We start from the raw sequence: 72,089 nt of genomic DNA on the forward strand, positions 1-72,089 counted from the left end.
GTATGTCATAAATGACGATATGAATTGAAAATGGGGGACCCTGATGTAAACAAGACAAACGTCTTTCTCTGGTCTGCATCCCCTTAACAATTGTGTGTATTGAGCCGTACTGTATTGTACCCATTCTGCAATCTGTTATGAATGAATGAATGAAAACTTTATTTAACAGATTGCAGAATGGGTACAATACAGTACGGCTCAATACACACAATTGTTAAGGGGATGCAGACCAGAGAAAGACGTTTGTCTTGTTTACATCAGGGTCCCCCATTTTCAATTCATATAGACATTTATGACATACACAACATACATGACATTTATGGCATAGGGACATACAGGTATTTAGTACTGATACATTTGTGACATAAACGGTATTCAAATATACAGTACTGTTACCCATAGATCCTGACAGAGTATATACATATGATGGGGAGGGGACTGTACATTAGGAGGGGGTGGGTGGGTGGGAGAGAAATATACATACGGCGGGGAGAGAATATATACATGCGGTGGGGAGGAGACTGTCTAACAGGAGGGGGTGGGGTTGGGGGGGTTTGGACATTTACGGTGGCCAGTTTCGAATTGCAGCCTCCCGAGTCCCGTAGGTGTTTTGAATGTGCGGTTTTGAATGTGGGTAGGGATTCACATTCCTTTACAGCTTTGGGTAGGGCGTTCCACATTGATGTGGCATAATTTGCGAAACGTGTTTAGTCCCTTGTTTGAGCCTAATCTGGGTTTAACATGATTTGTTGAGCTTCCTCTGGTGTGGTTGTGGTATTCACTGACCTTTGGGAAGTATTTTGACATGTACATGGGTACCTTAGTCGTATAGTGTATCTTGTAGACCAGGCCCATTGCAAGTTGCTGTACTCTGTCATCTACTCTAAGCCATCCTAGGTTGTCAAAGTGGGCAGGGGTGAGGTGGGTTCTGGGGGTAAGGTCAAGTAGTAGTCTGACCAGTTTGTTTTGTGATGTTTGTAATCTTGTTTTAGCGCCTTTGAGGTGCTTTGGTACCAAGCATAGTCGTAGTACCCTTGAATGAGTGCTCCTGCCAGAGTCTTCAGGGTATTCTTGTTTACCAGAGAGGAGATCCGGTACAAGAATCTAGTTCGTTGGTTGACTTTTTTTATTACATTGGATGCCATTTTGTCACAGGAAAGATTTGCCTCTAGGATGGAAGTTAACCCAGGTAGGTAATTTCATCTTTCCTTGTGACAATATTGTCACCCACTGTAACTGAGAAGCCGTCGGTCTTGCTGAGTTTGTTATTTGAACCGAAGAGAATGGACTCTGTTTTGCCCGTAATGATAGTTTGTTATCAGCGAGCCATATGCAGATTTTGCCTAGTTCCGAGCTGAGGGTTTTTTCAACCTGCAACTTGTTCTTGTCAGAGACCAGCAGGGCTGAGTCGCCCGCAAACAGGAACAAGTTGCAAGTTTTCATTCATTCATCAGCTGCACTTCATGATGGTGAATGCAAAATGGACATTGTATGTCTGAGGTAAAGGATACCAGAAGATGGCGGTAATGTCCCAAATAGTTGGTGGCCGACCGCCGTAAAACCCCAAGAAGAAGAAGAAGGACCAACATTCAAAAGAAGAAGAAGAAGGTTAGGATCGGAAACGCGGCGTCTCTACAATTCGTAGCCGCATTTCTGCAGACCCCTCTCTGATTGGTTGAACTCTATTTTTGCAGACCCCTCCCATTTCTGCAGACCCCTCTCTGATTGGTTGAGCGAAGCCCCTCTCTGATTGGCCCCCCGCATGAGCCGAGACAAGCTCCTCTAGCCAGGAGTCGAAACTCCGTTAACTCCAGAGAGAGAGGCTGAACGCAATTTATACGCATGGAAGTATTGATTACGCCATAACGAATCATTAAAAAAATATACCGTTAACTGGAATATGTTGTGTGTGCCTTTACACATGTTGGATAGGATTATGTAATTGGTTTGTATAGCGTCGCGTATAACGTTATTTCGCGTGACTTCACGGTTTATTCACATTTCACAACACAGCCAGCGGTCAACTTGTTTACACTCCCCACTTACTGTACAATGTAACATTTAGATTAACCCAGTTGTCTATCTGTATGTCATATGTTACGATGAATTGAAAATGGGGGACCCTGATGTAAACAAGACGAAAGTCTTTCTCTGGGGTCTGCATTCCCTTAACAATTGTATGTATTGAGCTGTACTGTGTACTGTATACCCATTCTGCAATCTGTTAATAAAGTTTTCAATCAATTCAATCAATCAATAACTAGACAGTTACAATATAACATTTAGATTAATTAACCCAGTTAATGCCTTAAGAGAGAGAGGCTGGTGGTCAAGTCAAGAGTTATTTGTCACAAGTTGTTTATTAGCCTAGACATTTTCAATTCATCATCTTGTTTACATCAGGGTCCCCCATGTTCAATTCATGATAACATATATGACATACAGGTAGACAGATGGACAGTACTGCTACATTTAGACATTTATGACATACCAGATTTTGAACTTGTGGTAGGCCTAGACATTTTCAATTCATTGTCTTGTTTACATCAGGGTCCCCCATGTTCAATTCATGATAACATATATGACATACAGGTAGACAGATGGACAGTACTGCTACATCTAGACATTTATGACATACCAGATTTTGAACTTGTGGTAGGCCTAGACATTTTCAATTCATCGTCTTGTTTACATCAGGGTCCCCCATGTTCAATTCATGATAACATATATGACATACAGGTAGACAGATGGACAGTACTGCTACATCTAGACATTTATGACATACCAGATTTTGAACTTGTGGTAGGCCTAGACATTTTCAATTCATCGTCTTGTTTACATCAGGGTCCCCCATGTTCAATTCATGATAACATATATGACATATGTATGGGCCACTCTCCAGGTGACCTGCATCGACCTTGCCCACACCAGGATCTCCTCCTCAGACTGGTGAGTCATTCGCACAGTGGCCTCAAAAGAGGTATGGTCAACGCAGGTCCAGGATGGGTTCACCGCACGTCTGTACGTGCAGACATGATATGTGTAACCCTTCGGTAAAAGTCCTTCAACACACAAGCAACAAGATGTTATTTTTTTGAAAGCCAGTAAATACTGACAAAAAAAAGCATAGACACTTAGAAGAAGCAATGTATAGTCCCCCCCCACCCAACCTCCTCCAATGTACAGTTTCTACGTCAAATGTATAGCCTTTCTTTTCTGGACTCTTTTTGTATCACAAACAGTACTGTATTTGTAAATCTGGTATGTCATAAATGTCTAGATGTAGCAGTACTGTCTATCTGTCTACCTGTATGTCATATATGTTATCATGAATTGAACATGGGGGACCCTGATGTAAACAAGACGATGAATTGAAAATGTCTAGGCCTACCACAAGTTCAAAATCTGGTATGTCATAAATGTCTAGATGTAGCAGTACTGTCCATCTGTCTACCTGTATGTCATATATGTTATCATGAATTGAACATGGGGGACCCTGATGTAAACAAGACGATGAATTGTGAAATGTGAATAAACCGTGAAGTCACGCGAAATAACGTTATACGCGACGCTATACAAACCAATTACATAATCCTATCCAACATGTGTAAAGGCACACACAACATATTCCAGTTAACGGTATATATCTTTTAATGATTCGTTATGGCGTAATCAATACTTCCATGCGTATAAATTGCGTTCAGCCTCTCTCTCTGGAGTTAACGGAGTTTCGACTCCTGGCTAGAGGAGCTTGTCTCGGCTCATGCGGGGGGCCAATCAGAGAGGGGCTTCGCTCAACCAATCAGAGAGGGGTCTGCAGAAATGGGAGGGGTCTGCAAAAATGGAGTTCAACCAATCAGAGAGGGGTCTGCAGAAATGCGGCTACGAATTGTAGAGACGCGGAAACGCGGCGTGGTTTCCACATGGTTCACGGCCATAGCGTCTAGCTTCAACAATAACTACGTCTTTAGGCCGATTCGCTTCTACGCGACATGGAGGAACCAGCAGCAAACGACGAAGGTTTTGGATTAGAAGTCATTCTTCTAAAGGGGGAGAAACAAGCACCGTCCTGCCCGCATGGTAAGATAAGATATATAACACAACCAGCCTGCAAGCAGTGGCATCGTTTCACTTAACAGCGCTCAAAGAAAGTGTGGCGGAATAAATTCAACCATCGTCTTATGTTTGGATTCATCAAACTGTCCACGTATCATATAGCACGTAACAACAAACGTTACATGACTGTCACAGTGTAACTCTTCTCGGTTCGACAAATGAAGACGTTCAGGTTGAGCTCAAGTGCATTTACTGGGCAACAACATCTTCAAATCACAGAACAGACGGCCTTACAAAATGCCCTAAACAAACTTATTGGATGTTGTGCCAAAAATGGCCTGGAAAACACCAAGTAAAAAAAAAAATCCCTTCAGTGTTTGCACTGCTCTGGGCGATTGACTCGTTGCCAGGCTCGGCAATGATCCTATCAAAAACAATATTCAGTCATCTTTGGCCTTCATGTATATTGTATATAATATAGCATGCACCGCTCAGCGTTTGAAATTGCACCGTGTCGCACAACCACACGTGGTACCCGAATGCTGTTGTCAACATCGGTCAGCTCTATTATTTTGCATGACCGGGTAAAAAAGTTATAAAAGCTGTTAACGGCTGCAGAAAAACACATTTGCATCTTGGATAATTTATTGCTACTGTAATATTCATGCTTTGAATATATCCTTACTATATTATTCATGCTGTGAATATATCATTTACGACAGGCGCGCCAGGCGCACCTTGCTTATGTATACCTGACCAGGGGTCCTCACAGGCAGTTGGCTGCCAGCCGTGAATGGAGTTACACTCATGCTGAACGATGCTTACCTTTGAATAAACATATAAATGTTATCTCCTCGTCCTGAAGATTATTCTATTTAATCGAATACGACACCTACCCCCCTGAGCTAAATTTATGGGCATAATGATGAATAAAAAGGGAATATTGTAGTGCCGGAGGAAAGAGGAATAAACGGAGGTAACTTAATGCTTGTTTAATGTACAAAGCCACGTCAGTAAACACAGAACACAAGAGCACATGAATCGCTAGCACAGTAATGAATACAACAGCGAGTGCAACCGCAATAATTGTCCCCTCTGGCCGCGGTGCCAGATCATTCGTTCCCTCCCACTACACAACATAGTCAGAGGAGAACACTAACCAATACTGTAGTCACTACACCAGCCCCCCAGTGTTCACCTCAATATACGAAATCCTCACGGTGAGGAGGGCGTATGGCCCGGCCCCTACGACTGTAGGTAAAGTCAGGAGGTGCGGGAGGGGGTGTGACAGCGTCCGTCACATCCTCCTGCCGAGCAGGATGGGGGTCAGTGACCAGACGCTCACGAGCTGAGGGGTCGCAGGGGGGAATGGCCCCGGCGTGGCAGGGGAGGTAGGACCCGGGGCCGGCCCCTGTGCGGCGGCAGGGCCAAGTCCAGGGGCAGTTCAAGGTCCAAGTGGGCCGGCTTGAGGCGATCCACGGACACACACTCAGGCCTACCCCCCACATCGACCACAAAGTTCTTGGCCCTGGCCTCGATGACGCGGAAGGGCCCGTCGTAAGGAGGACGTAGCGGAGTCCTGTGGCCATCGTGACGGATGAACACGAACCTCGCCGAGTGCAGCTCCGGGGGCATCCTCGACGTAGGGACCCCATGCTGCGTAGTCGGGACCGGGACGAAAGCGGCTGCCCAAAAACCAGCTCGGCCGACGACGACTGGAGGTCCTCCTTCGGCGCCGTCCTGAGCCCCAGCATGACCCACGGGAGCTTGTCCAGCCAGTCGCCGTCCGTGAGGCTGGCTCGAAGGGCGGCCTTCATGGAGCGATGAAAACGCTCGCAGAGCCCATTTGGCTGCGGATGGTGGGCGGTCGTGCGGTGGAGCTTGACCCCCAGGCTCTCCGCCACCGCCGCCCACAGTTCCGGTCAGAGGAGAGATCAGCCGGGGTGCCGTAGCGGGAGACCCACACCACGATGAACCCCCGGGCCAGGTCGGGGGCTGTCGTTGAGGAGAGCGGGACCGCCACCGGCCTGCGAGTCGTCCTGTCCACCATGGTGAAAAGGTAGTTGTATCCGTGCAAGGGGGGCAGCGGTCCTACCAGGTCCACATTGACATGGTCGAACCTCCGCTCGGACACGCAGAACTGTTCCAGGGGGGCCTTGATGTGCCGATGCACCTTGGCGCGCTGGCAGGCGGTGCACATGTCGACCCAGGCTCTCGCATCCCTCTTGAGCCCTTGCCACACAAACTTCTCCGACACCAGTCGCGAGGACGGCTTCCTGCCAGGGTGAGACAAGCCGTGTATGGCCTCAAAGGCAGGGCGTCTCCAGTTGGCGGGGACTACCGGCCGCGGCTGACCCATGGAGACGTCGTACAAGAGCGTAACCCCCACGTCACCGAACACTACCTCCTCCAGGCGCAGTCCAGTGTCCGACGACTTGAGAGCTTGGACGGCAGGATCGGCGGCCTGGTCCGCAGCCATGCTGACGTAGTCCAAACCCAGCTGCACCGCCCACCGCCCTGGAGAGTCAATCTGCCACCTGGTTGGACTTCCCAGCAACGTGCTGGATGTCCGTGGGTTAACTCGGACACGTAGGCGAGCTGGCGCTGCTGGCGGTCGGACCACGGCTCTGCCGCCTTGGACATGGCGTGCGTGATCGGCTTATGGTCCACGTAGGCCGTAAACTCGCGTCCCTCCAGCAAGAAACGGAAGTGCCTGACAGCTAGGGATGGGTACCGAATTCGGTACTTTTGAGGTACCGAACCGAAACACGTCGGTACTACAGAGTATCGAATCAAGTGAGAAACCGAAAGAAAAAAAAGAAAAAAAAACTTTTTTTAATTTTTTTTTTAATTTTTTTTAACTTTTTTCTTTTCATGTCAACGTTCACACGCACAATATATGCTTACCTAGGATTTGACTTGATTCAACAACAAAGCAGTCGGAGCAATGACAAGCCGACAACTGTCGAAATTGTAGTTATTTGAAGTTTGGATTTTTTTTTTACGACTGAGGTAGGTAAATTAAATTTCTTGAGACTAAAGTACCGAAAAAAGGTACCGTTGGGTACCGGTATCGATTCACAGGTACCGGTATCGGTTCAAATGTGAAAGGTACCCATCCCTACTGACAGCAAGCCATGAGAACAGGGTTCGGAGGTGGGACAGGTGCTCCTCCTCTGTGGCGCTCGCTACTAGGATGTCGTCCAAGTAGACTAAGAGGAATGGTAGGTCCCGGAGCACCGAGTGCATGAGGCGTTGGAAGGTCTGCGCCGCGTTCTTCAGGCCGAACGGCACTCGCAGGAACTCGAAGCCCAAAGGGCGTGACGACGGCCGTCTTGGGGACGTCCTCGGGTGCACCGGCACCTGATGGTACCCCCGTACCAGGTCCACTTTTGAGAAGAAGCGATTGCCTGCCAGGTTCGCCGCAAAGTCTTGGGCATGCGGGACCGGGTAGCGGTCAGGCTTGGACGCGTCGTTGAGGCGGCGGTAGTCCCCACATGGGTGCCACCCACTGTCTGACTTAGGGACGATGTGCAGGGGAGACGCCCAGGGGCTGTTCGAGCGCCGAACGATGCCCACCTGCTCCATGTGCGCAAACTCTGCCCTGGCGACAGCCAGCTTCTCTGGGTTGAGGCGTCTGGCCCTGGCGTAGAGGGGAGGCCCACTGGTCTCAATGTGGTGCTCCACCCCGTGTTTCACCGTGGGCGCGGAAAAAGTGGGCTTGCCCAGGTCGGGGAACTCAGCGAGTAGCCGAAGGTACTGGTCACTTTCGGCGAGTATTGGACCACCCGCCGTAGACGGCCTCCCCCTGCGTACATGCAAAGGAAGCGAAAGTCTGTGAGTTGACCAGGCGCTTGTTCCCCACGTCCACTAGCAGGTTGTGGGCGCACAGAAAATCCGCGCCAAGGAGGGGGAATGTGACAGCCGCAACGACAAAATCCCACAAAAAACATTGTCCTCCGAAGCATACGTCCACCGCCCTTGTGCCGTAAGAGCGCGTGCCGTCCGCACCCGCCAACTGCGGACCGCGCTCCTCCTTTGCCACATCCGACCTCTCTGCCGGAATGATGCTCCACTGGGCACCCGAAGCAATGGCCCGCTGCGTTACCGTGCTGGCCAGAAGGCCTGGCGTCATCCCTCGCTCTCCTGCGACGGTCCGGTGGCGGGGCGGTCGCGAGAGCGAGCAGGTCGGTGGACCGCTGAGGCATGGCCAAATTGAAAAGGTCCGCCTCCCTGGCCAGGGCGCGGGGGCCCACGATGTCGGTGTTGGCCAGTGCCATCCTCACTTGTGCCGGCAGCGTGCGCATGAACAGCTCCGTAAAGATGATCATGGGGTCTTCGGTCCCCAGCAGATTCAGCATCCTCTCCATGCGCGCAGAAGGTCTCTCGTCTCCCAATTCCGACATAGCAAATAGGCGGCGCACCCTCTCTGCAGCGGACAGTTCAAATGTATCTAGCAGTAGGGTCTTGAGGCGCTCATATTTGTTCGTCGCCGGGGGATCAGACAAAAAACCTACCACTCGAGCTGCCCAACACTGCCACCGGGTGCTTGTACCGGTCGTCGTTGTCATCCACGTTGCTCTTGTTGAAGTTCGCCTCCACAATAGCAAACCATGCAGCCGAAGTCGACTCCCAGAACTCGGGTAGCTTGAGCGTGGGCGTACCACGCGCTTCCCTGACGGGGGACGGTGATGGCTGCCGATGGCCTGAACGTCTTCCTCGTCCGGACATTTTGCAAGAATGTTTGTTTGCTGATTATTGTACACAATTCGCCGTAACAAAAATCTACGTCGGGGTCACCAGTGTAGTGCCGGAGGAAAGAGGAATAAACGGAGGTAACGTAATGCTTCTTTCTTCCCCTCCTTTTTCCCGATTTTTCTCCCATCCCACCCTTCCTGGTTGTTGCGTACTTTCCCCTACTGTTGGTCCGGGAGACCGGAGACTGTCACATGCTTTCCTCCGACGCATGTGCAGCCTGGGGCAGGCCAACCTGGCCGCGCAGGTTCTCACCGGGGAGAGTGTAGCGTGTGGGAGGCCACACTATCTCTCCTCAGTTCAAAAGTGAGTTCCCTGACCGGGAATCGAACCCGGGCCGCGGCGGTGAGAGCGCCGAATCCTAACCACTAGACCAGGGGTTCCCAAACTTTTCAGGCCGGGGCCCAGAAAATAAGGCGTCAGAGAGCCGCGGCCCAATGCACATCGCCTGGCTTTTTTTTTTTTTTTTTTGCCAGGTGACCGATTTTTTAAGCCAAATATCACTTCAATCCTATTAAGTTAGTTCAAGTTAGTTATTCATTTATATGTGCTATTTATGAGAGGGCTAACTTGTTGCAAAATAATAATGATAATAATAATAGCCTCATTAAAATACTATTGTTGCTTCGGTTGTTTTCAGCGTTTTATGTGCATAATCTGTTATTTAGTTTGAAATGTTCGTTGAAATAAGTAGATTTTTCGTTTTTGTTTATTTATTAAGTTAATATAAAACCATATAGTCACATTTTAGAATACAATAGAATATAATTTTAGAATACAACTAGAAACACTGTCCTGGCCTGCTTCTAAGTTCAGTGGCCTGACAAAAAAAATTAAAATAAAAAATAAAAATTTAAAAAAATATTTTTTTTTCTTTTTCTTTTTTTCTTTTCTTTTTTTTTAAATCATCTCGCGGCCCACCCGTGGCTGCTCGCGGCCCACCTTTGGGTCGCGACCCCGACTTTGGGAACCACTGCACTAGACCACCAGGGAGTAATGCTTGTTTAATGTACAAAGCCACGTCGGTACTAAATACAGAACACAAGAGCACATGAATCGCTAGCACAGTAATGAATACAATAGCGAGTGCAACCGCAATAATTGTCCCCTCTGGCCGCGGTGCCAAATCATTCGTTCCCTCCCACTACACAACATAGTCAGAGGAGAACACAAACCAATACTGTAGTCGCTACACCATGGACAATGGGTTTTCACAAGAGCCTGGACACATGTGTCTGACAAAAAAGTTTGGCTGATGGGTTGTATTTGCCTATCATGGTTTTCATGACAACAGCAGTGATTGCCTCTGTGTTTCTCTCTGCGCTCACGGTGATAAACCCCAAGCATATCTCTCATATAACAACACCCTTATAATTTATTATGTATAAATCTATGTATTATGATTGACAGCTGGCATTTACAGGAAATGTCTGGTGTCATCCACTTGGATTCAATTCAATACCATAGTCTCCTCCAAACTCATAGCCAAGCTCAGGGACCTGGGCTTGAACTATGACCTCTGCCAGTGGGTCTTGGACTTCCTGACGGGCAGATCCCAGGTGGTGAGAGCAGGCAACTGCACCTCCTCATCCATCACTCTCAACATAGGAGCCCCCCAGGGCTGTGTTCTGAGTCCCCTCCTCTACTCCCTGTACACACATGACTGTGTGGCACAGCGGAACAACACCACAATCATCAAATTTGCTGACGACACAGTAGTGGTGGGCCTGATCTCTGCAAACAACGAGAGGGCCTACCTGGAAGAGGTAAAGGTTCTAGCGGGATGGTGACAAGAGAACAGCCTCTCCCTGAACGTCAGCAAAACAAAGGAGATGATTGTGGACTTTAGGAGGTCGGGGTCAGCATCGACGGGGCACCGGTTGAGAGAGTGAACAGTTTTAACTACCTCGGAGTCCACATATCCGAGGACTTGACATGGACCACAGACCACACACACATTGACAGTGTTATCAAGAAGGCACGACAACGCCTCTACTTCCATAGGCGCCTAAGGAAGTTCAAAGTGAGTCAGAAGATCCTCAAGAACTTCTACTCATGCACAATAGAGAGCATCCTGACTGGCAATATTGCCTCCTGGTTTGGGAATAGCACTGCACAAGACCGTAGCAGACTACAGAGAGTGGCCCGTTCAGCCGAACACACAATTGCAGGGGGGCTTCCCACTCCAAGACATTTACAACAAGCGCTGCATGGGTAAGGCTAAGAGAATAATCAAAGACCCCAGCCACCCAAACAACTGCCTCTTTGAACTGCTGCGGTCAGGCAAGCGATACCGGAGTCTCATGGCAAGCACAGAGAGACTCGGGCATAAAAGAAAATATTGTTTGGTTCCTGTTGGTTGTCAGTTAAGGCCATGGGTAGGTAGGGAATTTATTTTATTTAATTTTTTTCCGCGGCGACTATGGATAGGGAATTTCTTTATTTAATTAAAATGTTCACGGCAACATGGATGCATGTACTCTGCCAGCATGTTTAATATCCATAATACCAAAGGTTTGAGATTTTTATGAAACTTTATTGAGTTTTTTTTTTTTTTTTTTATATATATATTATTTTTATTGGGTTTTACAGTACACATTTCAGGTTTTCATTGTCGTCAGTTATTCTTAATTCCTTTTCTCCACAAGTTTATACAAGTATACCCACATACCCCCTCCCCCCTCCCCTTTTCTCTCTCTTAGCATCTTTGAGTCTGTTTTTACTGTTGTCATATAGAAATAATACGTACATTCATTGGTACCTCCAGTAAAATAGCTCGTACATAAATAAAAATAATTGAAAAGAAGAAAATAAAAATAAATAAATGACATCTTTATAACACCTTCAATGACGTGCCTCCGCTCTTCCCCGATAAATATCAGTCAATTTGTGTCTCGTCAATCTGGTCCACACGTTCAAACTTTGAAAAGTTTCAGTCAGTCTATTTACCCGACCATAGCTAGCATTGTTAGTCATTCATATCTCAGTTCCTTCCTTTGCTCAGAGAGCCCGTACTGAATTGTACCCATTCTGCAATCTGTTAATAAAGTTTTCAATCAGACAAATGTATAGAAAAGCTTTTATTATAACATTCGTTGCAGTAAAATCATCATGCCTCGTTTGGTACTCCTGCGGATCGCTGGTAGCCTACTCGTGGGCGGCGGGGAGCTAACGTGATTAGCTCCGGTACGTTTGTTGTGGTTCTCTCGTCTAGATCAATGGCGGACTTCCCGGAAGTAAAAGAAAAACGAATAAGCGCTTGCCGATTGGTGGTAAGAACAGCAGAGGCGGGTGCAAGCGGTGTGACGTAATTGGCAGAATCGACTGTCAATCAAAATTGTTCTGTTGCCGTCTACCATGCATTGCTTTGGTTGAGAGAGATAAACAAGTCTTGAGCAAGACAAGTTAGTTAAATAACAGTGACACTTTTCCCTTTGCTAAGAAATCCAGCCATATTCCTTTCATTGTATTTAAAATACTGCACTTTAATTTCAAGCGGAAAACGAATCTTTCCATTAACACTGACTGCCACTCATGGCTAATCTCGGGTTTACGATAGTTACGTTGAAAGCAAGATTACAAGATTTCTCGGATTTTTTTTTTTCTTTTTCTTTAGCGATCTGAAATCACACGCAAGCCTACCCTAGCCTACCCAAGGGCCGCCGGCGATCAGATGTGAAAAAAGCGCCCCCTATCGTTTCCCAGATGGTAAATGGTAAATGGAATGGACTCAATGAAAATGGATGGGGGAAAAAAAAATATTCCAGTCCACATTTTCCAGTCCACTGATGCAGCCGGGGTTACCAGAGTTCATTCTGGAGCCTCTGAGCCGCGGGGAATCATGTGTTCTACTGTACACACGTTAGATCTATACACTTATCGATTTTTTCGAATGGTGATCAGGAATTGGAATATACCATTTGGATACCATCTGATGTCAGGTAAGGAATCTATGTTATCAGTGTTAGGATAATCAGACTCTCTTTCATGAAGATAATTAAGCTTTTTTCTGATATGTGCTCTATCGGTTTCACTGTAAAATCCACGAGGAAATGAAAACGGCTATCAGCGCGCGCCTCGAACGTGCGTGCGGGCACGTATACTATTGATAATCTAGCGTTTATTTGAAAACGATTCATAAATAGGCAGATAAATATCAACGTTCTGGAATATTATCACAGAATGGGCTGTTTTTCACCTGAAAACGGGCGCTTTTCAAAATGCTCTCAAACGGAAATGAAGCGATAAAAAACCAATCTGCCTTGACAACACTGACTGGAAAATGATTCTTTGATAAGCGACGGGCAGATTAGACACATAGCCATAATTTAAAACATAGATTAGGCGATATTAACGTTAACATTGGCGCCGATGGTGGCATTCAAGCACTAAGTCGTGTGCCCCCTGGTGGCACTGAAAGTGTTAAGAACTGACAATCAGGGAATTTAAACATTGTTGACATTGTTTTTTTTGTGTTTATAAAACTTTATATTAAAGAAAGGAAAGTCTAGTGCTGGCTGAGCATATTGTTTGTTTGCACTAAGTTAATACTTTGACAAATGTAGCCTATATTTTTCAGTCAGTTCGGTCTTTGTGTGCCAAACATTATTTAAGGCTGTAAACACTGTAAACCTTTATTTATTTATTTATTTTATAAATGAGAAGCATGTTTAGATTTGAGTGTTGCAACATATATCGAACCGAACCGAAAACCGTGATACTACCCGAACCGTTGATTTTGTGAACCGTTCCACCCCTAGTAGTTTAAAAAAAAATATATATTAATGATATAAAAAAGAAAAATATTAAAAAAATATATATTAATAAATTGTTGCCACAAGTATTGGTATCGGCTAGTGTTGTCAAAAATATCGAAGTATCGATACATATCGATACTGAATATTTAAAACGGCTTCGATACTCATTTCCCGAAGTACCGATACTTTCTGCAGTATCGGTACCAGCTGGCTTGCTCCCGCAAGTTGTTGACAGACAGACGCGCTGCCAGAGCCTTGCCCTTCCGCCTCCTCCTCCTCCTCGCTCAGAGCAACAGACACAAGCTGCTGCAGCCTCCTCCCCCTCACAGCCGGGCAGCGCAGCCGTGTCTTCAGTTTGATCTCTCTCTGATCTAAAGATAAACAAAGGGTTTTAAAAGTTTATTTATCTTCTCTTATCTTCTCGTATAGTACCAGAGAGAAGCTGAGGAGAATCAACCAGCAACAAAAGCAAAATTTGTTAAAAAAAAATAATAATAATAATAATAAAAAAAAAAATTATTATAATTTTTTTTTTTTGTTATTGAAAGTATCGATACTTTTCAAGGTATCGTATCGAAGTCGAAATTCCAGTATCGTGACAACACTAGTATCGGCCGATTGTGTTAGTTGAACTATCGGTATCGGCTGCAAATTTTCATATCTGTGCATCCCTATTAGCTTTTAGTGTGATTTGATTGGTCTGAAGCCAAATCTCATCTGGCTTCCCTTGGTGGGCGTTTTTGATATGCAAAGACCAGACCACCCACATGGGAGTTAAGCTTGAATCTTATTGGCAAATTATTTAAAAAATGTGTCATGGGAAGCCAAAGTCGAGTTGGCTTCAATCAATCAAAATAATGCTACCAGAGAGGCGTATGTAGTGTACCTCGGTTAATTTCTCCAGGAAGGGAGATAGATTCAGCCACTCTTATTGGAAAATTATTATAGCAGAGAGAGATTATAGAGATTATTATTAAAAATAAAAATTACTAGTCACATTTTTGGGGAAGCTTGGCTTCCATGAATAATCGCCACTGTGTTTAGAAGGATCTTTTGTTGATTGTTATCGACCTCTAGACCAGTGGTTCTCAACTGGTCTAGCCTCGGGACCCAACGTTTTCCTTAGTCATTAAGTCGCGACCCAAATTTTTTAACCACTATGATTTATTTCAAATGTATTTTTTGCAGTAATACACAATCTTTCATGTACTGTTAAAAACATGAAATAAACACAAAAAAGTGCAACAAAAGTGCAACTAGGGCTAAAAACCCAATGAAATAAAATAATAATAAATAATATGCTTCTTAGCAGATTTCTTAGCTTAACACAACAGACCTACAGTAAGTTTGGGGGAACTAATGGGATAACTGGGGTTGCAACAAAAGTGCAACTAGGGTTCTTAGTTCTTAGCAGACTTCTTAGCTTAACATCCCAGGGAACTAATGGGATAACTGGGGATGTTGTTTGCTCCTGACAAGTCTCTCAAAGTCTGGGGTCTATCTATCTAGGTCGTCCTCGGACGGGCCCTCCATCGGTGCTTCCAGTCATCCCGATCCTCCATGCATCTGGCTAGCTCGCCGGTGCTTTCTGTTCCCACATCTCTCCTGAGTACGTCCACGTAGGTTAATGTGGGACGTCCTCATGATCGATGCCCGTGTGTTGGTTCCCACAGCACAAGTTCTCTGGTTGGCATCTCATGGTGTCTCTGGCAGTGACCTGCCAGCCTCATTCTCCTGACTGCCACTTTATCGCTCACCTTTAGCACCCCCCCATACAAGTTTGCATTAGTGACATGCTCATCCCTGTTGAAAGTTGAGCACCACACGCATCATTCTGGTGTAGCACCCATCCAAGGACTTCTGCAGGGTGGGCTTCAAGGTCCAGCATTCACTGCCATACAAAAGGACAGACTCAACTGTTGCATGAAAGAAGTTGAGCTTGATTTGACGGGGGAGGTTGGATTTCCACACACTGGTCATGCCGTTCAGAGCCCTCCATGCAAGTGCCTTCCTCACTTTAAGGTCTTGCTCGGACGAGTTGACCCACGAGCCCAGGTACTTGAAATCACTGACTTCCTTTAGAGCAGAGCCTCCTGTTGTCCTTAGAGGTGGATGATCCGGGAGGATGTTATACATTATGACCTCGTCTGGGGTGATGGTAGACGAAGCAACTCTGAGGTCATGCTCAATGTCCAATCTGTTCTTCTGCTTTGTCTTCAGCTGGACCAGAGCTGAGAAGCCACTTTCACAAAGATAGCTAGTGCAAAAAAATATTATATATTATATATATATATATATATAAAAATTTACACACACATCCGCGACTCACTCAAAATGGCCCCGCGGCCCACTTTTGGGTCGCGACCCACCAGTTGAGAAACGCTGCTCTAGACAGTAAATGCCTGTGTCTTTTGCAGGACCAACGTTGATGTTTGAGAAGGTTGGCAAAGGAACTGACAGCAGCAGGAGGTTCTACGCCTGCTCGGCGTGCAGAGACCGAAAAGAATGCCACTTCTTCCAGTGGGAAGAGGATAAGGTAGGTTGTGTCATTTTTCTAAAACCATGGGTCCTGGGCCCTCATTTATCAATGCTGTGCCTAGTGCGTACGCACAGATATGTGCGTAAACCGTGCGTACGATAATTTCTAAGCAAAGTGTGGGATAGGGCTGGGCGATATGGAAAAAAATCATATCGCGATAACGATATGATAATTTTATTTTATTTCTCGATATCGATAATAATATCTAATTGTTATAAGTATTAAAAAAAAAAAAAAAACATTGTTTTTGTATGTTTATTTTGCAGCAATTCTTTGTCGTTGCCGCCATCTTTAGTGTTACATCCCCTCACACTCCAGTTCTCAGGCTGCAGCTGGTTTAAAAGCTAAAGTAAACCGGCTTCTCTGCTGGCTGTGGCTCCAGGGGAGTTGAACAGTTCTGGCTCTGCTAGTTTATTTTCGATCTTTTGGCGCTTTCTTGGTGGACAAACCACCGCACATGTGCACTGTGACTCGTGACTGGAGTCTAGTTCTGCTAGCACACATAGCCTACTGTGTACAGACGGTTTCAAAATGTATTTTAAATTAGAAAGCAAACAAAATAAATTGACAACAGAAAAATGAATCTCAATTTGGTCAGTATTGTCATTTGGACAAGCAAAGCCATTACTTTAAGTTGCAGGCAAGAAAGACAAGTCTGTCCACTGCCCTGTTGCAGGTCACAAAAAAAAAAAAAAAAACGATTTTTCGATTTTTTTTAATTTCGATATTCGATATCGATTATTAAAATATATCGCGATATTTATCGTTATATCGCCCAGCCCTAGTGTGGGATTTATCAACATGAACGTGTGCTTGAGATTGTACGTATATATATATATATATATATACGCACAGCTCAGACCGTGCGTACCTGTCACCAAACGGTAGAATAGGAAGACTGCAGACGGACGGAATAAGCTTTCATGCATTCGTTTCAACACCGACGTCTTCGGTATGGCCCGTAGCTGTAAATAGAACTAGGGCTGCAACTAATGACTAATTTGGTAGTCGACTAATCTGCCGATTATTTTTTCGATTAGTCGACTAATCGAAAACCAATGTAAACAACTTTTTTTTTTTTTTTTAATTACCTATCTTTGTGAAAGTGGCTTCTCAGCTCGGGTCCAGCTGAAGACAGAGCAGAGGAACAGATTGGACATTGAGCATGACCTCAGAGTTGCTTGTCTACCATCACCCCAGACTTTGAGACTCTTGTCAGGACCAAACAACAACATCATAACATGATGATCCCATAGCAAATTAAAATAATGACTCATGAAACATTTGAATTTGGATCTTTAAGCCACTTTAAATGAAAATGTATTTGAAGAACAATACAGCAATCACTCATAACAAGATAAATAAATTAAATAATACAAATTAAAGTGGAAGTGTACTTTAAATAACTTTTGTTTGCTGTGTGTGAGAGGAGTCCGTATGTGTGTGTGTCTTACTCTGATCGCTGTGTGAGTGAGAGGAGTGTGTGTACTGTGTAATTTGTGTGTGTGTCTTACTCTGATCGCTGTGTGAGTGAGAGGTGTGTACTGTGTAATTTATGTATGTGTGTGTGTCTTAGGCCATGGTTAGACTAGTGTATTCCTGGTTTTTCTTTATACGTTTTTGACGACGTTTGATGTCCCTATTACACAGAAATGCGTTTTTTGGCGTTTTTTTGTGGATACAGCTGAAACGCAAAATTGTGTTTGCGTTTGGAGATACGCAAAAAAAACGAATCGACAACAGCGTGTAGTCAGCACGCTAGCCGTTGTTGCGAAAACGCCCATGCGCAGTAGATACCATCTGCGTGCCCTTCCGGTGACAACAGTGTGTGTGTTTGGGACATAGCTCTGTGTGTGTCCCAAATAGCTTCAGCTACCATGTGTTGTCAAGTTATTGTTATAAGGACCCCAGTCCAAGCTACAACAGTCTGCATTCCCTTAACAATTGTTTGTATTGAGCCGTATTGTATTGTACCCATATGCAATATGTTAAATAAAGTTTACATCCATTCATTCTGCTAGCATTACCGATTGCATGAGCAGCTGGCTAGAGCTGCCGCGGTATCGGTATTACCGCGGTATCGCTGTTACATCATGCCCACCGCAGCGTTGGGCTGAATACCGGCATCACCGCTGTTTTTTATTATATTATTATTATTATTACGCTCTCGTTGGGCTTGCGGCTCTGCAGATATACCCTACTTCTCTGTCGAGATTCCAAGCGACCCTATTGGGTACCAGAAAAGTCACATGAAACACTGCAGACCACTGATTGGTCAGAAGAGATACGCGTCACATGCTTGGAGCATCTTGCAGTGCTTTTACTTCCTGAATCATTCTCAGCCATCACAACACGGCTAATAGTACGTTAGCTCCCACCGGAGAACGGAGTGGATTACCGACGCCGTCGCTCCTCAGGGAACGAGGCATAATGATTTTACTGCAACGAAATGTTATAATAAAAGCCCTTCGTTCTATACACTTGTCTGATTGAAAACTTTATTAACAGACCGCAGAATGGGTACAACTCGGCACGCTCTGAGCAAAGAAAGGAACTTAGATATTAATTGAGTAACGCTTGCCTTGCTATGTGGTCCGGTAAATACGAACGTGTAACTATACTAACGTTAATGCCACAAATCGAATGCCTTTGTAATCATAAGTAGTAACGTTATAATAAGAAGAAGAAGAAAGGGTCGGGGGGGTAACCGGCGGGCGCGACACCGAGGGGAGACTTCGAATCCGTGTTTCACTTTTAATAACTAATGCGTGCATGCCGAATCCCAAACAATATTCATGCTGCAAAGTCACCCTCTAAAGATAGACATTTCGACTAGAGGCAGGCTATATGCTATATAAAGAGTAGACTACAAAAAAAATGCATTCAAACTTTTTTGTGTGTGTGTGTGTGCGGTTATTACCGCGGCGGTAGGAAATATTTTGCAAATGTGTGCGGTAAGGAAAACATCAATACCGCGGCAGCTCTACAGCTGGCTAACGTGAGCTATCAGGATTCAGACCCTGTTAGCTCAGAGCTCCTCTTTCAACTTAACAAGCATTAAACAAAATGGCCCAGTCATCTATTCACCTTTGTTTAATACACACAGCGTTGTCTCTAATGTTATCTAACTACTGATAGCTCGCGATATCATCAGTTTTGGTGCTGGCTAAGTAGCGTGAGCTAACGTTAGCTTCTAGCCACAATGCTATATTGTTATAATGGCATACTCCATTGACGTTAGCATGCAGCTAACAATGCTACCGATCGTTTTTTAGACTAAACTATCCGCTCTTGGTGGTCACTTGTGTTGATGTTAGTTTTGTTTCATCAACAAATGACAGGCAGAACACACAGTGAATGTATCCGTTTTGTTTATTGCACTTTTATTAGGCTTTGCTGAAAAAGAATTGCTGCATTGAGTAAATAGGCAAGATGGTGGCGCGGCATAGGCGCCTGCCTTATTGACATTTTCTTTGCTGGAGCTTCCAGGAAGTGTATTGGCACATTCGTTCTGATTGGTTGAAATTGCCTTCATGTTTGCCACCTACTGCCACCTACTGCTTTGGCAGTGTACTACATCAGTGTGCTCGTGTGACAAAAACGGAAAAAAAACGAAAGTGTGACTCGAGGCGCACGACGTCGCGGCGATACGCATATGAAAACAATACGAAGATGATACGAAAGGTGTAACCGCAGCCTTACTCTGATCGCTGTGTGTGAGTGAGAGGAGTGTGAATGTGTGTGTGTCTTACTCTGATTGCTGTGTGTGAGAGAGAGGAGTGTGAATGTGTGTGTGTCTTACTCTGATCGCTGTGTGTGAGTGAGAGGAGTGTGTATGTGTGTGTCTTACTCTGATCGCTGTGTGTGAGTGAGAGGAGTGTGTATGTGTGTGTCTTACTCTGATCGCTGTGTGTGAGTGAGAGGAGTGTGTATGTGTGTGTCTTACTCTGATCGCTGTGTGTGAGTGAGAGGAGTGTGTATGTGTGTCTTATCATGATCATCAGTCTGATCATCATCTCCTGCAGGGGAACAATGTTTTCAATGTCCAAAATTTGCTATGGGATCATCATGTTATGATGTTGTCTGGAACCCTGAGAAGCCACTCTCACAAAGATAGGTAGTGCACAAAAAAAATAATAATAAATAAATAATTTATTTTTATTTTTTTTTATGACTAATCGACGCAACAATTTCTCGTCGACGATTTTTTATAATCGACATCGTCGATTATGTCGACTAATCGTTGCAGCCCTACGATTGAATAACTCATTTTCCTAATTTGATAACTACGTTATGTACTATATTTACTGTGTCTAAATATCTGCCAAGTATTTAATCATTGACCATTTAGTAGGGCTGTACCGAATGCTTTGAAGCTTCGATCATAATGTTGACATTCGAATTCTAAATCAACATTAGAATTTTTAATTTTTAATAAAAAAATCTTATTTTTTTTTATGTGTCTATTCAATCTGTTTAAACCAATGGGGGTTTTCTTCACAGTTGCAGTTAAAGATTGGGCTACACTAATATTATACTATAAGACGTCACCATCACTTTCATACCAACCGTGCCCTTATTGGATTATTTATGTTGACGAAACTGATAAAGAAAGTTGATTTAATAAAAGAAAAATACTCATTTAATCAGATGAATCACTTTATTCAAATTGAGGTTTTAGTTTAAAAAAAGAAATAAAATACTTTTTTTTTAAAGAAAATTATGATTATTTTTTTCATGGACATTCGAAGCTTCATTCGTATACTTCAATAGAAGCTTCGAATGTTAAAAACATTCGGTACAGCCCTACCATTTAGCTATTCTAATGCAGGGAATGTTTTGTTCCATCAGGTGTCAGAGGCCAGGCTTTTGGCCAGAGAGGCAGAGAACCAGTCCAAGAGGCCTCCGTTCAGCCACCAGGAGTACTGTTCCAGGTACAACAAGCCTGGCAGGCTGTCTTTATATTGCTGATGTTTCCAACAGGAGGTCATCCTGTTCAGAGATGATGTCACACGACATCCTAAAGTTTAGCCCATTTTTGCCTGTGATTAGAATGCTCAGTGACGACGGCTTAAAGGAACACGCCAACATTATGGGAAATGCGCTTCCTGTCTTCTCCAGAGTCCGACAAGAAGATAGATACCAGTTTCCTCTCTGTGGGCTTAGTAGAAAGCTATCCGACTGCAAGCTAGCCTAGCAAAAATGAATGGAAGCGGATACGGACCAGCTAGCCTAGCTGTTGGCAAAGAAAAAAGCTTTTAAGCGAGGCTAGTGGACCGTATCCGCTTCTATTCATTTGTGCTAAGCTAGGCTACCTTGCAGCTGGATAGGTTTCTACTGAACGCACAGAAAGGAGATTGGTATCTATCTTCTTGTCTGACTCCGGAGAAGATGGTAAGCACATTTTGGCGTTCCTTTTTAAAAGTTCTCCCAACCGAGCTTCAGAGACTTGTTTCTGGCTTGTCCTTCAGGTTGAGGAAGTTCGCCTCCCTCCCTGAGGGCCAGAAGAGATTCTGTCAGGACTGTCAAATCCTGCTCCTACCAGACCAGCACGCCGCCCACTCGTCCCACAAGTCTAGTGTCGTCACCGCGGTCCAGCTGAGGAGGCCCAGCAGGCTGCTGCGCCCCCTGGAGAACAAGAAGAGCAACGCCCAGTACTTCTTCACCGACCGTAGCTCTCACTTCCTGCTCGACACCCTGGCTGGCCTGGGATACACCAAGCTGCTCTGTGTGGGCACACCCAGGTGAGGGCGCTGTCGTGCATCATCACACCGTTATCCATCGTTGTACCACACTTCATGTCTCCGTCATGTACCAAGTTTTGGCCCAGATCGACCAACCTGTTCCAAATCAAAGTAGTTGTAAAAAGCACCCTGTACAACCCAAGAACATGACTTCTTCTTTATTTGATCAGGTGTAGTATTATTATTATAAGAGACTAATTTAATACACACCACATGACTAATAATACAACTTTCAAGTAACTATTTAGCAAGTAATTATTTTACACATTAAAATGAGCAGAAACATGAAGACCTATTAAAGAATGAGTGTCACACACACATATATATATATATATAGTAGGGATGCACCGAATGGGAAATTCTTGGCCGAAACCGAAAATAGGAAACAGTTGGCCAAAGGCCGAAAATGATTAATATAAATATATATATATAATGTATTTTCTTTCTTATTTTTTTTTCAGCTACCTGATTATGGCAAAAGACATGATTATGGCAAAACTTTACTTAAATAATATTAATAATCACTATTATGGGCCCATAAAACATTTATTCAGCACTTTTGAATGCATACATTAATTCCAGACTGACTGCTGAAAGATTGTACAATTTAAACATTTTCTCTTTGCATACAACAAAATGTGCATTAAAGTCAAGTGCATTTTCTTTTCTCTGTAGGATAACTACAACAAAGTGCATTCAGAACAAAGCCAAGGTGCTTTAAAACTGCATAACGATCTGCATAAAGACACACACACAGGACTGTTGTATTTACTACATCTCCCATGACTCTTAGCGGGGGATGACGTAGCTTACGAGAGACGGGTCAAAGAGGAATGGAAGCGTTAGCTAGCTTAACGTTAGGTCAAAATGTTTTAACCGTGACGGGCATATAGTAATGGCGAGGATATAAAGCATGTTAAAGACGCATTTATTGGATGCGTTGCTCGCGGTCGCAGAGTTTACATAGAAACGACTCCCAAGAGGAGTTAGTTATCACAGGCTGCAGAACGCAGGAAGAGCTGCCAAGCTGCTCACGTTACACGTTGCACATTTTGATTACGTCATCACAACAACACTTTCGGTTACGAACGTTGCGTATCCCTGTTCTTTGACATTCTGTGATATATTTTCGGCGTTAAAACCCTTTCGGCCGAAAGAGCCTTTTTAACCATTTTCGACCGATAATTTTCGGTGGCCGAATTTTCGGTGCATCCCTAATATATAGAGGGAAAGATATGTATACATCGATAGATAAATGAGATTGTTATTATTATATAGATTATATTCTATAGATATTATTGTTCACAAGGGAAATTGCTCTGGTCAGTAGATGCATACATACAGACAAACAAGACAATGAATCAATTATAATAAGCCAATAACACCACTGTAAAAATAAATGCCATATTAGAACACGGTACACAGTAAAAACAGGAGGTATCGTTCTAAAAGATAATGTTTTAAAAATAAACATAATACTCTGTACTCATTCTAACTACAGGCTGCATGAACTGATTAACCAGCGGAACCTGGAGGGTAAACACAAGGCCATGAAGAGCCTCCTCCTGGACATCGACTTCAGGTCAGTCTCATTACTCACTCTGTCATATTGTATCATGTTACTCGAGTGTACAGATACTAGATCTATTTTAACACTATGCCGTCCGAGAACGAGTATATACGTGTTTCGAAAAAGAGCGTTGTGGACCAGAGCCACGAGTATATATACGTGACGAGTTGTTATTGTTTTATTCCATATTTATAACGCTTCTTAGGTACCCGATCCACTACCAGCATCTTTTCACATATTTGATTTTCGAAACATGCAGTACCGGCCAAACCCGCTTAGGGCTATACCTGCTCCTCTGACATTGCGACACTGAATGATGTTTCCTGCAGTGATCTAATATATACTAAGACTATCGTTTCGTTTTCTCGAGATCGAAAATCCTTCTACTGCCATTGCTAGTAGGGGTGGGGGGGGGGGAATCGATACGTAGTAGTATCGCAATACTTTTTTTTTTTATCCACTTTTTCTCCCATTTTCTATATTTTCTCCCATCCCAATTTTTGTATCATCCAATTCAACCCTCCCCTGTCACGGACGCTGTTTCTTGCCTCCCACAAGCCGGCTGCAATGTGGACTAAGTCATACATAGCACAAGTCCCCTCCGGTACTTGAGGTAACAGCAGTCGCATCTTTTCACCTGCGCAGCTCGATCTCTCAGTGGCGAGGAGTAACGTGTGGGAGGCTCACGCTGCCCCCGACACTTCCTGATTCTACTGCGCAGGCGCACCAACCGACCTGTAGGAGTCGCTGTCCACAACGCCCGATCCCCACCCATCAGTTTCCCACCCCCTAATACGGCCAATGTGTATTAGTATGAACGACCAGCTAAACTGAAAGCAATGTGGAGCGCTGGGATCAAACAGGCGAGCCCAGCGTCTCCTTATTCGTGGCGAGCGCCTTGCCCACTACGCCACGTAGCCGCCTCAGTATCGCAATACTTTTTAAATTTTTTTTTGTTTTGTATACGGAAGTTGCATTGTTCATTTCAATACCTGTAATAGTACACACACACGCATTCCGTTAAGTTGGAATATGACTGTAATACAAACAGTTCAGTTTGTCAGGTACATGCTACACAGATTAGTGTTGACATCCGTCTGCTTGAGAAAATACCATGTTCTGCAATAAAAATTATTGAAGTGAGATGAACAGACTGAACTTTATTTTATTAGATAAAACATGTTGACAAAGTTTTACTTTGCAGTTGAAAAAAGGTAATAAATGTAATTTGATAAAAAAAATAAAAAGATTCGCAATACTCAGCGTATTGTGATATATTTAGTATCGCGATACTATCGTATCGTGCCGCAAGTATTGCGATAGTATCGTATCGTGAGGTCTCTGGCGATTCCCACCCCTAATTGCTAGTAATGCTAATCATTTCTGCTTCCACTGACTCGGAAACCAAAACACTGGTGCTTTTTAGATGGGCTGAAATAACTCCGGTTTGACTGATTGAAAAACCTTATTAACACTTTGATTGCCTAAGGCTAAATTCATGATATACCATAGGTTGCCAGCTCTATTTGTCTATGGAGAAGTTCCCCTTCTTTGCAGGGCTATAACTTTTTAAATTCTATTTCTAAATTGCCATTATTAGGGCCCATTCAATGTCCTATATGTATTGTTCAGGGTGTATGAACGTTAAACTTTTTCATTCACATATTCATACTAAAATATGATCTAAAGTATAAGTATGTTTTCATCTCTTTCTGCAGCTTTCTCCAGAACGTGATTTATAGCCCCAAATGCATTATATTGATGATCAAATACAGTTTGATAGCAATCGGCGCGATATAAAAAAATCCAACTGGACGGACTTCTGGAAGTTACTACACGTCATCTGATGTTGACCGGATGGGCGAGGGGGCGTTTATAATTCCGTGGGCAGCGTTATACCATTCATCTAATGTGGGTAAAATGTTCATCATAGCAGTTAGTGTCGAACACGGAAATATTACACGCTAAAACTCACCCCAGTCTCCGCGGGCCGTTGGGCGATCAGCGTGGGGTAGACAGTTTTCCATTATGGGATGTAAAAATATCCGGTCCATTTCCAGCTTGTATAATAGTATATACGTCCAAATCATGTTGTTTATCGAGTTATTGGCAACGGATCGCTATGTATTGTGACGAGCTAGAGTGCCGGAACCTATACAGAGTGCCCGGAAGTAATATGGGTGAACAGCACATCGTCCAAGTAACTTCCTGTTAGGCGATTGCGCCGATCGGCCACCAGATGGCGCTCTTGAACCGCTAGAGGGTTCAGTGGGGCTTTTTGGTGGGTCTCAGGCCAGCGGATGGGAAATATGAATCCGATCACAGATTTTTGAAATATTGATATCAAAGACGAGTTACGGCGTCTTCGGCAACTTGAGCATGGCGGGGAAGGACGCCTAAACTCGTCTTCTGGCAGTTAAAGTGTTAATCCCCTAAAAGGGAAACATTCGTTACCCACTAGACGTCAACAAATAATAATGACAACGATGACATGAAAACAGACATTGCACTTGTCAAAATGCTTAACTGCAGAGGAATACTTGAGGGGAAAATACAGTCACAGCGAAGAAGAAGCAAAAATATGTTTTCTACTAGCTAGGATATTACTAGATATTTCATCTGCTAGCTGCTGTGAAATGTGACCTCTGACCCAGTGGGGCCTACGGATCTCGGCTCTGGAACCAAGTAGAACTTTCTGCTTATCATCATGGTACTTAACGAAGATAAGTGAAATATACATTTAAATGTTGAAAATCAGTGGTATTCCCCTTTTTTAAGTACTGTAGATCCGGGCCAATATTTATTAAGCTTTAAGTTTGTGACAAATAAATGTTTGGCCATCATGGGATGAGCACTGTGACTAGTGATTATTATGTGCAGCGTGCTGGTGATGTGTAAAGCTTGATTGGTATAAGAAGGTCTCTGGAACATCATGGAGCGTTGAGGTTGCATATCGCCATGTGGTTTGGCCAGATCTGGCTCTCTGGTGGTCTGAGGAACCTCATGGCGGGGTAGAGTGGTTCTGTGAACTGGTGATGTGCCCTGTCAAACACCGGCGCCAAGGCGGCAGAGAACTCCTGCAGCACCTTCATGTTGTCTGCGTCGTAAAATGCCAACTGCCCTTTCCCATAATTCACCCACACGCCAACCTTGCCCGGTGGTGCCCGCCCAGTGACCTGGCACGCAACGTTCCGGTCATTGTGCCAGGCAAACAGATGACCGTCGCAAAGTTCAACGCACCATGAGTTCCTGTTGCGCCCAAGCTTGGCGCTTTTGTCCCGCCCCCTCCTCTCTAGGCAACTATAGGCCACGCCTACAGTCCAGGCGGAGCAGCAGCGCACGTCCACCTCCCAGTAGCTCCGCCCACTTGTGACAGCGTCCAAACCCAAGGCGCAGCAGACCTTGTCAAACTGGAGGGGGTGTTCTGGAGCAGAATGGGCGGAGTTTGAGTACCACATGCCACGCCCTTCTGTTGTCACAGAGATCTGGCTATGGCAGGTCTGCCTGTCGATCATCACTGGAGATGCATCTGAAATGGAACAAAATGGCTCTATTTTCTTTGGATTTTTCATTATTGAGCATCAATACATCAACGTTGTTTATATTTTTACTAGTGCTGTCAATAGATAAATTATTTTTTACTAAATTAATCTCACAATTTTCTGTAATTAATCTAGATTAAAAATCACATTTTTCTATTAAAGACCAAAGCTTGTAACAGATATTTACTTGAGTAAAATCATGGAATTAATGTAAAATCAAGACAAAGAAAGTATCATTTAGATCAGGGGTCAGCAACCTTTTTGACATGGAGTGCCTGTTTGAAATATAGTTGTAACTAGTGTGCCTCAACAATATTCCATGCATCGTAATTTTTTTTTCTCATAGTCAGGTCTTTTTAATGATAATTTTTACATTATTACATCATTATTGTTATTATTAACAATATTATTATGATGGTTGTATCAACCCTAAATCTGAGTTGGGGGGGGGGGGGGGGGATGCAATGCAGACAAACAGCTGCATACAGTGCGACCATTTCACTCACATTTGCCCATTCATTTTTGGACACATCACACACCATCGGTGTGTGTAGTATACTGTACGTGTGCTGTCATAGCTCCACCTACAGGCCTAATGGAGAACACCAGGAGAACACCAGGATGTGAATGGAGGGTGAATGTGAGGTATATCGTGTAAATAAGTTTTGATTGATCGCAAGACTACACTGTAAAAAAATAATTATTAGTTACCAGAACTTAAAAATATTGAGTTCAGTTACTGTGCATTAAGGTTTTCAGTTTTCAATCCATAATAAGTTAACAGAAAAATAAGTACACAACCACATTATTTCAACCTAATAAAACTATGTTTATTGTCATTGTTTTAAGAACACAAGTTTACTTGGTAATACTCACATTTTGAGTAAAAAAATTGCTTTTAACATGTGCAATGTTCAATGAAATAGAAAAATAAATAATACAATTTGTTGATTAATCCCACTGGTCACAATGGTGACCGTAATAATGTTTTTGTTATAAGGCTCTGCAAATGTTACTGAATGATTTTTATTTTTTTTTTAGTGCTGCCCCCTGTGCCTATGCAAATGCCCCCGCGTGCCTATGCAGGCACGCGTGCCTAGGGTTGCCTACCCCTGATTTAGATTCAGACTATTTTAATAGCTTTCTTTGAATACAGTTTCTCTCCTGTGAAATACAAATGTTCAACAAAACCATCAACATTGACTCAGCTAGACCTCTTTCTTATATCCGCGGCGCTAACAGAAATAAAAACAACCCAGGCCTATGTTAACACAATAGCTGCCACGCAATATAAGCATCTTATAGTAGCTACCGCCAGCGCTGTAAACTGTGGGAGTCGCTCACCTTGTTTGCAGGGCTATAACTATTTAAATATTATAGCTATATCTGCAATACTATGGCCCATTCGACATCGGGTATCTATCGTTCAAGATGTGGGAAAGTAATATTTTTTCCATTCATACATTGTCGTTTTATACCGTGGTGAATATAAGTATAGTTTTAGAGTGGTCTAGGATAATTCCTATAACGCTAGTAATAGGCTGCGATGCATATTATACTTAATCCATTAGCATTTCGTCCCTATACACGCTACAATAAAAAATTCAAATGCATATGATCGGTATATATTATGTTCCATCATGCATGCAGGAAAGGGGGGGGGGGGTCGTTTATGATTAAATGATTGTCAATAACGGCATTCGTTAGTACAGCAGGATATGTTGATCAGATCGTTTGCAATGAAAGAAATGGACAATCAAGCTGGAATTAACGTTAGATTGCTCTTACCTCTGGCTGATGATACTGCAGAAAGAATATTCCAATTATTTGATTGCCATCTGCTAGATCGTATTTCCGTTTGGCCGATGCCATAAGCTCCAAAAGCATATTGATTTTTTTTTTCTTTTTTTTTTATTATTGCAAAACAAAAAATTATTAAAAGTCAGTACTCAACACACAATGCATAATGAAACTTTCAGTAAAGGTGGTTATAATATATGCAAGTACAGAAACAGGATAAAACAAAAATAGTCTATAATAACATTTTAGTCGTATACAGTGTATATCCAGCGAAATTACAATTATATAAATGTTAGTATATAATATACCCCTAATACCTATTTTCTAAAACCCTACACACATATGCTCCAGCTCAAACCCCCCCCTCCCAGACCCCCTCTTGGATAGTACCTCCATTATCCCTCACTCCTAACCAGACACCACCATTATAAGCTAGCTTTTATTCTCTCCACCACTTCTAACCACATTGACATTTTGGATTCATTGAGCCCCAGAATTCTTGCTGTAGATATTTCTTGATATATCACATCAAGATATGTAAGAAACCACACTTTTCGGCACATTTTTTCCGGTTGAAACCATCGTGATGCGATCAGTTTTTTAGCTACTGTGATACCCGATAAAACCAATCTTTTTAGTTGTGGATTCACTGCAAACTCAAAAACATCATTCAATAGTAATACCGCGGGGTGTACAGGTATATTCCAAAATACGAGTGTTGATAATTGTTGGGACACATCTTTCCAGAATGCCTTAACTGGTGGGCAGTCCCAATACATGTGCATAAATGTTCCTTCGTCCCCATTTGTACATTGGGAGCATTTGGAGTCTTGTATAAGCCCCATTTTGCACAGCCTTATAGGAGTCAAGTATGTCCTGTGAATATAGTTCAGATTGATTTGTTGATGATCCGGGTTCCTTGATGTAAGTCGGACATTTGCCCAGGCTCCTTGCCAATCAAAGTCATATTCCAGGTCTGGTATATCCCTCCTCCAGACAGTGTCTATTTGAAGGGTTTCATACGAGGACGTTAGTAATTGATAATAAAAACTTGATACAAAACCTCCCAATGTATCTCTTTCATAGAAAAATTTGTGGTATCTGTGGTGTTCAATTGGTACGAGTAATGGAACACCGTGAGATCTCATACAAAGTCGTAACTGTATGTAAAAAAGCCATGTGGACTCGGTGAGGTTAAACTTTATGCATATTTCGACATAACTACAGAGGCCCTTGTTATTAAAAATATCCCCTAATGAGTGTATGCCTTTCTCTTCCCATATAGGGAATCTTATAGGTCGTTTTCCCATTAAGAGTGCATTGTTATTGAATATGGGAGTGTGATTATGCCATTCTTGAGGGTTAGGATATTTCTTTTGTGTTTCCCGCCATGTTCTGATTGCATGGGTAATTATTGGGCCAAATTCTCGCTCACAATGCTTGATTGAAAGTTTAGTGTGTGCTATGTCTTCCAGTCTCTGTGGGGCTACCATGTTTTCTTCTAATTCTCTCCAAGATACCAAAGCCTGGGGGTCAAACCATATCTTCACTGGTCTTAAAGTGAAGGCCTTAAAATATTGTAAAAAATCTGGGACTGCCATGCCACCGTCTGCTTTATTTCTCTGTGCGGTGGATCTTTTTATGCGAGGTGGTTTGTTATTCCAAATAAATTTGTATGTGGAGGTTTGTAATCTTTTCCAGTAGCCCTCTGGAGGAGGTAACGGAAGCATTGAGCTGAAGAAATTGATTCTTGGTAATACATCCATCTTAACTATTGATACCCTTGCCTGTACTGAGTTTTTAAGTTTTGCCCACCTGTCCAGGTCGTCTTTGATTTTGTTCTGTATTTTTGTGTAATTGTGCTTCACCGTTTGTCTTATATAGCATAGCATATAAAGCATATTGATTCTTGCGTCTCGAAGGCGATTCAATGCACTCGACTGTGTATCTGGATCCACGTTACAAGATAACTGCGCCCGGACGATAATGTCTTGTATGAACTACCAGTAATATAAATCATATTAACAACAGAAATGTGTTCCATCTTCATGTCGGATGATAAAAAATGTGTTAACGCAAAAAAAAGAACAAGCTGCTGAAAGTTCAGAACGTTGAAAATGTTTCACTCAAGATTAATCTAGATAAATATTTTTTAACGCTTTAAATAATTTAAATTAATCTCAAGTTAAAGCATTAACTTTGACAGCCCTAATTTCTACACATAGTTTGTACACAACAAGTAAATTGCCTCGGGTACTAGATGCTAAAGCGTGCTTGGAACCTGAGTGCCACCTAGTGGCCCTTGACGTCTGATCAGGGTTTTTCAAATAAAATAAATTACGTCTGTCTAGGCCTGCCACGATAACACATTTTGCTGGGCGATTAATTGCCCCCGAAAATATCGCGATAAGCGATATTATTGCGACCGGTTAGAGAATTTTTTTTGAGAAATGTATTTCCCAAAACTTTTATTTTGAAGCCCACCGCTCCGTCTTTTCCGGTTTTAGACTTTTATTTTGAAGCCCACCGACCGGAGCGGAAGTATTGTTGTTATTATCCTAGCAGCATCTCGTCCGGTTCTGTGTTTTTGAGCTAATGATAAAACAAATGTTGAGATTGTTGGTGAGCAACTAACTTTAGGTTAGTTTTAACGTTAGCTACTAACGTTAGATGCAGCTACTACAGGCAATCAACGATGAGGAGGAAGCGTCAAAGCCGTATAGAATAGAATAGCCCTGTGGTGCGTAGGCACGGGAGCGCAACTCGATTACCTGTTATAATAAATGTATTCATGTTTAACTTGTCCCCGTGTCCAGTCCTTTGACTAGTCCCACCCGTTCATTGTAAACAATGATGCATGTAATTGTATTAACGTTATTCTGTGTTGTAGCTATGCTATACGTTGTATTTCGTTTGTTAGCTATTTAGCTAATGTTGTTGGCATTGAATGAGCATCAACACTAGATCTTTAATCTTTATTTAGCAGTCCAGTTTCTCCGGGCAGTAGCGAGTAACTACTTGGGTCTAAAAATAGCTAACGTTACACTACAAAGAACGCTATTTGGTTAAAAGGAGCAGCAACACTATTGAGAAATGTAGTTAAGCTATATGTGGCGTTGCTAGTGCCCCACGGAGCTCCCGTGCTGTGCTCTGTAGTAAGGCCAGCGGCCCCCCACACGGAGTGACTGACGAGGGGTACTGGACTGGTTCCCCCTCATTAAAACAAACGCGCAAATAGCAATTAATCGCGCCCGTCAAAATCATTGCATTAATTTTAATTATCGCGGCAATTAATCGATTTATTGCTTATCGCGGCAGGCCTACGTCTGTCGCTTCCTGTTTACTCCAGCCCTGCTTCATGCCGGGAGAGCTGCTTTTATTGGTCTATGTTGCCGCTTGCTGGATATTTACGCTATACTGAGTGCACCTTTTTAGTTTACTAATGCAATAGCTGCAGGTACAGGTATCACCCATTATAGTGGAACCATATTTCCTACCTAATAGTAGAGTCTTCCTCTGCAACTGTGCCTTCAGGTCTTTGGAGATGAAGCTTAGTGTTTTCAGAAGCCTCTCAAACCGGCCGTCATTTAGTCGGATTGTTCCTTCAGAGGTATCTGGCTTCTTAGGACTTGGAAGACATGGATTCAAATATTACCTTCATTTAGATTTTTAAACGAAACAAACATTTTAGACCGATTTTGAAAGGAAAACCTTGTCAAGCTGCCTCACCAACAGATCAGTTGACACTGTTGTGCTAAAAGCCTTATGTTCATAAATGACTGATTCTAGAGCAGTCAAAGACGAGAACATTACCTCAGATTTCCTGGCTGATCCTGCAGAGGAGACACAAACATAAATATAATAATAAATATCCTAGCACAGAAAATACATAAAATAAACATCTTAAATGATGATGATCTTCTCTTGGAGCTGGAGTTAAAAGATGCCATCTCAAAAGATGCCATTCAGCTCAGACACACAAGAAATGCTAAATGCCACATAAATCGGACCTTGAGGTCTCCCTCTGTCTCATGGCTCTTGCCCAGTGCTCTCTGGGTGCTAGCGATGGTCTTGGAGACCTGGATTAGGTGTTGGTCCCAGTTCTTCAGAACCTGGTCCAATTGGCTGCTGGTCTCCGTCAGGTCCAACTCCAGGGAGTACAAGACCGCCCGCTCGTCCTTCTTCAGAGCTGACCGCATTCCCTCGAAGCGCTCTTGAACTTGTGTTTTCATCGCCTCTGTAGTCCTCTTCAAAAAGGAAAATGGAGGAAATATTTTAGACATTGTCTCTCATAATGTCACACACTGACACACATCCATCCCAGAAAAAAAATCTTATCTACTTTTTCTCCCATTTTCTATGTTTCTCCCATCCCAATTTCGTATCGTCCAATTCTACCCTCCCCTGTCTCGAACGTTGTGATCCCACAAGCCGGCTGCAATGTGGACGAAGCCTTACATCACGTGTCCCCTCCGGTACTCGAGGAAGCAGCCGTCGCATCTTTTCACCTGCACAGCGCGATCTCTCAGCGTCGGGGGTCTGCGTTTGGAGGGCACGCTGCCCCCGTCGCTTCCTGATTCTGCTGCGCAGGCGCACCAACCGACCTGTAGGAGTCGCTGTCCACAACGTCCGATCCCCACCCATCAGCTTCCCACCCCCTAACACTGCCAATTGTATTAGTATGAACGACCAGCCAAGCTGATAGCAATGCGGAGAGCTGGGCTCGAACCCAGCGTCTCCTGCATTGGTGGCGAGCGCCTTGCCCACTGCACCACCTAGCCACCCCCATCCCAGAACCTTAAAGGGGGAATTCCACTCTGGGTCTCTTGTATTTGTAGAAAAGTTTCTTTACTACAGAGTAAAATGAGCTCACAGCCAGCTCTATAGATACCGCCAGGCCAGAGATAATACTGCACCTGGCTGCTCCTGCTTTACAAAGGACTACAATATAAATTAGAATATATATATAAACAGATTTTTAACTGGTTTTTAACCTGTAAGAGTCTCATCTCGTCTTCCTGCCTACAACATCTAGAATCTGAAGGTAGCATCTCTCTACTTGTACTCTTGCTCCAAACACAGAACCCTCACCAGCACCAAGGGTGCTGCAAATAAATCACAAGTTGTCTCTTAAATCACAAGTTGTTGTGATTCAAGCCCATACAAACTAAGTTGAGTCAACACAGGACGTATTGTGTACAGTATCTATTGTGTACTGTGGTACTTACAGACAGATTCACCTTGCGTTTCTTCAGAGATTGGATGTGGTTCTGGGTTCTGCACCGTTCTGCTTGTAGCTCCTCCACACGTCTAGACAGCTGCTCCTGAAGGATTTGAACAGGAGTTAAAGCTACTCTAGTGTTTAGGTACCGTTACATCAGCAGTTATTTTGATTAATCTTAAAGTTGCCATATTTTTTATCTTGTCAACAATTTTTATATGATTTCATTGAACATGTTTGTTAATTTGTTTTCCAAATAAACTAGTCTAAATCAAATTTGTATTGATCCTCCAGTATTTTGAAACAGCTGATCGGCGACATTACCTGTGAACTGGCTCCAGTGCACTGTAATACAGAATACAAAATTAGAGTAGTAATAATAATAATGGATGTATTTAGCGCCTCTCATTTGGAAGCTAATAGGTTTGCATCAACTACACTAGCAAGTATTTCATAAGGGGACAGTCGTGGCATCGTTTTGATGGCATCTTGTTTTTATATCTAGGTGCAACATTGAGGCCATTGTCATGATTTACAAAACATCTTGCAAACCTTCCAAACCGTGTGGTAAAACCTTCCAAACCGCGTGGTGAAACCTTCCAAACCGCGTGGTGAAACCTTCCAAACCGCGTGGTGAAACCTTCCAAACCGTGTGGTGAAACTTTTAGCAACTGGAGTTGGCACAGGCCGGTCGGTTTGACACCTTCCACGTGTGTGTGGCGCAAAAGCTCTGGGAGGAGTAGCGACACAACAAAAAAGCGGCAGAATAATAATATGTGACGGGCTTTGCCAGGTCATTACACATAACACTAACCTCTGAGAGATTCTCCGCTTCCGCAAGTCTCCGCAGCAGTTTGGGGGAGCGTGGGAATGGTTGAACAACGGCATCCTCACTAGAATCATGTGGGCTCAGACTTAAACCTCGGTCCGGCAGTACACCTTGGCCACCTGCAGAGGGAGCTCTGATGGCACTTTGAGCCGGTGGATCCAGTGTTGACGGTCCACTACTAATTGAAACTGGCTCTTTTTCTGCCATTTCTGAGGGGAGAGAGAAGTAACTAACACATAGTTATATACACAAAATGCTTGCAGAGTTTTAATGTGCTTGCATTCATATACCAAGCCCATCGTAGTTTAACTTAGGCTTGATCTTGAGTGAACTAGTTCTTCAGGTGTTCATAGTTCATACATAACTCATATCGGCTCAAACATCTGTTTTCAGGAACCACTGCAAAATGCAGCTATTTTACAAGGAGCTCAAACAGTTTTGCTTCTCTGTTGCATCATTTGATTTAGCTCACACCTTGTGTTAAAGGGGCACTTCACACAAAAAAACATTGCTGATTTATTTTGCACATAATCTCACACGCATCAAAAAGCTCCAGTTTTGCATACATTCATTTTAGTTTGACAAGTTTTTGAGTGTTGGATTATCTCAAGCAAATTATTTAGATGAAAAAAAAAACTGCTACCTTGTGCTACATACTTTAATTGAACTGTAATTAACAGTTTTGTTTACACTTTTGGGAGGTTTCGTGATATTATTTGCAAAATAAATCGGCATTGTACTTTGCCCATTTTTAAGTAACAACACTCAAATTGTTGTTTGACACAGCAGTGTTCAATATGCTACTTTTAGCACTTCTACCAGTTAAAAACCTCTGCTGTATGTAGCAGGTTTGACTTGTGATAAATAGTTCTCCTTACCTCTGATCCACAGTCTGCCCGAGTCTCTGATCCACAGTCTCTCTGATCCACAGTCTCTCTGAGTCTCTGATCCACAGTCTCTCTGATCCACAGTCTCTCTGATCCACAGTCTCTCTGAGTCTCTGATCCACAGTCTCTCTGAGTCTCTGATCCACAGTCTCTCTGAGTCTCTGATCCACAGTCTGCCCGAGTCTCTGATCCACAGTCTCTCTGAGTCTCTGATCCACAGTCTCTCTGATCCACAGTCTCTCTGAGTCTCTGATCCACAGTCTCTCTGATCCACAGTCTCTCCGAGTCTCTGATCCACAGTCTCTCTGATCCACAGTCTCTCTGAGTCTCTGATCCACAGTCTCTCTGATCCACAGTCTCTCTGAGTCTCTGATCCACAGTCTCTCTGATCCACAGTCTCTCTGATCCACAGTCTGCCCGAGTCTCTGATCCACAGTCTCTCTGATCCACAGTCTCTCTGAGTCTCTGATCCACAGTCTCTCTGATCCACAGTCTCTCTGAGTCTCTGATCCACAGTCTCTCTGATCCACAGTCTCTCTGATCCACGGTCTCTCTGATCCACAGTCTGCCCGAGTCTCTGATCCACAGTCTCTCTGATATACAGTCTCTCTGAGTCTCTGATCCACAGTCTCTCTGATCCACAGTCTCTCTGAGTCTCTGATCCACAGTCTCTCTGATCCACAGTCTCTCTGAGTCTCTGATCCACAGTCTCTCTGAGTCTCTGATCCACAGTCTCTCTGAGTCTCTGATCCACAGTCTCTGAGTCTCTGATCCACAGTCTCTCTGAGTCTCTGATCCACAGTCTGTCTGAGTCTCTGATCCACAGTCTCTCTGAGTCTGCAAAGAATGTGAGAGATGGAACTCCAGAGAAGGTGTGTGCAGTCAGTTTACGAGCTGCAGCCTGCATGCGTTACACACACACACCAATACTGACCTACCTTCCTGTTTCTTAGAAATCACATTAGCCAGCTATGTGCATGGAGATAAGTTTCAACCTGCAGCCTTATTGTTATTATTAGGCATCAGTGCTGCACCTTCTCAGGGATCTGTATACAGAGTGGATCAAGAATGTCACAAAACGTTGCTCTATTAAAGTTGACTGAGAGCAAGTTTCAGCACATATACATTTTTTGACCTATCATGAAAAAAAGTAATATCAATCTTCATTTGAATCATCTGATTAATAAAATCCAGAGATTGATATTTTATATATATATATGCTATATTGTGTTGACTGCTGTAGTGTGTTGGGCATGTTAAATAAAAGGTACATTAATGTAACTGCTTTGTGGTCAATGAATATGTTTAATAATTCACCAGGTTAGAGGGTTCCTTCAACTTCCTTGTACAATTTACAGCATTAGTTCTCTGAGAATCTCTTTCATATCCAAGCAAGATGGTATTGTAACTAGGGCTGCAACTAACGATTATTTTGTTAATCGACTAATCTGTCTTATTTTTTCCGATTAGTCGACTAATCCAACGATTATTTTTGTCATTCGCTTAGTCGACTAATCTAACGATTATTTTTGTCACACCCTCAATCTCTGCTTCCTGTGGGCATGGCTCTTTCTCCAATGCATGTTTTACCTCACATGCTCAATGTCACCCTGTTGTCCAGTCCCTTAACATAACATGATGATCTCATAGCAAATTAAAATGACTCGTGAAACATTTTAATTTGGATCTTAAGCAACTTTAAATCAAAATGTATTTGAACAATACAACAATCACTCATAACAAGATAAATATTGAAGTGTTTAAATAACTAAAAAAAAATATATAGCAGACTTCTTAGCTTAACATCCCAGGGAACTAATGGGATAACTGGGGATGTTGTTTGCTCCTGACAAGAGTCTCAAAGTCTGGGGTGATGGTAGACAAAGCAACTCTGAGGTCATGCTCAATGTCCAATCTGTTCCTCTGCTTTGTCTTCAGCTGGACCAGAGCTGAGAAGCCACTTTCACAAAGATAGGTAGTGCAAAAAAATAAATAAAAAAATTATATATAAAAAAAAAATTATGACTAATCGACGCAAAGATTCTGCGTCGACGAGTTTTTATGATCGACGTCGTCGATTATGTCGACTAATCGTTGCAGCCCTAATTGTAACAGAAACGTCCCTAACCAAATCCATATTTAATCAAATTGGGAAATCTGTGGCAACACCCAGCCCTATTGTTCTGTGTTTTCTGTTCTTAGATATGCCCAGTTCTACAGCAAGGATGAATTCTGTCACTACAACATGTTCAACCATCACATCTTTGGGGGAGAGGTAAGAATTGGGAACGCCTTGTTATGATCGTCAAGACATGGGTTATGGGTGTGTCTGTTGCTGTATATTGCTGTCATATACAATTGTTGTTTTTATGCCATTGTTGATGTAAAGCACGTTGTAACCTGCGTTTAAAAAGGTGATATACAAATAAAGTTTGGGGTAGTTTTTAACTCAAAACTATGATCGCGTTTGCCGAGCATGTTTTTCGTCCGGTGAAACACAGAACTGTGATCATTAGAAAAACACGTTTCAAGGGCGGTTAGGTGGCGTAGCGGAGATTGCGTTCGTCACCAACCCCGGAGCTGTGAGCTGGCTCCGGGGTTGTCACCAGCTTGGCTGGCCGACCGTTCACACTAATACAATTGGCAGTATTAGAGGGTGGGAGAAGCTGGCGGGGTGGGTCCGGGTCGTTGTAAACAGCGACTCCTACAGTTCGGTCGGGGCGCCTGCTAAGCGCGGATAGGATCTAAGGGCGGTAGTGTGATCCTTCCACACGTTACATGCTCTCAGTGAGAGTCCGCGCTGCCAGGTGAAAAGAAGCGGTTGATTGGCTAGACGTGTGTCGGAGGAAGCACGTGGTAGCCTCCACTCTCCCAGACCGACTGTGGGGGGGGGTAAGTGCGCAGCGACCAGGAAGGGGATTGGGAATTGGCATAACGACTAACATTGGGATGGGAGAAAATCAAAGGAAAAAGGAGGGGGAAAAAGATTAAAAAAAATAAAATAAAAACACGTTTCAGATTCGGTAAAATAGACATAGAATGTACCTTACCTTAGCCAGAAGGTATTCCAAGAAGAAGAATTCCAAGTGATCGCATCGCCATCGCGATTACCAAGTGTATATGTCTATACACGTTTCGATGGTCAAATACGCTTAGGCGACAGAATTTCTAGGCGATCAATGTGAATCTATGTCCCAGCAGGAGGAGTGGCCACTGGCCAAGCAGAAATGCAAGTTAGAGTGTGATTCAACCCAAGCCATCGCAGTTCAGACACGGACGATACCGCCACCTGGTGATAGTCGATTGGCATTGCAGTTCTAATGTGTGGGGATGGTCGAAAATGATGCAGATCGCTCTGGGCAAGTCTGTAGAGCGGGGATCAAAGTAAAAAGATCAAACGATCCAAAAACGACTTTTTACGTTTTTGGCACTCAACCGTTGGCGCCCAATAACCACTTTTTTACGTTTTTGGCACAGAAAGTGGTAAGATGTATTTCATGCGGTTTGCGACGTTCTGGTGAGCAGCCACATGAAAGAGCTCCCGGTCAATGAATATCAAAAAAAGGAAGTAAAACAATTCAAAACTAAATAAAAAGTGAAGATTCAAGGACAAAAGAAAGAAGGAAGAATGAACACGAGGACAAATGAAAGAAAAGCAACCCCAGATGAAGTAAATACACCGATGGAAAAGACTCAACACGAGGCAATGACGCAGCAGGTAGAGCAAGCTAGCGGGACGCTGAATGTCAGTGCAGAGAAGCTACAGGCTAACATACAAACTAGCTAACAGGCTAACAGAGGCTAACCAGGCCACCACGCAGATTGCATTAGGTGCAATGCGGAGCATACAATGTAACACTGAAAAATCCAACAGAGGTGGCAATGAAGCGTCGGAGCTATGTAGAAATAAAGAAAATTCGTATCGTTTCCGCGGTTTGGCCCGGGAGAGTGGGGTCTTGTGTGTTGTGGGGTCGTTGTGAGCACTCTGCCCTTTATTAATTTGCTTAGACTTTTTGTACACTTGATCTCAAGAAGGTGCTGAATGAGCTTGGTGGCAATTTCTCACGTCTCGTCAATGTTAGCATGGAGTTATTCACCGTCAAAGATGGGGGGGGGGGTAACAATAATAATTGATATTCTCCTTTGGTTCGTTACAATTTACTTGAGAATAGTAACAGACACAATATTTCTGAAACTGGGAATACATTCCCTGAGGTCCATAGATACCAAGAACATGCAAATTGACCTTGTAGAAGTGGAGCAATCTTCCATACTTGGGTATGTACTTTTAGGCGAATTTTCTGAAAATATGGCTAGGGCTTAAGAGGTAAAGAAAGCAAGCATTTGAATAATATAAAGAAATTGTATTTTTGATCATACTATTAGAGAAATTGTTCCTTGGGGTCATATTAGCCTATAACTGAGTTATTCTCTCCTAAATGGTGTGCGTGCATGTCTAAGCCAGGTCATATATCACCATAATGTCCACATTTGGTACATATGGTTGATAGTTGTAGTCTATTGCGCAATTAAAAACCATGTGCCCCGTCTGTGTAGAGTCTAGAGTCCATACCAAATCCCACATTTCCTATATTTTCCATTGAACAGAGAGCAGTATGTCAGTCTGGTCATGACGGGGTCTATATTCTCCAGGCATTGATCTCTGTATGTTTTATATTCCCAGGCATCCAGCGGTGTCCTGCAGGCGTTCCTGTGTGAATCCAAAGGGGAGAGGATGGTGATGGTGGCTGACCCTCCATTCGGGGGCCTAGTGAAGCCCCTGGCCAACAGTTTCAACCTCCTCTCACTGACGTGGCAGAAACAGCAGAGCCCTGGTCAGTGTCTTTGTTTAGAACGTCATTGTTGTCTTTGGTCTCAGCTGGGATACAAAACGTATGCAGAGGACAACACATAGAACACATTAAAAGCATAGAAGACACCATTAGTATGTTAAGTGCACTTGAAATAAAGGACTTGGTTTGTAGTGGACAGGATCTCAAAACTATGGTAACAATCATTGGGACTGTGATTAATCATCTAGCTTGGAGGAGTTCCATCAGATGCTGACATTATCCTTTACATTTTTCATTTGAGTTTTTTTTTTTTTTTTTTTTTTACTTTGACCAGTCAGCTGGTTCTTTTAGCGTTTATCGCTTTTTCATCGCATTCATACTTGGTCAAGTTCGACCGACAGAAGCAGGCTGAAAGGGTTCAGATGGGGGGGAAGACACTCTGGGAAAGGCACGGCTGCCGTCCGGGATTCGAACGCGCTCAGCCCCAGATCCGTGACGAGCACGGTTGTCCACGGCGCTGAAATAGCACTCGCGGTACGTGGTGAGCTACTGGAGCTCCCCCATTTGAGTTTTTAATTTCCGATGCACACTTAGTTGAGACTGTTACTGGATTTCAGCTAAATGAGCAATATTCAAATGTCAAATTATATTTCATTCACCAAGGTAGCTGGTTGCAAAATGTTAATTCAGAGAAGATCTATTTGTATCCTTGGTTTCACTCTCCACTGTTACATGTGCACCTGCAGTATGATCTGCAATTTTTTTTGGCGTTTTATCGCTTTATTTCTACTGGGCAGTCCAGTAGGGAGAGACAGATGAGGAATGGGAGACAGAGTGGGGGGAAGACATTCGGCAAATAACGACGGGTTCGGGAGTCGAACCCGGGTCAACCGTGTCGCGGCTGAGCGCGCTATGTGGTTCGCCACTGGGGCGCCCCATGATCTGCAATTCTGTACTAAATCAAAATACCTACCAACAGACTTCTCAGACAGGGGTCAAATCATATTTATCTGTTGACATAAACTAGCGTGAATCATGCATCCACACGCACTTGACCCAAACAGGCCACATTTCAGCCTCATAGGGTTAAAACTGGGGCCTCTATATGAGCTATAGAGCTGCTGGTTGCAGTTAAAAGTTAGGGAACCCTTGACATAGCAAAATAAGTCTAAATAAAGCATTTCAGTCTAAATAAGTGTGCGTCTCTCTCTCTAGAGCCCACGGCTGTGGACATGCCTATGATCTGGATCTTCCCCTACTTCTTTGAGCCTCGCATCCTGGAGAGTCTGCCCTCTCTCACCATGCTGGACTACCAGGTATGGAAGCCCCACTGGGACATTTCACCAAGATTGCAATGAGTTTTATTCTGTCCCAGTAATCGGTGTAGTTTATTTTCCAAGTTAAGACTATTGCGTTGATCTTTAGTTCAACTAGATTTTAACTATTCACTATACTAATTATATAAAACAACTAGGTTAAAACCTTGTATACCAACATTATCCCTCCATAAATCTTTAAGATATGCTATTGTGTTGTGTTAATTACAGCTCATTGAAGTCTCTCTCACTCTAGGTGGACTATGACAATCATCCTCTGTACAAGCATGGGAAGACGGGCAGGAGACAGTCTCCTGTCAGACTGTTCACCAACATCCCTGCACCTCGCGTTGTCCTGCCTAAAGAGGAAGGCTACAGGTAGAGGCTACACACAGAGAAGAGGAAGGCTACAGGTAGAGGCTACACACACAGAGAAGAGGAAGGCTACAGGTAGAGGCTACACAGACAGAGAAGAGGAAGGCTACAGGTAGAGGCTACACACAGAAGAGGAAGGCTACAGGTAGAGGCTACACACAGAAGAGGAAGGCTACAGGTAGAGGCTACACACACACAGAGAAGAGGAAGGCTACAGGTAGAGGCTACACACAGAGAAGAGGAAGGCTACAGGTAGAGGCTACACAGAGAGAAGAGGAAGGCTACAGGTAGAGGCTACACACAGAGAAGAGGAAGACTACAGGTAGAGGCTACACACAGAAGAGGAAGGCTACAGGTAGAGGCTACACACAGAGAAGAGGAAGACTACAGGTAGAGGCTACACACAGAAGAGGAAGGCTACAGGTAGAGGCTACACACACAGAGAAGATGAAGGCTACAGGTAGAGGCTACACACAGAGAAGAGGAAGGCTACAGGTAGAGGCTACACACGGAGAAGAGGAAGGCTACAGGTAGAGGCTACACACAGAGAAGAGGAAGGCTACAGGTAGAGGCTACACACAGAGAAGAGGAAGGCTACAGGTAGAGGCTACACACAGAGAAGAGGAAGGCTACAGGTAGAGGCTACACACAGAGAAGAGGAAGGCTACAGGTAGAGGCTACACAGAGAAGAGGAAGGCTACAGGTAGAGGCTACACAGAGAAGAGGAAGGCTACAGGTAGAGGCTACACACAGAGAAGAGGAAGGCTACAGGTAGAGGCTACACACAGAGAAGATGAAGGCTACAGGTAGAGGCTACACACAGAGAAGAGGAAGGCTACAGGTAGAGGCTACACAGAGAAGAGGAAGGCTACAGGTAGAGGCTACACAGAGAAGAGGAAGGCTACAGGTAGAGGCTACACAGAGAAGAGGAAGGCTACAGGTAGAGGCTACACAGAGAAGAGGAAGGCTACAGGTAGAGGCTACACACAGAAGAGGAAGGCTACAGGTAGAGGCTACACACAGAGAAGAGGAAGACTACAGGTAGAGGCTACACACAGAAGAGGAAGGCTACAGGTAGAGGCTACACACACAGAGAAGATGAAGGCTACAGGTAGAGGCTACACACAGAGAAGAGGAAGGCTACAGGTAGAGGCTACACACGGAGAAGAGGAAGGCTACAGGTAGAGGCTACACACAGAGAAGAGGAAGGCTACAGGTAGAGGCTACACAGAGAAGATGAAGGCTACAGGTAGAGGCTACACACAGAGAAGAGGAAGGCTACAGGTAGAGGCTACACAGAGAAGAGGAAGGCTACAGGTAGAGGCTACACAGAGAAGATGAAGGCTACAGGTAGAGGCTACACACAGAGAAGAGGAAGGCTACAGGTAGAGGCTACACAGAGAAGAGGAAGGCTACAGGTAGAGGCTACACAGAGAAGAGGAAGGCTACAGGTAGAGGCTACACACAGAGAAGAGGAAGGCTACAGGTAGAGGCTACACACAGAGAAGATGAAGGCTACAGGTAGAGGCTACACACAGAGAAGAGGAAGGCTACAGGTAGAGGCTACACAGAGAAGAGGAAGGCTACAGGTAGAGGCTACACAGAGAAGAGGAAGGCTACAGGTAGAGGCTACACAGAGAAGAGGAAGGCTACAGGTAGAGGCTACACAGAGAAGAGGAAGGCTACAGGTAGAGGCTACACACAGAAGAGGAAGGCTACAGGTAGAGGCTACACAGAGAAGATGAAGGCTACAGGTAGAGGCTACACACAGAGAAGAGGAAGGCTACAGGTAGAGGCTACACAGAGAAGAGGAAGGCTACAGGTAGAGGCTACACAGAGAAGAGGAAGGCTACAGGTAGATGCTACACACACAGAGAAGAGGAAGGCTACAGGTAGAGGCTACACACACAGAAGAGGAAGGCTACAGGTAGAGGCTACACAGAGAAGAGGGAGGCTACAGGTAGAGGCTACACACAGAGAAGAGGAAGGCTACAGGTAGAGGCTACACACAGAGAAGAGGAAGGCTACAGGTAGAGGCTACACACACACAGAAGAGGAAGGCTACAGGTAGAGGCTACACACAGAGAAGATGAAGGCTACAGGTAGAGGCTACACAGAGAAGAGGAAGGCTACAGGTAGAGGCTACACACAGAGAAGAGGAAGGCTACAGGTAGAGGCTACACACAGAGAAGAGGAAGGCTACAGGTAGAGGCTACACAGAGAAGAGGAAGGCTACAGGTAGAGGCTACACAGAGAAGAGGAAGGCTACAGGTAGAGGCTACACACAGAGAAGATGAAGGCTACAGGTAGAGGCTACACAGAGAAGATGAAGGCTACAGGTAGAGGCTACACAGAGAAGAGGAAGGCTACAGGTAGAGGCTACACAGAGAGAAGATGAAGACTACAGGTAGAGGCTACACAGAGAAGATGAAGGCTACAGGTAGAGGCTACACACAGAGAAGAGGAAGGCTACAGGTAGAGGCTACACACAGAAGATGAAGGCTACAGGTAGAGGCTACACAGAGAAGAGGAAGGCTACAGGTAGAGGCTACACACAGAAGATGAAGGCTACAGGTAGAGGCTACACACAGAGAAGAGGAAGGCTACAGGTAGAGGCTACACAGAGAAGAGGAAGGCTACAGGTAGAGGCTACACACAGAGAAGAGGAAGGCTACAGGTAGAGGCTACACAGAAGAGGAAGGCTACAGGTAGAGGCTACACAGAGAAGAGGAAGGCTACAGGTAGAGGCTACACACAGAGAAGAGGAAGGCTACAGGTAGAGGCTACACAGAGAAGAGGAAGGCTACAGGTAGAGGCTACACATAGAAGATGAAGGCTACAGGTAGAGGCTACACACACAGAGAGAAGAGGAAGGCTACAGGTAGAGGCTACACAGAGAGAAGAGGAAGGCTACAGGTAGAGGCTACACAGAGAGAAGAGGAAGGCTACAGGTAGAGGCTACACAGAGAGAAGAGGAAGGCTACAGGTAGAGGCTACACAGAGAGAAGATGAAGGCTACAGGTAGAGGCTACACACAGAGAAGAGGAAGGCTACAGGTAGAGGCTACACACACAGAGAAGAGGAAGGCTACAGGTAGAGGCTACACACAGAGAAGAGGAAGGCTACAGGTAGAGGCTACACACAGAGAAGAGGAAGGCTACAGGTAGAGGCTACACACAGAGAAGGTGAAGGCTACAGGTAGAGGCTACACACAGAGAAGAGGAAGGCTACAGGTAGAGGCTACACAGAGAAGAGGAAGGCTACAGGTAGAGGCTACACAGAGAAGAGGAAGGCTACAGGTAGAGGCTACACACAGAAGAGGAAGGCTACAGGTAGAGGCTACACACAGAGAGAAGAGGAAGGCTACAGGTAGAGGCTACACACAGAAGATGAAGGCTACAGGTAGAGGCTACACACAGAGAAGAGGAAGGCTACAGGTAGAGGCTACACAGAGAAGAGGAAGGCTACAGGTAGAGGCTACACACAGAGAAGAGGAAGGCTACAGGTAGAGGCTACACAGAAGAGGAAGGCTACAGGTAGAGGCTACACAGAGAAGAGGAAGGCTACAGGTAGAGGCTACACACAGAGAAGAGGAAGGCTACAGGTAGAGGCTACACAGAGAAGAGGAAGGCTACAGGTAGAGGCTACACATAGAAGATGAAGGCTACAGGTAGAGGCTACACACACAGAGAGAAGAGGAAGGCTACAGGTAGAGGCTACACAGAGAGAAGAGGAAGGCTACAGGTAGAGGCTACACAGAGAGAAGAGGAAGGCTACAGGTAGAGGCTACACAGAGAGAAGAGGAAGGCTACAGGTAGAGGCTACACAGAGAGAAGATGAAGGCTACAGGTAGAGGCTACACACAGAGAAGAGGAAGGCTACAGGTAGAGGCTACACACACAGAGAAGAGGAAGGCTACAGGTAGAGGCTACACACAGAGAAGAGGAAGGCTACAGGTAGAGGCTACACACAGAGAAGAGGAAGGCTACAGGTAGAGGCTACACACAGAGAAGGTGAAGGCTACAGGTAGAGGCTACACACAGAGAAGAGGAAGGCTACAGGTAGAGGCTACACAGAGAAGAGGAAGGCTACAGGTAGAGGCTACACAGAGAAGAGGAAGGCTACAGGTAGAGGCTACACACAGAAGAGGAAGGCTACAGGTAGAGGCTACACACAGAGAGAAGAGGAAGGCTACAGGTAGAGGCTACACACAGAGAAGAGGAAGGCTACAGGTAGAGGCTACACACACAGAAGAGGAAGGCTACAGGTAGAGGCTACACACAGAGAAGATGAAGGCTACAGGTAGAGGCTACACAGAGAAGAGGAAGGCTACAGGTAGAGGCTACACACAGAGAAGATGAAGGCTACAGGTAGAGGCTACACACAGAGAAGATGAAGGCTACAGGTAGAGGCTACACAGAGAAGAGGAAGGCTACAGGTAGAGGCTACACACAGAGAAGAGGAAGGCTACAGGTAGAGGCTACACACAGAGAAGAGGAAGGCTACAGGTAGAGGCTACACAGAGAAGAGGAAGGCTACAGGTAGAGGCTACACAGAGAAGATGAAGGCTACAGGTAGAGGCTACACAGAGAAGATGAAGGCTACAGGTAGAGGCTACACACAGAGAAGAGGAAGGCTACAGGTAGATGCTACACAGAAGAGGAAGGCTACAGGTAGAGGCTACACAGAGAAGAGGAAGGCTACAGGTAGAGGCTACACAGAGAAGAGGAAGGCTACAGGTAGAGGCTACACACAGAGAAGAGGAAGGCTACAGGTAGAGGCTACACACAGAGAAGAGGAAGGCTACAGGTAGAGGCTACACAGAGAAGAGGAAGGCTACAGGTAGAGGCTACACAGAGAAGATGAAGGCTACAGGTAGAGGCTACACAGAGAAGATGAAGGCTACAGGTAGAGGCTACACACAGAGAAGAGGAAGGCTACAGGTAGATGCTACACAGAAGAGGAAGGCTACAGGTAGAGGCTACACAGAGAAGAGGAAGGCTACAGGTAGAGGCTACACACAGAGAAGAGGAAGGCTACAGGTAGATGCTTAATAAGTGAATTGGGAGAAAGATGATTAGCAGTTTCTATAAGCTTGATGGCACCATCTTAAAGGTGTTGTAAGTGGTATTTTCTTTGTTAAAATAAGTACATGTTGAAACTTTAAATCATCCCCACTGGTCTGCTCATTAAATGAAGCATGCCCTGTATATGATTTTAAAGTTTGTAAGTGGTATTATTTGTTAAAATAGCTCTACATCCCTACAGCCATCACTGGTATCACTGTTTGGTCAGTAACATGGGTCTCCCAGTCCCTCCACTCGTTCTCACTTTATCCAATCGGGAGAGAATTTTGAAACAATTGTTTTCAATGCATAGATCATGTATCAACTTATAATACAAGTTTGTTTTCTATGTTTTTTTTCTCTCCTTTTAGATTTTGCCCAATATGTGACCGATACGTGTGGGCCCTGAACAAGCACTGTTCTCAATGCAACCTGTGTCCCTCTAAGGTACAGGACTGGTGCTGCAGACTAAGTGAATGTAGTGGCTGAATGACATAGCTGCAGACTAAATTAATGCAGTGGCTGAATGACTTAGCTGCAGACTAAGTGAATGTAGTGGCTGAATGTCGTAGCTGCAGACTAAGTGAATGTAGTGGCTGAATGTCGTAGCTGCAGACTAAGTGAATGTAGTGGCTGAATGACATAGCTGCAGACTAAATTAATGCAGTGGCTGAATGACTTAGCTGCAGACTAAATTAATGCAGTGGCTGAATGACATAGCTGCAGACTAAATTAATGCAGTGGCTGAATGACATAGCTGCAGACTAAGTGAATGTAGTGGCTGAATGACATAGCTGCAGACTAAATTAATGCAGTGGCTGAATGACTTAGCTGCAGACTAAATTAATGCAGTGGCTGAATGACTTAGCTGCAGACTAAATTAATGCAGTGGCTGAATGACTTAGCTGCAGACTAAATTAATGCAGTGGCTGAATGACATAGCTGCAGACTAAGTGAATGTAGTGGCTGAATGTCGTAGCTGCAGACTAAATTAATGCAGTGGCTGAATGACTTAGCTGCAGACTAAATTAATGCAGTGGCTGAATGACTTAGCTGCAGACTAAATTAATGCAGTGGCTGAATGACATAGCTGCAGACTAAATTTATGCAGTGGCTGAATGACTTAGCTGCAGACTAAATTAATGCAGTGGCTGAATGACATAGCTGCAGACTAAATTAATGCAGTGGCTGAATGACATAGCTGCAGACTAAGTGAATGTAGTGGCTGAATGTCATAGCTGCAGACTAAATTAATGCAGTGGCTGAATGACTTAGCTGCAGACTAAATTAATGCAGTGGCTGAATGACTTAGCTGCAGACTAAATTAATGCAGTGGCTGAATGACGTTCACGCAGGAAGCCCAACTGTCACTTATTTTGCTTCTGTTCTTTCAGGACGGCCGTGAGTGGAAACATTGCTCAGCATGCGAGAAATGTGTTAAGCCATGTAAGTATAATCAAAGAGATGATTATTGATATACTGTAAGTATAATCAAAGAGATGATTATTGATATACTGTAAGTATAATCAAAGAGATGATTATTGATATACTGTAAGTATAATGGTTATTCATATACTGTAAGTATAATCAAAGAGATGGTTATTAACATACTGTAAATATAATCAAAGATATATTATTGATATACCGTAAGTAGCCTATAATCGGATTTTATTGATATACTGTAAGTAGCCTATAATGGCCTATAATCAGAGATGTTATTGCTATACTGTAAGTATAATCAAAGGGATGTTATTGATATACTGTAAGTATAATCAAAGTGTTATGTGATGCAGCTAGAAGACACAACTCAATGAATACTGGATCCAAGGAGATTTTGGACAGAGTCGATTGGTATCATGCCAGATGGAAACATGTATTCTAGGTTGAAAATAACAGGAATTATCCTTCTTAAAAGAAAACACAAGTCTCGAGTTCCATTAGTTCTTATATTATCTTTGTCCTCCTCGCCCCCCAGCCTGGAGACACTGCCAGTCGTGTGCCCGCTGTGCCCTCCCAGACCACCCGTGCAGCCAGGACCAGAACCAGGCCAAGGAAGGCTGTTTCAACTGTGGCAGCGTAGAGCACAAACGCAAGGCCTGCCCGCTCAAAGACGCACTCCGAGCCAAGAAGTGAGTTCAAGGGATACCCAACCCACGTGAAGAAGCCAACATGATTAGTCATTTTATCCCATCCAAAAAGCATTGGTACTGGTGTTTTGGTTTTTGAGATATTGCATATGAATAGAGTAGAAATGATTAGCTTTGTAAATCATGCTAGTGGAGGTCAATGCGACTTTTAGCATGCTAGTTGAAGTCGATGGGAAATCACATTGAAGTCCTTCTATGTAGTTAGGCCCAATGTTCCCTCTAACGTGCGCGCACATGCACATGGCAAAATGCTCCCGCACACATCTGAAATCTGTCGCACACAGAAACGTTTGTGTAAAATATGCATGTACCGTAGTTAAATTGACTGGCGCGTTGCACCGAATACTACGGTACCCTGTTGCGTGTGACGTTACAGAGAAGCCCGCTTTCAGTGCTTTGTGGTCGTCGCTACTGCGCTCTCACACAGACACACACAACAGAGGAGGAAGCGGACAGATCCGACCAGCATTGATTCTGCTCACAATGCCAACGCGAAAGTGTACATTACAGATGAACTGCAGAGAAAATTCCCAATTTACCGTCCCGGTCGAGACTAATTGGAAGCGGAGTGCAACGCGTGCAAAGCTTGACCATGTGTTTCTGTGTCTAATAAAGGTGCTGGCGATCTCGAAGCTCACATGGACACAGAAAAACATTACAAATAAAGCAGTGTGAGGCGAGAGTTTGATGGCAAAGTTGACCGAATTGATTGAAGTATGCAGCTATACAGAGAGAGAAGGAAAGAAAAGAATTTAAAACTATTTTGATGCCTCAAAATCATGTTTTGGTTTGATAAGATGCTTATGATACAATCATTCTAAGGATTGCGTGTAATAAATTAGTTTTGTACACTAATTGCAAGTTATGCAAATGTAAACAAATCCGAAACTGCATAGTGCACTTTAAATTTGTATCTTTCAGGCCTGTACACTGCGATGATATGATCGCGAATTGCCCCTTTAATTGGCCGTTGCGATTGGTAAATATTATCTGGGGGCGGGCTTGCGAGTAGTGCTTTCAAGCCTTGCATTCGCATTTCACTCCTAAATTATCCAAGGCGTGTGATGACGCCACTCACGCGAGCTGTCAGTGCGACACAATGTCGTGGTGCTATGAAAGAATCTGTCGGCAATGAATGAACTTACTGCGATCACAGATAGCCTGAGTGAAAAAAAAGATTTGCGTGTGGAGTGAATCTAGGTCACGCTATATACTTGGTACTTGTAGTCTATTGTGCGATTAAAGACCATGTCCCTATCTGCGTAGTCTATACATCCAACACCAAATCCCATAATTCCTAGCAAAACGAAACTGAATGTGGCCTCTCTTCCTTTCAATATGGACTATTGCATCGCCAAAGAAGCACCTCATTTCAATACATTTAAGATACAAATTTTGCTCTGCAAGAACAACGGAGTGGATATCAGTCCATCTTATGACAACCACGTCCGATGTGGAGAGATGATAAGATGATGATGATTGACGTGATGATGTGATGATTGATTGACGGGGACATGGACACTTCTAACGTTCAGGTTCAGCCATGCATTAGGTGAGTAGTAGTAGCCCACTATTAGGACGTGAAATACTGTCTACTTAAATTTATAAAATATCAACCTATCTATCTATCTAATAATGAGACAATATGCAAATAAGATAATACTAATAATTGTCACGGTGTCCCCGTATATGAAATGAAAGTGGCTTGCAACTTTACTGTCACAAACTGTTTATTTCTCGTTTAGCATAGTATTACATTCCACTTCTATAAACAATCAAAGTCCTACCGTAAGAGCCTCATACGGGTCAATTAAACCTTTTTGATTAGTCTTTCCTTCGAGCTAAGTTGGACTGAACATTTCACTGTCAAAAGCGCAAATGTAAATAAGGTTGCGTCGCAACACGGTTTTCAAAATAAAGGTCACATATACAAATACCTCTCAATTCTTACTAAAAAAAGTCCCGGATATACATAAACATTAATTGGCATAGATCTCTATAAACGGCCCAACACATTGATCACTTTAGGCACACACTGAAACCAGTAACATCACAAATATGAAGCAGGTAATTACCCATACAAATAATAAACCTTTCATGGGGTTATTTACAATAATAATTCATTTGATTTCTAAAGCACTTTTCATTGTGAAACAAATGTATGCAGAGTTTCTTGTCCTCCTGATTAATGCAATGGTGTGTGTGTGTTGTGGTGATCTCATTCAAGGAGCACTACACAAGCGCGCGCACACACACACACACACACACACACACAGTTTGTTGTTTTTGTTCTATTAGTGATTTACACACTTTCTCGGTTGGTTAATTATAAAAGATACAAACCTGAAAACAAACGCACTTAAATGTTAAATAAAAGGACCACAGTAATGAGGCAGGAGGAACATATTTTTTTAATAATGGTAAAATTGTTATTTAAAAATGTGCCCCTAAAAAATATTTTTTGCCCCTAAATGTCTCATTTAGGGGCAAGTATGCCCCTAGTGAAAAAGCTTAGCGTACAGCCCTGTCTTTGTGAGGTTACTGTTTTATAATTTACATTACATTGAAAAAATATATTTTTTAAAGCTGGATTTTCGAATACAGAAGAGGTATTATTTAGAACATTACTTCATATTTTTCTTGTTATTGTTATCACAATATGGTCACCCTTGAAGTCGCATGATAATTCACTTAATAAAATAATGACGAGTCAGCCTCCTAAAAAGACAAAAGTTAGTGACACGACTCACACCGCCGCCGCCAACCCAGTCAAAGTAGGGACTTTGCTCTGTATCGTCAATCAATGGTCAAATAAATATTTGATTAAGGAATATACGGTAATAGGCCTTTTTGTATTATTTCTGTGTATCAGCCAAATGTATACATTTTTATGTTAGACATTGAGGGAAATTAAGATTCTCAGATTTTTTTACAAACCGCCGCTTATCAACTAACCGGTTAATCGGCAGGTGACGTACGTTGCTCAGTAGTTCTTGATTGAGACAGCTGCGCCACTGTTTTCGGCTGCCTGCCGCTGCGTCCTACTATCACCGTTTGTCCTCGTTTTGTTTGTCTCGTATTCACCCGACAAAAATTATCTACGACCGACAACTACTTTTGGATATCCGTGACTGCTTTATGGACCTCCGTGGTGGGGGTTTCATGGAGAGAACACTACCGGGAGAAAGGATTCTTCCCCACCCCTGGCTGGCCAAACTCCCAGCCGAGCTAATACGTCCGTGCCTCGGTGTCCCCCGTCGCAAAGGACGATCTGGGAAGCGGAGAAAACTAGGAGGCGCGGCGGCGGCCAAATGGAAAAACACCCGTCGCTCCTACCTGGTGCCCGTGGAGTTCCAGAGAACCCCGCCCCGCCGCTCGTCCAACCCCGGAGTGTGGAATTATTCCCCGCCGGTTTTCATACACCGGCCCAGCCCAGAGTCTGTCTCTCCCTGGGTTTCATCGCCCATGGAGGCCCAATGGATGTCGTGGCGCAAACCCCCATAGCCTCCGCTCCCTGCTCCAGGTGCAGCCTCCCTGGAGCTCCCCTCCCGCCCCCCCCCCCCGCGGCTGGCCCTTCAACGCTCGCTCGCTGTCAAACGAGGCCTTCAACTTGAACGCTCTCTTCACGGACCACAAACTGGATTTTCTCCTGGTGGTTGAAACGTGGACACGGACTGGTGAGCAGCCTACTCCTCTCATTCAACTTTGTCCCCCAGACTGCGACTTTATTAACACCCCTCGTCTCACAGGAGGCGGCATAGCAGCTGTTCTTAAAAAAACATTTTAATTGTCTCGCTCTAAAATCGGATCCTGTCGAGAGTTTTGAAGTGCAGCTAATTAAAGTCGGGACTCCTGAATCCACTACTGATTATCCTGGTCTACCGCCCCCCCCCCCCCCCCCCCCCCGGCAACTCACTAACGGGGCTGTACACTGCGACGAGATTATCGCAAATTGCCCCTCTAATTGGCCGTTGCGATTGGTAAATAATATTTGGGGGCGGGCTTGCGAGTAGTGATTTCAAGCCTTGCATTTGCATTTCACTCCTAAATGATCCAAGGTGTGTGATGACGCTGAGCACTCAGGTATGATCAGCGGGGAAAATCAACTGAGCACTCACTCTGAGCTGACTGTCTGATTTAGCTATGAAGAAAAGTAAAGTTAGTAGTAGGGATGGGAATCGATAGTTCCTAACTGGGTTTTGGTCATATGCTCCCGAAATTCTCCCGCTGTTTGGCTGCTTCTATGTGCAGTGAAAACTACTCGAAATGCTTTAGAACCTAGTCATTGATTTAGTTCAGGGTTAGCCGTGGAGCTAACGCTAGCTAACGTGAGCTAATCAAGCTCACAGAGAGAGATAAACAGCTGACAGCAGGTAGTACAGGTACAAATACAATAAAACAAGGGGTGGGGGCTGTTGTGTAAACCTTGTGTCGCGTCAATCTGGTCCACACGTTACTCGTTCATATCTCAGCCCGTGCTGAGATATGCCCATTCCGCGGTTTGTTAATAAAGTTTTCAATCAGACAGATGTATGGAAAGGCTTTTATTATAACATTCGTTGAGGTAAAAATCATTATGCCTCATTTAGTCATCCTGCGGAGCACTGGTCTCCTACTCGTCGGCCGCGGGGAGCTAATGTTAGTAGCTTTGTTGTTGTCAGCAGCACACAGGACATTCAGGAAGTCAAAAACTAATAGCGCTTGCCGATTGGTGCTAAGAACAGCAGGGCGGGTGCAAGCGGTGTGACGTAATTGGCAGACTCGACTGTCAATCAAAATTATTCTGTTTTCCGTCAGAATGAATGAATGAAAACTTTATTAACAGATTGCATAATGGGTACAATACATGAATACAGTACAGGAGGATGAAGACCAGAGAAAGACTTTCGGCTTTTTTACATAAGGGTCCTCCATTTTCAATTCATCAAAACATTTAGAGACATACAAATATACAGTAGTTTCATAAAAATGCTATTTATTGATTGATTGATTGATTGATTTAAAACTTTATTAACATATTGCAGAATGGGTACAGTACAGCTCAATACATACAATTGTTAAGGGGATGCAGACCAGAGAAATACTTTTGTCTTGTTTACATCAGGGTCCCCCATTTTCAAGTCATCATATTTCATATCTAAATCATATAATATCTCATTGCTAAATATATGCAGTATATAATCTAATAATCCAATAATCTAAATCTAATATATAATATAAAAATGCTAAATGCATGGGTATTTTATTTTGTCTTTAATGTTAGCTTGCAAACTCAAATACTGTCTTGGTAAGCCTCATAATGAATTGTTTGGGGTAAAAAAGAAAAACATCGTGATGTGTATCGTGTATCGCCGAAAGGTCAGAAAATATCGTGATATCATATTTAGGCCATATCGCCCAGCCCTAGTTGGTTCATTATAAAAGATACAAACCTGACAACAAAAGCACTTAAATGTTAAATAAAAGGACCACAGTAATGAGGCAGGAGGAACATGTTTTTTTGCACTATAATGGTAAAATTGTTATTTAAAAATTTGCCCCTAAAACATATTTTTTGCCCCTAAATTTCTAATTTAGGGGCAAGTGTGCCCCTAGTGAAAAAGCTTAGCGTACAGCCCTGACTAAGTGACTTTATCTCTGAACTGTCCGTTCTCCTATCGCAGACAATGCCCAGCTATGATAAAGTCTTACTGCTCTGCGATTTTAATGTTCACGTATGTTGCCCAAATAAACCCCATGTGAAGGAATTCCTGCACTTAACTGAGTCTCTTAACTTTAGCCTCCCCAACACACAAACTCGGTCACATTTTAGATTTAGTTTTAACAGCAGGTTTTTCCATCGACAACATGGAAATAGGTGACCCAGTCCTTTCAGACCATTCAGTGATCTCTTTTGATGCTCTGGTTTTTGTCCCCATTTCCAAAGCTATTGTCCCAGCGCGTTCCTCTCGCCACATTAACCCCTCCACTGCCATTAAGTTCCGTGATGCCTATATAGCTGCCCCTAATACCTGCAGTATTGAGGCCTCTCCTGCCCAGCACAGCACTGAGATCCTTATCTCAATGTTCAATTCCTCATGCTCCTCCATACTCGACTCTGTCGCCCCCCTTAAACTCAAAAGGCCCAGACCTAGATCTCAGCCCTGGCTTGATGAGAACACCAGAGCTTTAAGGAGACGGTGCAGACAGGCCGAGCGCAGGTGGAAACACAATAAACTGCAGATCCACTATGAGATCCTTAAACATCACCTCAAACAGTATCGAGAGGCAGTTAAGGTGGCGAGAGAAAGGCACTTATCAGAAATAATTGCCAAAAATTGTCACAATCCCAGAGTCCTTTTTTCGACCATTAACTCTTTCACCTCCCCTCCACCCGCCCCCTGCCCTGTTGCCTCCCCCTCTAAATGTGAAGAATTCCTAAACTTCTTCATCAGGAAGGTGGAAACCATCAGAGTAGTCATCTCATCGTCCTCCACCCCCCCCTCCTGCCCAGCCCCCCTGTCCGGCCCCCCCTCCTACCCAGCCCCCCTGCCCAGCCCCCCCTCCTGCCCAGCCCCCCTGTCCAGCCCCCCCCCTCCTGCCCAGCCCCCCCTCCTGCCCACTTCCCCCTCCCTCCCAGCCCTCCTGCCCGGCTCTTTTGAACAACTTCCAACCCATCTCTCTAACCACTCTCAGAGAGCTGGTGGCAGGCATGCGGACTGTCACATCCCCCCTTGATGCCCTCCCTACCCACCCATCTTCTAAAAGAGTCCATGGACATAGTAGGCCCCAGTATTCTGTCTATTATAAACCGCTCTCTGGAATCTGGCTCTGTTCCCTCCTCCCTGAAGCACGCCATGGTTGAGCCCCTCCTAAAAAAACGAACCTGGACCCTGCTCTCTTCAATAATTACAGGCCCATATCCAAATTACCCTTCGTCTACCCTCCGTCTAAAAACCCACTTTTATTCCCTAGCCTTCAATAAACCCTGATTCTCCCACACCCTAACTCACACACTCCCATGCAATTTTATCCTGCCCCCTCCCTCTTGTATCTCTTCTTGTGCTCCTGTCCCCTGTGTGCTATACTGTGCTCTGTGCTCCCCTATCCGTTTGTTGGCCTACTGTTGTCCTATTCTCTGAATGTACTGTCTTGTCCTGTTGTGCCTTTTTGTATTTGTGTATTTTATATTAAAGGGGTTATGCACTGCTATTCCTAGCACTATTTGGGCAACTTTACACACTTCCTGTGAGTCTATGTAACACATCTGTAATTTTTATTCCAAAAATAATCATTGTTTTATATTTCTAATCTTGTACTCAAAACCAGCATTTTTCAGCCTCATGAAAGCAGGCTATTATTGGCTTGGCTCCACCCATTCTGGCAGAATGCTTTGAGTGACAGCCACCCACCAAATAGCTCCGCCCATCTCCCCGTCAGAGATTAGGTTTCAGGTTACATACAAATATGGTACGTCATAAATATAGAGATGTAGCAGTACTGTCTATCTATATATATATAATATGTTACCATGAATTGAAATTGGGGGACCCTGATGTAAACAAGACGAAAGTCTTTCTCTGGTCTCCATCATAGCAGTACTGAGCAGTACTGTAGCAATACAAATATGGTATGTCATAAATATAGAGATGTAGCAGTACTGTCTATCTATATATATGTTACCACTATTTGTAAAAGCCACAACCACGTTACCATATTTGTAATAATGTAAATCATTGTGTCGTTGTACATATTGTGTATACACCGTTAGAAGCTAACATAGCTTAGCTTGGTAGCTATTGTGCTAACAACATATCCCGACGTCCGGCTCGCTGGCCGGCATGCACGCCCGCCACAAAATGGTTCTCTCCTCTCTGTACACCCCCGTCCCCACGGGTACCCTGCCGGGGAGCCCATGGACGCGACAACTGCGGCAGCCGTAGGGTGCTCGAGCCCGCCGTAACGCTAGTGGTACACAATAGCTATGAGCTAACTAACGCTACGGCCGCCGCTGTTGTCGCGTCCACAAGCTCCCCGGCAGGACACCCGCGAGAACGGGGGCACACAAGGAGGAGAGAACCACCCCAAATCGAGCACTCATGCCGGCCGACAAGCCGGACACCGCGGTTGTTGTTAGCACAATAGTAGCCCACTGTGATGCACCGAGTGGGCCACCATTGATCAACATGCAGCGATGTGTAGCTTGCATGATGCGTGTGCAGTGCTTTGCCACACAGGTCTGAGAAGAGGACCTGCACATGATAACAACCGGGAGCGTCGCGGAGCATTCAGCCTGCTGGCTACCTAGATCCACTTCAACCAGCCGAGCGTCGGGAGCTCCAGCAGCTTGTCGATGTGCTAATAGCCTGGAGCGAGCTACCGTTAGCTTGCAGAGGCTCCAGCACACCGACAAGCTGTTTAGCCAGCTACCGTTAGCTTGCAGAGGCTATTAGCACACCGACAAGCTGTGTAGCCAGCAGGCTGAATGCTCCGCGACGCTGGTTGAAGTGGATATAGGTAGCCAGCAGGCTGAATGCTCAACGACGCTCCCGGTTGCTAACGCCGGCCCCGGCTGGTGCTAAGTAGCTAGCGATCGCTCCCGAGTCCCGAGAGCTAACGCCGGTCTGTCTGTCGAAGACCGAGGGAACCGCATCAGGCTTCAGCCAGACCACGTGAGCGGATCGGCGCGGCCGAGAAATCCGCTCTTCGCTCTTTAAAGCTTGGTCCGCTCCGCTAATCGCTCATGTTGACCCCGCCCCCAAGTCGCTCTCCGCTCGCTCCCCACTCACCTTGAATCGAGCGCTCCCCGCTCCCCGCGCCAGATCGCTCTGCAGTTTTTCTTTTTCTTTTTTGGAGCATGGTGTAAATGAGCTCAAACTACAACAGTCTACACCCCCTGGGCCCCTTAACAATTGTTTGTATTGAGCCGCATTGTAATTGTAGCCATTCTGCAATGTTAAATAACGTTGTTTATCCATTCACTAGTTCTATTAAGCGATGATAGGCTAGCCGAGCCACAATGCTATGGTCGCTGCCATTAACGTTAGCATGTAAGCTAACGTCAACAACAATGGCGTCGATACCTTTTCTAACAGGAGAGTGAGTGTGGGCGTCATAGATATCTATGGTGGGCGTCTCTACAGTGACGAAGCCTGAACCCTTCTCATTGGTTGAAAATGGCCTTCATGTTTGTACATCGCAATCTGTTGCTTTGACATTGTACTGCATGTATATATTACATCAACAGTGTTAAACCACTGTGAGCGGCCTGGAGTGGATTGGAGCGGAGGAGAACTCTCGCTCCGGACGTCGCGCCGACTCATTTTAAAACCCACTCCTCGCTCACGTCAAAACCGGCCGCTCCGCGCCCCGCGCCGCTCACGCTCCGATCCGCTCACATGCACTGGCTTCAGCTGATTAGTGATCTTCTGGACAAACCTTCCACCCTGCAGGTAGCAAGAATGGAGGCGGGCATTACTAAAACCACAGAGCCAATCACATCACCGTGCGCTATAAACAGCGCCCTGTGACGTGCACCAGGTCGTCAAATCAACATGACCTGATTTACTAGAGGCAAAGAGGGGATGGGCTGTAGCTGAGGAATTCGCCAATATAGTATTTAGGCCCAAAAACACATTGATACGAACTCCTATTACTATAATACAATGCTAGAGACTGAAAAATGACATTTATAATGCATAGCACCTTTAAGACATTGATTTTATGCTTTGATTGTACAGCACTTTGGTTGGCTCTTGAGTTTTTTTTTTTTTTTTTTTTCTCCCCGTCCCAATTAGTCGTTGTGCCAATCCATTTCAGTTCACACCTGGTATCAGAACACGTCTCCACATGAGTCTTGAGGGACCACTTATGATCAGATTGTTTCCCCACTCAATATGCAAATAATAGATAAGTTGTAATTTAACATCAATGTGTGTGATTTAACATCAATGTGTGTGTGTGTGTGTGTGTGTGTGTGTGTGTGTGTGTGTGTGTGTGTGTGTGTGTGTGTGTGTGTGTGTGTGTGTGTGTGTGTGTGTGTGTGTGTGTGTGTGTGTGTGTGTGTGTGTGTGTGTGTGTGTGTGTGTGTGTGTGTGTGTGTGTGTGTGTGTGTGTGTGTGTGTGTGTGTGTGTGTGTGTGTGTGTGTGTGTGTGTGTGTGTGTGTGTGTGTGCCTGTTGCAGCAGTAGGTCCAAAGTCAAGGGAGGTAGAAACCTGCCTCAACAGCCTCCCTTCAAACCCAAAACCAAACCCAAAGGCAAGAGGAAGTCTGGAGCAGCGCGCAGAGCCAAGAAGCTGCACTGAGGACCTGGAGACATGACCGTCTGGGCTGTGTGGGGGGGTGTAAGTCTCATGCAGTGGGAACATTTTAATTAATTAACATTCATTACCCAGTGTTTCCCTCCACCCCCATCTCCAGTTTTTTTCTTTATTACTGTTGCAATATGCCTGTATTAAAATGTGCCTGGCTTATAACAAACATACCAATAAACAAACCATTACTAGACATCATTACTACCTTTTTTCCCCCTTTTCCTATGTTCAAATGGCTAACTACATTTACAAAGACTGTTTTGACTGTTCAAATTGTATTTGAATAAAAGAGCAATATGAATTAAAAAGTTTAACCTCTTTAAAAAATATGTTAAAAGAATAAAAGGTATGTCTGGTATTGAGGCATATTGTAGGAATTTGCCGGTAACATTTTCAGTTTGCCACCCTGGCTTGGTGTGAGTACTGTACGTCGACGAGGATGACTACTGTGGAAAACTGTATGTATAGAGATATGATATTCATGTACAATGTGCAAACCGAAAAAGAAAAAAGCGTACTACTGGTTGTTAGGAGTGCTCCCTCTGGTGGATACAACTATATATATTTCTTTATTATTAACCCACTTATCTGCTGTTTTAAACGACGTAGACATGAAAGCTGCAATTCTTACTGTGTCCCAAACATACATACTGATATAATGTTTGGTCAGTAACATCGGTCTCCCAGTCCCTCCACCCTGCAGTAAAAAGAAATGCCACTTACAGCACCTTAAAGATCCAGTACAATGGTGTTTTAATTGTGCTTATTGTGGAATGGTAATGTGATACTTTTTTTTTTATCCACTTTTCTCCTTATTATTCTATTTTTCTCCCATTCCAATTTTGTGTTTCCAATTCTCCCGTCTTGAACATTGCTAGACTATGCCCCCCACTGGTCGGTTGTGGGGAGGATGGAAGTCTTGCATCACGTGTTCCCTCCGGCACACGAGGAGGCAGCCTGTCGCATCTTTTCACTGGCCAGCGCGGACTCTCATTGGCGAGGTGTAACGCGGCATGGGAGGCTCGCACTACCCCCGCTACTTCCTGTCTTTGCTGTGCAGGCGTCCCCCAACCGACCTGTAGGAGTCGCTGTCCACAACGTCCAAATCCCCACCCATCGACTTCCCCCCGCTGACTCTGCCAAACGAGCCCATATGGCGGCCGGCCCAAGCCGAAGGCAATGCCGAGACCGGAGTCTCTCGCATTGGTGACGAGCGCAATCTCCGCTACGCCACCCAGCCGCCCTGGTAATGTGATACCTATAATTATTTCTGCTTCAGATGTCATTTTGTTTTACTTTTGTTATTTTATCCTTGGATCCTCTGTACTGTATCTTTCAGTTGGGTAACTTAATATTACCCAACGGGAGTGGGGAGCAGAGGAGTGGGGAGTGAGAGGAGTGGGGAGCAGAGGGAGTGAGGAGTGGGGAGCAGAGGGAGTGGGGAGCAGAGGGAGAGAGGAGTGGGGAGCAGAGGGAGTGGGGAGCAGAGGGAGAGAGGAGTGGGGAGCAGAGGGAGTGGGGAGCAGAGGGAGTGAGGAGCAGAGGGAGTGAGGAGCAGAGGGAGTGAGGAGCAGAGGGAGCAGAGGGAGTGGGGAGCAGAGGGAGAGAGGAGTGGGGAGCAGAGGGAGAGAGGAGCAGAGGGAGAGAGGAGTGGGGAGCAGAGGGAGAGAGGAGTGGGGAGCAGAGGGAGTGGGGAGCAGAGGGAGAGAGGAGTGGGGAGCAGAGGGAGTGAGGAGCAGAGGGAGTGAGGAGCAGAGGGAGCAGAGGGAGTGGGGAGCAGAGGGAGTGGGGAGCAGAGGGAGTGAGGAGTGGGGAGCAGAGGGAGAGAGGAGTGGGGAGCAGAGGGAGAGCAGAGGGAGTGGGGAGCAGAGGGAGTGGGGAGCAGAGGGAGTGAGGAGTGGGGAGCAGAGGGAGTGGGGAGCAGAGGGAGTGAGGAGCAGAGGGAGTGAGGAGCAGAGGGAGTGAGGAGTGGGGAGCAGAGGGAGAGAGGAGTGGGCAGCAGAGGGAGTGAGGAGCAGAGGGAGAGAGGAGTGGGGAGCAGAGGGAGAGAGGAGTGGGGAGCAGAGGGAGAGAGGAGTGGGGAGCAGAGGGAGAGAGGAGTGGGCAGCAGAGGGAGTGGGGAGCAGGGAGAGTGAGGAGTGGGCAGCAGAGGGAGTGGGGAGCAGAGGGAGAGAGGAGTGGGGAGCAGAGGGAGTGGGGAGCAGAGGGAGTGAGGAGTGGGCAGCAGAGGGAGAGAGGAGTGGGCAGCAGAGGGAGAGAGGAGTGGGCAGCAGAGGGAGAGAGGAGTGGGCAGCAGAGGGAGTGAGGAGTGGGCAGCAGAGGAGTGGGGAGCAGAGGAGTGGGGAGCAGAGAGAGAGAGGAGCAGAGGGAGAGAGGAGCAGAGGGAGTGAGGAGCAGAGGGAGAGAGGAGTGGGGAGCAGAGGGAGTGGGGAGCAGAGGGAGTGGGGAGCAGGGAGCAGAGGGAGTGAGGAGCAGAGGGAGAGAGGAGCAGAGGGAGAGAGGAGTGGGGAGCAGGGAGCAGAGGGAGTGAGGAGTGGGGAGCAGAGGGAGTGGGGAGCAGAGGGAGAGAGGAGTGGGGAGCAGAGGGAGTGGGGAGCAGAGGGAGAGAGGAGTGGGGAGCAGAGGGAGTGGGGAGCAGAGGGAGTGAGGAGCAGAGGGAGTGAGGAGCAGAGGGAGCAGAGGGAGTGGGGAGCAGAGGGAGAGAGGAGTGGGGAGCAGAGGGAGAGAGGAGCAGAGGGAGTGGGGAGCAGAGGGAGAGAGGAGTGGGGAGCAGAGGGAGTGGGGAGCAGAGGGAGAGAGGAGTGGGGAGCAGAGGGAGTGAGGAGCAGAGGGAGCAGAGGGAGTGAGGAGCAGAGGGAGCAGAGGGAGTGGGGAGCAGAGGGAGTGGGGAGCAGAGGGAGTGGGGAGCAGAGGGAGTGAGGAGTGGGGAGCAGAGGGAGAGAGGAGTGGGGAGCAGAGGGAGTGGGGAGCAGAGGGAGTGGGGAGCAGAGGGAGTGAGGAGTGGGGAGCAGAGGGAGTGGGGAGCAGAGGGAGTGAGGAGCAGAGGGAGTGAGGAGCAGAGGGAGTGAGGAGTGGGGAGCAGAGGGAGAGAGGAGTGGGCAGCAGAGGGAGTGAGGAGCAGAGGGAGAGAGGAGTGGGGAGCAGAGGGAGAGAGGAGTGGGGAGCAGAGGGAGAGAGGAGTGGGGAGCAGAGGGAGAGAGGAGTGGGGAGCAGAGGGAGAGAGGAGTGGGCAGCAGAGGGAGTGGGGAGCAGGGAGAGTGAGGAGTGGGCAGCAGAGGGAGTGGGGAGCAGAGGGAGAGAGGAGTGGGGAGCAGAGGGAGTGGGGAGCAGAGGGAGTGAGGAGTGGGCAGCAGAGGGAGAGAGGAGTGGGCAGCAGAGGGAGAGAGGAGTGGGCAGCAGAGGGAGAGAGGAGTGGGCAGCAGAGGGAGTGAGGAGTGGGCAGCAGAGGGAGAGAGGAGTGGGCAGCAGAGGAGTGGGGAGCAGAGGAGTGGGGAGCAGAGGAGTGGGGAGCAGAGGGAGAGAGGAGCAGAGGGAGTGAGGAGCAGAGGGAGAGAGGAGTGGGGAGCAGAGGGAGTGGGGAGCAGGGAGCAGAGGGAGTGAGGAGCAGAGGGAGAGAGGAGCAGAGGGAGAGAGGAGTGGGGAGCAGGGAGCAGAGGGAGTGAGGAGTGGGCAGCAGGGAGTGGGGAGCAGAGGGAGTGGGGAGTGGGCAGCAGAGGGAGTGGGGAGCAGGGAGAGCGAGGAGTGGGGAGCAGAGGGAGTGGGGAGCAGAGGGAGCGAGGAGTGGGGAGCAGAGGGAGAGCGAGGAGTGGGGAGCAGAGGGAGTGGGGAGCAGAGGGAGTGGGGAGCAGAGGGAGTGAGGAGTGGGCAGCAGGGAGTGGGGAGCAGGGAGAGCGAGGAGTGGGGAGCGAGGAGTGGGGAGCAGGGAGTGGGGAGCAGGGAGAGCGAGGAGTGGGGAGCAGGGAGTGGGGAGCAGGGAGAGCGAGGAGTGGGGAGCAGGGAGTGGGGAGCAGGGAGAGCGAGGAGTGGGGAGCAGGGAGAGCGAGGAGTGGGGAGCAGGGAGAGCGAGGAGTGGGCAGCAGGGAGTGGGGAGCAGGGAGAGCGAGGAGTGGGGAGCAGAGGGAGTGAGATGAGCAGGGAGAGAGGAGTGGGGAGCAGAGGGAGTGAGATGAGCAGGGAGAGAGGAGTGGGGAGCAGAGGGAGTGAGAGCTTACCGTCTTCTCCAGAGTCGGACAAGAAGATGGATACCAATTTCCTCTCCTAGAAAGTTATCTGGCTGCAAGCTAGCTGAGCTTACCACAAAGAGAGGTGTTTTTGGCCAACAACTAGGCCAGTGGTCTGTATCCACTTCTATTAATTTGTGCTAAACATAGGCTGTGCACTGCCTCCTTTCATCCCAGGAAATAAATACAAATATAGCAAGATAAAACACAATGAATATGGCCATGCTCTTCTGACAGCAAACTGCAGTTAATTTAGTTTGTTCTTCCATGTTTTGAGGCAAACTAAATGAAACGGACTGTTCTCACATTGTTCTCTCTAGTTGCAGTGTTAGGAACTAGAGCAGTCTCTAGGGGTTAATGTATTCTGATGATCCAAGCTCTAGCCCCAACACTGAAGTGTAGTATTGATGAAAAGATGAGACAGAATAAATGGAATGGAATACATTTTCAAAGAAGACAGAGAAATAATGTAACGATAGGATTAACCCATAGATTTAAAACAGTAGATGCAACATTATTTCAGAAATCATTGGATAACCGCCCGCCATCTTACCTGGGTCTCTAACCCTAACCCTGGGTATCACTTTCCAAACGTCAGTATAGAGTAAATGAGAGATTCTCTTTTTTGGACCAGAAAACGGCAGGTTTTATTCCAACTTTTATTACAATTATTAAATGTGTAAGTAGAAATTATTTGACGACTATTCTGAAAAAGAAAAGTTCCAATGATTCATATTTTCAGCTGGCTGAATTTTGCCATGTGAATTCTGCCCATTAATTATCCATCTTTGACCCATGGTTTGGCCTGTATATTTTCTGTTTGTAATGGGTAACCCTTTTGCCCATGTTGTGGTGTGGATTACAACTTTTTTGTCTGTTTCCCAGCTCTCTCTCTCTCTTTTTCTTTCTCTCTCTCTCTCTCTCTCTCTCTCTCTCTCTCTCTCTCTCACACACACACACTAATTAGTGCCTAAGAGAGCATATTAGGAATGAAAACATGTCCATAGTTTCTGCCAGTGTTGTTTGGTTAATCCTTCTTTCAGAGGAGTCTGTTCACACCTCCTTGCAATAATATCAGATGGTGATAACTCAAACCTCAGAGGCAACGCTCCAATCAAACGTGTGAAAAACACACACTTAAAAGATAAACAGATGAAGTAATCTACTCTAAGACACTATGGGTGAAGTTACTAGTAATTACAACTGAAGAAAATGACATCACCCGGTAGAGAGCAGACCTCTTCTGAACTGCAGACACTATTTCCTCAACTGATTTTAAATTGTAGGCCCAATTTGAGGAAGGTTGAAGAAATATTTGAGGAAACCGTGTGAAGTTCACTACAGCAGCAGTGGTTCTCAAAACCTTTTTTGGCTTGTGTGCCTTACTTAGTAATTCGTTCTGCCAAGTACCCCTTGACCAATCTTTTTGACAGCTTCACCCTCTTTATTCCTGTTATCCCCACCAGGCAGAAGCCTGAGGTCATGTAATCGGTCACATGTGCCTGTCTGTGCGTGATTCCATCCGCAGCTAATCTTGCCAATTTAATTAGATTAGATTAAATGTATTGTCATTGCACAAGTACAAGTTTCTTTATTAGTTGTCATATAGAATACTCTTGCATGAAATGCTTCTTTCTGTTTTGCTCCTGAGAGTCTGCTAGATAAAATAAAAATATGGTATAAAATAGAAAGTCAAGTACGTAAACAAAACAGAAATGTTCAATATACAGTATATGTACAGTCTATACAATGCAGATACAGTACAGTGTAGAAATGGTGAGGTATAGCTTAGCTTGTGGTGCCACCGTGTGGTGGTGAGGTGCACTGAGGTATGAGATTGATGTGCAGATCTCCTTACCAATAAATATAAAGTGTGTTAGTGTCTAAAGTGGGTGCTACAGTGTGTTGTTTATTTAAAGTGTGGATGTGTGTGTTGTGGGTGTATTTGATGGTTTGTTATTGACCATTGAGCATCCTGATGGCCTGGGGATAGAAGCTCCTTCTGAGTCTCTCTGTGCTGGCCATGAGACTCCGGTATCGCTTGCCTGACGGCAGCAGTTCAAAGAGGCAGTTGTTTGGGGGCGGCTAGGTGGTGTAGTGGGCAAGGCGCTCGCCACCAATGCGGAAGACGCTGGGTTTGAGCCCAGCTCTCCACATTGCCATCAGCTTGGCTGGTCGTTCATACTAACACAATTGGCAGTGTTAGGGGTGGGAAAGCTGATGGGTGGGTCCTGGTCGTTGTAAACAGCGACTTCTACAGTTCGGTCGGGGCGCCTGCTCAGCGAGGAAAGGATCTAAGGGGGGTAGTGTGATCCTTCCACATGTTACACCCTCTCAGTGAGAGTCCGCGCTGCCAGGTGAAAAGAAGCGGTTGATTGGCTAGACGTGTGTCGGAGGAAGCACGTGATAGCCTCCACTCTCCCAGACCGACTGTGGGGGGTAAGTGCGCAGCGACCAGGAAGGGGATTGGGAATTGGCATAACGACTAACATTGGGATGGGAGAAAACTGAGGAAAAAGGAGGGGGGAAAAGATCAATAAAAAAAAGAGGCAGTTGTTTGGGTGGCTGGGGTCTTTGATTATTCTTTTAGCCTTACCCATGCAGCCCTTGTTGTAAATGTCTTGGAGAGTGGGAAGCCCCCCTCCAATTGTGCGTTCGGCTGAACGGGCCACTCTGTAGTCTGCTACGGTCTTGTGCGGTGCTATTCCCAAACCAGGAGGTGATATTGCCAGTCAGGATGCTCTCTATTGTACATGAGTAGAAGTTCCTAAGGATCTTCTGACTCACTAGGAACTTCCTTAGGCGCCTAAGGAAGTAGAGGCGTTGTCGTGCCTTCTTGATAACACTGTCAATGTGTGTGTGGTCTGTGGTCCATGTCAAGTCCTCGGATATGTGGACTCCGAGGTACTTAAAACTGTTCACACTCTCAACCGGTGCCCCGTCGATGCTGATGGGGCTGTAGTCCCTGACTCCCGACCTCCTAAAGTCCACAATCATCTCTTTTGTTTTGCTGACTCTTCCAGGTAGGCCCTCTCGTCGTTTGCAGAGATCAGGCCCACCACTACTGTGTCATCAGCAAATTTGATGATTGTGTTGTTGTTCCGCTGTGCCACACAGTCATGTGTGTACAGGGAGGTAGATGAGGGGACTCAGAACACAGCCCTGGGGGGCCCCTATGTTGAGAGTGATGGATGAGGAGGTGCAGTTGCCTGCTCTCACCACCTGGGGTCTGCCCATCAGGAAGTCCAAGACCCACTGGCAGAGGTCATAGTTCAAGCCCAGGTCCCTGAGCTTGGCTATGAGTTTGGAGGGGACTATGGTATTGAATGCTGAGCTGTAGTCGATGACTAGCATTCTCACATAGTTCCCCTGCCTCTTGTCCAGGTGTGATGCTGCTGTGTGCAGCACATGGGCTATGGCGTCCTCCGTGGACCTGTTGGGGCGATATGCAAATTGCAGGGGGTCCAGGTTGATGGGGAGGGAGGAACAGATGTAGCCCTTCACTAGCTTCTCAAAGCACTTCATGGCTATGGAGGTGAGAGCTACAGGGCGGTAGTCGTTGAGGCAAGCAGGCTTGGATTTTTTGGGTACAGGGATAATGGTGGACTTCTTCAGACAGGTGGGGGTGACGGCCTGTTCTAAGGACAGGTTAATATGTCAGTGAATACCGGGGCCAGTTGGTAGAGTACAACAAATGAAGTTGGCATCTAACCAGAGTGCAAAGGGGCAGTAAAGTGCATAGCAGTATACTAACATGTCAATATGTGGAGTATAGATGTTGGATGACGAAGCTACGGAGTAAATATACTAAGCTAATGTATGTACAGTATTAATATATACAATGGTATGGATGCACTATGGTAATAAACCACACATATACCACAGATATACTGTAGATAATGTATACAGTGTATAGTTATGATATACAGAATATACATATCCTAGCTAAGACAGGATATGCAAAATATGTGTTGTTGCCATTTGTTTTTGATCAACAGTGGCATTAGTGTTTTAGAGAGCAAATAGAGCCAGTCGCAAAAATGAGTAACTTAAGCCTAAAGTTTTAATGAATATACCTACACCTGTCATGGAACCAGTCCTCCTTCCCCATATCTCCACAATATAAAATAATGAACATAGACCTACACCTGTCATGGAACCAGTCCTCCTTCCCCATATCTCCACAATATAAAATAATGAACATAGACCTACACCTGTCATTGAACCAGTTCTCATTCCCCATACTGTGTATCCACAATATGAAATAATTAATAAAGACTTGCACCTATCATGGAACCAGTCTTCCCACAATATACAATAATTAATACTGTGGTACCCTATGTTTGACAACAAGGTTGGCTAGCTAAAGCCAGACATCTCATTGTCCTCCAAATCAATAACAACATTTTCACAAACAAATAGTAGGCAGTGTTCAAGTAGGCCTATAATGATGGATAGTTGAAACACTTGTGAATACTGCCTCTCCAAACACCAGAATGCTTTGCTAGCTCATTTGTCCAATAGATTCGTTTTTACATTGATAATCAAATCACAGCTGTGAAAGATCACAACACTTGATACTGAGTACATCACATCAGCGTTAGCTAGCTAGCTAGTTCAGCTAATGCGAGAGGGTCGTGGTACAAGATACAAGAGTTTTATTTGTCACAGCATACAGGTATACAGTGAAATGCGGGGGGTCTCGCCCGCAACGATGTGCATAATACAAGTAATGATAATAAGAGTCCAACCAATAGAGCGACATAGTGCAATAAACAAGTAAACAAAGTAGGCATATCGGTATCTGTACATGAGCTATTTACAGAGCATGGTAGGACATTCTAGGTCCTGTGGCAGTGCAGTACACTGTTAGCTACGGATGAGGCATTGGGTCTTTATGTACCCTGCTATACAATGCAATATTATACAATCTCAAGCTATACTATTCTTAAAGTGGATTTGCACCTCTTGTTGTATAGGACCTGCAGGGTTGGTAGTGCAATAAACAAGTAACATATTAGGGTTTGATTGATTGATTGAAAACTTTATTAACAGATTGCAGAATGGGTACAATACAGTACAGCTCAATACACACAATTGTTAAGGGGATGCAGACCAGAGAAAGACTTTCGTCTTGTTTACATCAGGGTCCCCCATTTTCAATTCATCAGGCCTGCGAACGACACAGGTATATCGGTATATGTACATAAGTTATTTACAGAGCATGGAGGACATGCTAGGTCCTTTGGTAGTGTCTTTCTGTACATGCTAATTTATACAATCCGGTTATACTATACTATTTTTAAAGTGACCTTTCCTTCGTGGCCATAAGTGTGGGCGTGTGCAGCATGATTGTGTGCTTGCTCATGTTAAAGTGGCTGCTAGTGTGTGAGCGTGTACAGTGTGTGTGTTGTGTGTGTGCTCATGTGTGCTTGTGTGTGGGGAGTTCAGTGTTCAGGGCTCTGATGGCCTGGGGGAAGAAGCTGAGCCGAAGTCTCTCTGTCCTAGTAGCTGGTGTTCGCAGGCGTCTGCCTGACCTGAGCAGCATGAACAGGCTGTTGTTGGGGTGGTGTGGGTCTTTCATTATTCTGCAGGCTCTGGATTTGCACCTCTTGTTGTATAGAACCTGCAGGGGTGGTAGTGCAATACCCGTGGTACGCTCGGCTGAGCGCACCACTCTGTAGGGCCTTCTTGTCCTGTGCCGTGCTGTTGCCATACCAGGCAGTGATGTTTCCAGTCAAGATGCTCTACAGCTCCGGAGTAGAAGGACTGGAGTATCTTCCCAGATACTCTGAACTTCCTTAACTGTCTCAGGTGGTAGAGGCGCTGCTTCGCTTTCTTTACTACTGTGTCTATGTGTGTTGTCCATGTCAGGTCCTCTGAGATGTGGACCCCCAGGTACTTGAAGCTGCTCACCCTGTCCACGGTAGCCCCGTTTATCCTCAGTGGTGTGTGTGTCTTCTGCTGTCTCCTCCTAAAATCCACGATCAGCTCCTTGGTTTTACCAATGTTCAGGAGCAGGCTGTTGTCCTGGCACCAGCGTTCCAGTACCTCAACCTCCTCCCGGTAGGCCTTCTCGTCGTTGTCCGAGATCAGCCCCACCACCACTGTGTCGTCCGCAAACTTCACTATGGAGTTGGAGCTGAACTTGGCCACACAGTCGTGTGTGTATAGTGAGTACAGCAGGGGGCTCAGAACACAGCCCTGGGGGGACCCGATGCTCAGGGTGATGGTGTTGGAGGTCTGACCCCCAACACCATGGTAAGGGATGCTCAATGTACATTACCATAAATTAGGTGGATACATGGTGATGTTGTGAAAGTGATTGATTGAAAACTATTAACAGATTGCAGAATGGGTACAAAACAGTACGGCTCAATACAAACAATTGTTAAGGGGATGCAGACCAGAAAAATACTTTCGTCTTGTTTACAAGTGCATCATTACTTTCAAGGAGGAATGATTTCATTGATCTTTTATTACTTTTCCAGTAGGCCCAGCTTATATCAGTTGCCATTGCATTGTAGGGAATATAACACAATTGATAGCTCACTCATTTAGAACTGAAGTATTCAGTATATATTTACTGTTAGGATCTGTTTAACTACTGTATATTTTTGTATGTCACAAATGTAACAGTACTGTATATCTGTATGTCATGATTAGTTTAGATGATGATTAGATTAGATCATTATATCTAGTCTATATCTGTATGTTGTGTATGTAATTATGAATTGAAAATGGGGGACCCTGATGTAAACGAGACGGAAGTCTTTCTCTGGTCTGCATCCCCTTAACAATTGTGTGTATTGAGCTGTACTGTACTGTACCCATTCTGCAATCTGTTAATTAAAGTTTGCAATCAATTGAATCAACCCAGGCCATGGTAAATTAATGTTATATTTCGTATGGCATCGCTCCCGCTCTGAGCCTTACGAGATACTCTATATCGCCTGTGATACCTAATGTATCTCCCACGAACAAAAACACATGCACCCCACCTGTATGGGGCCCCGCCCCTTATGGTGGCACCACCCATATAATCATGACTCTGGTCATGACACACCCTTCCTCTATTTTCGTCCCAGCGTACTGGATGCTATGCACCATGCGAGCTAGCGGAGTGAAAAGATTAAGGAAGATTAATAATGTTGGAAGCTTACCGGAGGTTGCTGGCCCCTGGCATCTTCGACGCATGTTTTCGGCGACACGACGGGCCTGGGATGTTCCTCGTTTGATGACTGCACATCGAGGTTCAGCTGTACAAGGCTGGCTGTCGGGCCAGCTTGTACTCAGGTAGGCCCTGTGTCTTCAGGCATGGGTATTAGTGTTAGTAATGCTGGTTTGTGTTGTTAACACAACCTTGTTGTGTGTTGGCGCCAGGGGCAAGATGGTTTGGTGAACGTTCTCTGCAGGGAACGGTTTCCAAGCTGTCTTGGGCGTGCTGCTAAAACATCTAAAGCTATGCTAACATGCTATCGCTACTGCCGCATGCTATCACTACTGCTAATTGCTATGCTGTTTTAATGTCTCCGCCGTGAGATGTTGTCACTCTCCCGCCTCTTGCCCGGTTCATCAATGAAGGTCAGTCGGTAGCTGTTGTGGGGTTTTGAGTTCTATTTACCTTTTTCGGGTAAATGGGTTGACAACGGGGTAGGTCGTGGCTAGGTTCTAGCCAGGTATTACCTTGTGTTCCGGCGGGGTTTGTTGAACGGTGTTCCCATCTGGGTTGGCGTCGGGTAGTGGGGCTATGGGTCCAGCCGACATGGTAAACATGTTGCGTGTCTGTGCACAGGCAATTGTTGTCTTGGGTTCCACATTGCCTGGCGTTAGGCTGCAGTAGTATAAGGGCAGGGCCGCTTGGGAGAAATGTGAGGCCCTGTGCGTTTTTAGACGCGAGGGCCCCCATCTCCTGGGGCGGCCCTGTGTAGGGGGCTATTGTTTCATTTTGTCACTCTGCTATGAGAAGGCTGTCTTGCTACAGCTTTCTCTCCTCTCAAACCATTCATACTGACGGTCAATCGGTATACTGGGGGAGTAGTGCGGGGGGGGGGCTTTGTTTACCTTTTTTGGTAAATGGGCTAAACTAGGGCTGGTGTTCTGTTGTGAATATTTTGAATGAAGACGGGTCTGGTCCGTCTCCCCTTAAACTTTGTGTGTATGGGTTTGCTCATTCTACA

General features: G+C 45.2%; 2 protein-coding genes across 3 annotated transcripts; one reads left to right on the top strand and one right to left on the bottom strand.

Moving 5' to 3' along the window:
* The first annotated feature begins 3,906 nt into the window (after positions 1–3,906).
* Positions 3,907–59,882, top strand: zcchc4 (zinc finger, CCHC domain containing 4). Of its 2 annotated transcripts, none has more exons than XM_084318337.1 (13): positions 3,907–4,080; positions 15,986–16,104; positions 20,959–21,041; positions 21,579–21,851; positions 23,353–23,433; positions 37,903–37,975; positions 40,385–40,535; positions 41,709–41,809; positions 42,066–42,187; positions 47,622–47,697; positions 48,645–48,696; positions 49,226–49,379; positions 59,560–59,882. In XM_084318337.1, exons 1-13 carry the CDS (start codon positions 3,993–3,995, stop codon positions 59,678–59,680), a joined length of 1,494 nt encoding a protein of 497 aa, XP_084174463.1. In that variant the 5' UTR covers positions 3,907–3,992; the 3' UTR covers positions 59,681–59,882. The 2 variants fall into 2 exon arrangements, with proteins under 2 accessions (XP_084174463.1, XP_084174464.1); XM_084318338.1 differs by having other exon boundaries at positions 59,563–59,882.
* On the bottom strand, positions 24,481–35,854 carry LOC311231728 (E3 ubiquitin-protein ligase TRIM62). The gene is made up of 7 exons (XM_084318353.1): positions 35,692–35,854; positions 34,799–35,022; positions 33,992–34,087; positions 32,774–33,010; positions 32,577–32,596; positions 32,261–32,391; positions 24,481–26,950 (listed from the first exon to the last, which is right to left on the bottom strand). The coding sequence occupies exons 2-7, from the start codon at positions 35,018–35,020 to the stop codon at positions 26,352–26,354; spliced, it is 1,305 nt and encodes a 434-aa protein (XP_084174479.1). The 5' UTR covers positions 35,021–35,022; positions 35,692–35,854; the 3' UTR covers positions 24,481–26,351.
* Positions 59,883–72,089: the final 12,207 nt, after the last annotated feature.

Source organism: Notolepis coatsorum, assembly GCF_963971535.1.
Source record: "Notolepis coatsorum genome assembly, chromosome: 1".
Classification (NCBI taxonomy): domain Eukaryota; kingdom Metazoa; phylum Chordata; class Actinopteri; order Aulopiformes; family Paralepididae; genus Notolepis; species Notolepis coatsorum.

What these genes read in the sequence shown, in the direction of transcription:
- zcchc4 (XM_084318337.1), top strand. Translation starts at nt 3,993, where the DNA reads ATGGAGGAACCAGCAGCAAACGACGAAGGTTTTGGATTAGAAGTCATT. An exon ending in CACCAGGAGTACTGTTCCAG is followed by an intron (nt 21,042 to 21,578) that starts GTACAACAAGCC and finishes CTTGTCCTTCAG; the next exon opens with GTTGAGGAAGTTCGCCTCCC. An exon ending in CTCCTGGACATCGACTTCAG is followed by an intron (nt 23,434 to 37,902) that starts GTCAGTCTCATT and finishes TTCTGTTCTTAG; the next exon opens with ATATGCCCAGTTCTACAGCA.
- LOC311231728 (XM_084318353.1), bottom strand. Translation starts at nt 35,020, where the DNA reads ATGGCAGAAAAAGAGCCAGTTTCAATTAGTAGTGGACCGTCAACACTG. An exon ending in AAGCGGAGAATCTCTCAGAG is followed by an intron (nt 34,088 to 34,798) that starts GTTAGTGTTATG and finishes CAAATCCTTCAG; the next exon opens with GAGCAGCTGTCTAGACGTGT. An exon ending in AGACAGAGGGAGACCTCAAG is followed by an intron (nt 32,597 to 32,773) that starts GTCCGATTTATG and finishes TCTCCTCTGCAG; the next exon opens with GATCAGCCAGGAAATCTGAG.